Source organism: Equus przewalskii, chromosome 3 (genome assembly GCF_037783145.1).
Source record: "Equus przewalskii isolate Varuska chromosome 3, EquPr2, whole genome shotgun sequence".
NCBI lineage: Eukaryota > Metazoa > Chordata > Mammalia > Perissodactyla > Equidae > Equus > Equus przewalskii.
In genome coordinates, this window is record NC_091833.1 from 8,401,621 (window position 1) to 8,462,568 (window position 60,948).

The following is a 60,948-nucleotide window of genomic DNA, read 5'->3' on the forward strand; positions in this document are numbered from 1 at the left end:
ACTCAGCCAGCAAAATCTCCTGCAGGAAATTATTGATGCCAGCCAGCTGCTCCAGGCCCCTGCTGGGCTCGTTCTCCTCCTCTCCTCTCTCTCAGGGGACGGCCATCCCGCTGTGGCTTGCCAGCTCTGAAAGACAAAGAGGGCAAAGCTCTCAGCCTGCTGTGTGCCTGCCTCCAACACATCCCCCCATGCAACCAGCAACAACAGGGCCCTGCCGGGGGTGGAGGAAGGACATGTCCAGCAATCCTCTTTCCTCTAGAAATGGGATTGGAAATGGGGTAATCGTCTAAATGGGCAGTCCTGATGCATCGATAAGCATAACTCCCATTTTTATTATGGTGATGAGGCTGCCTGAGCACGCGTAATCCCTCTCTGGGCTCCAGGAGATTGCCAGGCAGCCAGCCGCCACCCCGCCCTCCGCCACAGCTGCATTAGTCTGATGGGAAGAGGTGCTGAGCTCTAAACAGACTGCATTTCATAATGGCATTTAAAAGCACAGATCCTGGGGTCAGGCCAGTGTCCAGGACACTGCTGACCGAGCTCCCTGTCCCCTTGAAACTGCCCTTCTGCTCCCCCAAATACTGATGGGGCAAAGACGGACCAAATACAGGGCTGCCCTCAGTCACGTAGGGTCAAAAAGTGTCAGGAAAGACCCCAGTTAAAATCACTCAAGGAAATGCGGTATAATAGAAAACCTTTAGGTTCTAGCCCCAGCCAACCCACTAACTCTGGAGGCCTCAGTTTCCTCAACTGCATTAGGTGATTGCTAAGGTCCCTTCCTGCTCTCCCACATAAAAGACTCACGGATTCAAGACTCTCCCACCCAGCCAGGGATTCCATTCTCATAGAGTAATTCCCTTGTGTTCTCAAGGCTGTTCTATCTTTTACACCTCCCTATTGGAATTATAATCATCCACCTTATTAGTGAACTCCTTATGGGAGAAAATGACCTAGTAGTAGCTAGAAGCAAGGCCCTGAGGGAATAGGACATGCAGGGGAGGTATGGCCTTGTGTACCAGCAAGATGCAAGGGTTTCAGGAAGGGAGGTAGAAAAACACCCAAGGCCACGTCATCTGGGGCCCACCGTGTGGGCAAAGTCCACACTGAGAGTGGATGAGGTCCGGGCAGATGGACTGCAGATTAGGGCAGCTGGTTCCGCTGATGGCACTCAGAGACCTTCAGAACAAATCGTGACTCTGTGTGCCCACTGGCTCCTGAGTGGAGGCTTCGTCTTTCCCCATTCACTCACTGGCTCAAGCACTGATCAGCCAGGAGGCCAGGAGGTGCAGCAGAATTAACTGGATTTAGATTTGGAAGCTGGGCCCTAGCTGCAGTGCCAGCATTTGCATGACACTGAACAAGGGATTTCACCATTCCGAGCCAGCAAAATAAGGCAAGTGCATGCCTTGCACACTTTGTGGGCAGGCTTGTCACCTTGCACTCCTCCAGGAGGTGCCATTCCCTTGGGTATCTAAATGAGTAGCGACAGCCAGAATTGGGCAGTGCGCAACTGGCACAGTCAAACGTTGTGGCCTGACTGGTAGTTAAAAAACATCAAATGACATAAGATATATTAGTCATGAACACTGTGAACACAAGAGTATCATCACATTGGTCACATTCTAGAAGAAGACGCTAGATCCATAAAAGACATTTGCAAAAAGCTAAAATTTAGTGGCCTCAAGTTTTGCATTCTATCCACTCAAACATGGAGGAACAGTAGAGCAATCCATTATATCAGCCTAGTGCTCTCGTCGTGATTCAGACTACAAGAGCCATAGAAAAGAATAAGCAAAATAGGAGGTGTGGCCCCAAGCCCAGAGTGAGGCAAATACCCTTCCTTACGTGTCTCCCTGGTCCGAAGACCACACTATTCCCCTCTCAAAATATGCTTCGTTATAAGACATGGAGTCTCAGTTAAGACAGGCTCCATGATAGACTTCAGGGAAGGAAGACGGGGACCAGATATGTCTAGCCCAAAAGGAGGTTCCTTGCATTTCACACCCTCTCACACACCAGCTAACATCAGCTCAGGGCAGCAGGTCCTAAGGGTGCCCTTTCTTCTCAACCTTCCACAGGCCACATTTGCCTGGGAAAGGAAAAAGACCCACAGATTCGCGACTCTATCACGCTGCCCACCTCCCTGCTGATTCGAAGCTCCTTCTCACTCTTCCCTGTACATTGGCGATGCTCAAGCCAGGCAGGTTAAAAATGCTGAAATAATGCAAAGCCCCTTGATCCACTACTGCCTTTCCTATGGTGGGAAAAGGTGGAAATGAGGGGAAAAGGTGGAAATGGGAACCACTAAAAGCATTTGTGCCCATCTCTCCATTTCTCCTTTCACTACTCTAATTCAGGTCATCTTTATTAGATGCCTCCTAACGTGTCTCCTTGATTCCGGGACCCTTTGCTCTCTACTCCATACCCCTCTTAGAGCTACTGCTCCAAAACACAGCTCTTGGCCCATCATATCCTTGCATCACAGGCTGCAAAGCACCCCGTGCCGAGATGACACTATCTCTGCCACAAGCTTGTTCCCAACCTCACCTCTGGCTACTTCCTCTCATGTAGCCTACATTTCAGTCCCACAAGGTGGCCTTCCATTCCTGAACAACTTCAAGCATTCATTCACCCAACACACAATTAACTGAGTGTGTAAGTGTATCAGGGAGTGTGCTGGGCATTGGAAATGTAGTAGAGGGCAAACCCAGCCAGGCATCCCGGAGCTTACAGGGAAAGCTTACATCCCTTTCAGGGAAAACAGACATCAAATAACCACAAAAATAAATGTACGATGACAAACTGTAATATTTAATAAGGAAATGTGCTCAGAGATGTACAAGGCAGAAGGGCTGAAGTAGTCTAGGGGATCAGAGAAGGTTTCCCTGAAGAAGTGAGATTTGAGCTGATATGTGAAAAATGAGAAGGGATAAATGAGGCAAATGGGGTGGGAGTGACAGCAGCCACAGAAGAGAGGATTCCAGAGGCCTATAAGCAGCAGAAAGAAGGCCGGTCCCACTGAGGACAGAGGTGGGGGTGCTGGTCCGCGATGGAGCTGAGGAAGTTGCCAGGGACCAGACTATGAGGGGTCTTAGAGGCTCTACTGAGCACATAGATCTTTATCCTAAGAGAAGTAACGAGAAGGCATTAAGAGGTTTTAAGCAGGGGAGGAGGGTAGTTTGGGGAGCATGTGACGTGATCAGATTTGCATTTTGAAATGCTCACTCCAGTTGCTCTGAGAAGGGGCTGGGGGCCGAGAGTGGATGTGGGGGTCCAGTGAGGAGGAAATCGCATCCATCTCAGGCAAGAGACAGAGATATAAATTTGGACTGGAAGCTGGGAGTGGAGAGCGAGCTGAGCAAATGAGTTTTCCAAACCAGACTTTACCAAACCAGATGGATGGGCAGCACCATCTGGAAAGATATAGCTGCGGAAGATGACCAGATTTGGGTGGAAAGATCCTGAGATCAGTGTGGAACATAATGGGTTTAGGGAACCTTTGAGGCCTCCGAGTGGAAAGATCAGTGATAGATGGGTCTGGGATGGAGACATACGTTTCAAGGGCCATCTGCGCACAGATTGCAGTGGAAGATGTCGACATGAATGAGATTGCTTTATGTCATCTCTTACAGTCACCTTCTCTCTCCAGTCGTTCCCCTTGTGCCTGTTCCATGCAGGGAATGTAGGACTCTGCTGCCTCATAAAACCCCTTAGGCCTCGGTACCCATTCCTGCTGCTGTAGGGCCTCCTCCATCATTTTATGACCAGTCTCTGACGTGTCTTCCCCAGTAACAATCCAGGAATACCTTGGGACAGAGACATGTGGCTCTCCTCCTGATGTCCTCAGCACACAGAGCAGAGCCTTGCTCTTGAGTGAGCAGTAAGATACAGGCCCACTTTTCAGGTCCACCACAAAGCCCCAGCACAGTGTTGCTCTGGAGGAGAAGAGAATGCAGGCCGAGACCCCAGAGCCTCATCTGAAAACGGGTCTCAGAGTCTTCAAAGGGGAAATGGTCCCATTCCTTACCTCTGCTTCCAAGACTCCAATAAAGGACTGAAGAATTTTAAAATGAGAATGGTATTGATGTTTTCCCACTGGTAGTGTAGATAAGTGAGCAATCAGATATCTACTGGGGATGTATTTATCATTTGTTAAGTGTGCAAGGCACAGGTAGAGAAAATGAGTAAGCTCTGTCTTCAAAGAGCTTCTAGTGCAATCTCTTACTCAGAACCCAGTGTTCTGATTATAATTCAAAACAAAGTTGTGCATGATTTCACGTGAGTATCTACAGGAAAATCAAAGCCTGAGTCCCCAAGGAATTTATAATCTCAAGAAAATATAAGACCAACATAGATGAAAAGTTAACTTTATCAATACACACAGAGCCTACACTCTCCAGTGCCTGTTTTTAAACAAGAAAAAGGTACCCTCCCTCCAAGCAGACACAGTCCCTCAGTGGGCCATGTGAACTGGCTGGATTTAAGGCCGTGTCTCCCTGGCCTGGCCAGATGTCCTCGTGCAGTGCACCCCCTGCACAATGTATGTGTGACACCACTAATGGGTGTTGTTCACAGGGAGGGATCATTACAGGGTGGGCAAGCCAGGAAATAGGAAGAATTGACTGGGTAAGGAAAGAAGACACAGCTGCAAGGAAGGCCAGAGGAATGTCTAGTGTCAAATCAGGTTTGACCAAGGTGAAGGGTGCACCTGAGGAGCAAGGAAACGAGACTGGGGAGGTTTGGAGGGGGAATGATTATGGAAGGCCCCAAACACCGGGCTAGGGAGTTTATACTTAACCCTGGACAAGCTGAGCGTTGCCTAGGGACTTCTTCCTCTGTGAGGGTTAATTTTATGCGTTAAATTGAATGGACCTTGGGGTGCCCAGATTAAACATCGTTTCTGGGTGTGTCGGTGAGGTTGTTTCTGGATGAAATTAGCATCTGAATCAGTGAACTCAGCAAAGTAGGTTGCCCCCCCCCCCCCCCATGCAGGTAGGCATCATCCCATCCACTGAGCGCCTGAATAGAACAAAAGGTGGAGGACGGAGGAATTGGTCCCTTTTTTCCTGCCTCACTACTCAAGCTAGTATATCTCATCTCATCTGCCCTCAGACTGGGATTTACATCACCAGCTCCCCTGGTTCTCAGGCCTTCAGACTCAGACTGAATTACACCACTGGCTTTCCTGGGTCTCCAGCTTACAGACAGTAGATCATGGGACTTCTCAGCCTCCATAATCACATGAGCCAATTCTTCATAATAAATCTCATTTTAGAAAGATAAAAAGATGATAGAAAGATAGATAGATAGATATCTTATTGGTTCTGTTTCTCTAGAGAATCCTCTTACACTTTCTTTTCACCAAAGCAATGCCATGGAGAGTTGGCTACCACTTGCAAAAGTGCCCACTTGCATCCTGAAGGTCCATGAATGATACCATTGGACAATACAATATCTTTGTGCTTGCAAGAAACCCCAAATAATAAGGTGCAATCCCATGCATTTGTAGCCTGCCTAAAATATATATTCTATGTCCAATATATTTATTTTTACAATAGTCTCATTTGATTAACACAATGAGAAGATAGAGCAGTTGAGAGTCTCGGTGAAGGTCAAAGAAAAAATTCACGGTGGCAAAGCTGGGACTGGAACCCAGGTCTCTTCCTCAGAATCCAGTGCTCGAGGGCACTCAGGCTCCCTGCACTTGCCTCGGCAGGACCCCTTTTTCACCAGTCACCACACTGACTACTTGAGTCTGCCAGCCCTGGGGCCTTTCCAAGAAAAGACAAAGCTTCCACACAAGCAGTAATGACATTGATGATGTCAAGCCAGAGGCAGGGGATTGTTGCTCATTTCCTTAAAATACTCGCTCAGCAGCACCCATGCCCTCATCCCCACCACCCATCATCCCAAGAAAGAGATGTATGGTACTTCATGAACATGAAGGGGAAAATAATTCCCTGTAGATTTTTGCAGTCTCATTCTCCCAGCTTGTCAAATGCCAGCAGCAAGCCAGTCTGGCTGCATCGTTAGCTTGGCTCAATCTTATTTTGTAGTGTTTTGCAGATTCCAGCAGCCTTTTTGTTCCCCCCCAACTGGGCAAAAACATATCACCTTTGAGCTTCCTGGTGTATCATTCAAAAGATTTCCCTGTTCATCTTGGACTTCATAATATAGTATTCTCTCCTGCGATCACAAGCCACATTTTTTTCTCCAAGAAAGAACATAAAAGTTATTTTTAACAACATAATACAAGATATGTGATCAAAATATAATTTAAAAAAACAACTAAATGGAAGACTTTTCAGTATGTCATGCAAAGCACAAAAAGCATGCTGTTCAAAAGCTAATTTTCAGTTATCATATTTACATTCCCCCTCCTTTTTTTTTTTTTTTCTGCTTCACCCTTTTGTTGCAAAGGAAGCTGGAATGAAAGGGGATTTGTCTCTTTTTCTCAGACTCATCTCTCACTGCTGAGTTTCTCCACACCTGAATTCACACATCTCCCACATCATGACAATTACCTCCATGGTAACCCCTCATGACATCATAAACATAATGTGATAGCAGGAGAAACAAGAGCTCCTGAGACCCTGTTGGATGCAAATGCCCTCGATGAGCTAAGGGACTTGCAGGAACAACGGGAATTTTGTCTTGAGATTTTAGCAGAAAAGTAATTCTTGAAATCTATTCTCGTGTTTCAATATTTATTGGATTTCAAAGCTTCTTGCTGCCCAGGAGCCTGTGAATATGGTCAAAGGGCCATGACATTTCTAAAATGGCACTACAGCACCTGCACCCGAAAGCAAACTAAGGGAACCAATGGATTTCAGCCTAAAGACACAAATCTTTAACAACAGTTAGATTTTACAGGTATTTTTGACGGTCAAGAGAGGGGCTCTCGGAATGGCTCCGTGATTTTAGAGAAAACAATGTGTTCCTGGAAAGCCTTTTTCTCTTTCTACCTTTTCTTACCCAAAATAAATGCCTAAAGCCTCAAGCCAAGGTCAACAGCTATTAATAACTTTGTGGACACCAGCCAAGAAAAGTGGACACACCACGGGTATGTGACATGTACGCCACACAAACTTCACAGCGAAGAATAGAAGCGCTTTGTGGTAAGAAAGTGGTGAGATGTGAGACGAATGCTAACATCCACTTTTCACAGGCATTTTTCTCTGCAAACAGCCCCAGCTTTGGGATTTAAAATTTTATTCTAAATGCTATTAGGTACATCAGGGCTCTCAAAATATGGATTTCAAGTTGGAGACATCAAAGTGCATGATTTACTAAAACCGCTGTGGCTTTCCCCCCACCTCTTCCTTCACAAGATGCTATTGTAAAATTCAGGCTGCTTTAATCTCTGTGATTGAAAAAAAAAAAAAGAAAAGAAAAAAGAAATGAAAAGTGCAGCTTGAAAAGGAACTGAACTCACAATCTGGGAGAAAAAAGTAAGCGTTACCCAGTGAGCTCTTCAGTTTAATTACTGGCCTGAGAATTTCAAGTTACATGTGTTTTAATTATCCACAGAAAGACTCACCTATTATTCTCTGAATGCAAAATTTTAAAAGCAAACAGAAAATGGGAGAGGAAAGTCTTATTTAAGGACTTCCAAGAATTAATCTTTGCATTCTTCTCATTTTTTTCCCAAATTTGGGGATAAAATTTGTCATGGAGTGTTTGATCTTAGGGAAACACTGAGCTTGACTTTATGAACGCAAACTAATATGACTATTGTTTTAGCGAACAATTTCAGAAGCATAGGGCTCTAGTAGAGGGCTATATAAAATTTTGCATTAACAAAATAACACAACTGTGTTTTCTCTTGAAACGCAAGAAATTGAACTGCATGAATATGTTTGCTGATTGAGTGAATGAGTGCATGAGTGAGTGAAAGTCTCAGGGCTCCTTCACTCATCAAGCCTTTTGATGTCCTTAAACTTTTACTTGCATTTTTAAAGTATGTTAATTTGTTTTACTTGTCCATCTTGGGTTGTCAGTTTCTGCCACAAAAAAAGAGCAAAATTAATTTTAATTGACTTTAATTTGAAAACATGTCACTCCAGATTTCTAAAAAGTAGAATTCTAAAAATGACTGGGCATTGCCAAAGCTTTAAGGAGCCTTCGAATGGCTGTAACTGACTTATCATGGGCTCACAGTGACACCTAGGGAGAAAGCACTTTTGATTATGAAGGAACAACCTTTTTATTAACGCTGAAGCCCCTTACTCCAACCCCACTAACCAGTCAACAGTTGTTCAAAGCACATCTAACTGAGCTCCTGCAATGGGCAAGGAACTCTGCTAAATGCTTTGGGGGAGAAAAAGATGGCAGTACCTGGTTCTTAGGTAGCCTGTTAAGGAAGATAGGACCCCTAAAGACATTGTGAAAACCATTGGTTACAGCTGATATGTGCTTTGGAAGTTCTAAGGAGCAGGAGACCACTTCTGAGTAGGAAGACCACTGTGGGCTTCATTCAGCAAGAATCAATGGCAAGACAAAATTTATGCAATGACCCAGAGCCAGAAACCTGGGATATATTTAGAACAATGAGCAGAGGACTGACTTTGTTGAGTGCCTGTTGTGGCCAGGGTGCAGAACAGAAAGAGGATCTTGTGAGTCAAAGCCACTATGTACCCAAGAGTGGATAATATGGTCAACCTATAATCCCAGGATCCGAGTAGGAGTGAGAGGAGAGAAGGCAAGGGGTGGCCAGGACCTGCAGTGAGAGTTCAAAAGGAAATATCCTCAGCCTAAGATAGAGACACAGTCACTGACTGTCTCCGGCAGGAGCCAAGAAAGGGAAAAGAAACATGGTCAATTATTAAGCCATTGGACTCTACAAAGCTGCTCACCTTCCTGCTGTTGGCCTGGAATGAGTTTTCTGGGCCCTCCATAGGTATAGCAGCTTTCACCCAGCAGCATCTTAAAGGCATTACTCTGCTTCTGACACTTATACAACACGACAAATTAGAATGCACTAGCTGCTGCTTCTGGGGTGGCCACAACCCAAAGACAGCTTGTTAGGAACCATTTGCCTGCCAACCCCAAAGTCCTCAGGTCTTCAGCAAAGTTGGGGACACTTGGCAAGGTATTTAGTTCCCAAAGCAATGATGAGAAGAGCTCTGGGCTGGCAGTCAAGAGAGCAGGTGCTGGCTGATGCTGGCCTGGACATCAACTTCCTGTTGGACTTTGGGTGAGCCTCTTCCTCTCTCGAGGTCCAATTTCATTTGTAAAATGAGGAAGTTGGACCAAATACTTTCTTCCATGTCTTGCATTCTGTGAGTTGAGATCAAGTGACTCTTCCGAGTTCACGCAGCCACGTGAAAGTGAGAGCCTGGACCGGATCCTGTGTCTCCTGACCCATCAATCCAGTTGTTCTTTCCACTGGGTTGGGCTACACGAGCAGGAGATGTTAACAGTAACAGCTAACATTCATTGATGCGCTGGCTACTGCATACCAGTGTCTATTCTATATTTATTAGTCCTCACATCAATCATTTGGGTTTGATAAAGTTGTCAAATCACTTTGCAGATAGGAAACAAACACAGAAAGGTTAAGTCATTGGCCCATAATCACAAAATTCGTAAACGCAAAGCTAGGATTTGAAGTGAGACAGTCCAATTCCAGGACCTATTATCTTCATCTCTACTCTCCACACAACACAGTAGAATAAGAAGGAGCCGCAGAGCAACATAAGGGACATGGAGCCTTAAAATAGAAAACATGGCAGGCTTCCAATGGTGAATTCACACTGCAAGCATGAGAGCTTTCAGAAGAAATATTTTGGTCAGTGTTGCTTGCCTGCGTACCTCCCCTTTCCCTCCCCAAGATGACCGCATGAACAGTCCCTGGGGCATCATTTAGGATCCAGTGGTCTTAACAGTGGTCTGAATGGAGTACGGATAATGACCACCTAGAAAATCAGGAGACAGTGGCCTCCCAGCTGACTCCCCCAGTCCATAAGACAAGGAAAACCAAAAACACCGCAGATTATTTTTACTACAAAATAAAACCCGAGAGGAGGGATCCTCTGGAAATCTTCAGGGAGCCACGCTGACATCACCCCTAGGCACACAGGCTCACGCGCAGGCTTATCCAGTTGAACACGTCTCAGATTCATGGCTGTGCCAAGCTAGACATCATTTTAAATAAAACAAAGGGAAAAGGCACTTAAAAACTCTAAAACTTCTTTTGGAGGCCTGTACGACACGATCTCTACGTCCTCTTTTACCACGACATCTAAGATCTCTACTCTAGGAGATTTATGAGTAATTTCTGGGTAGATTTTCCTATTGCTGATAAAAAATGTGTTAGTGTGTTTGCGAGAACCCTGAACAAAGACTGGTAACCTTATTTCTAGTCCAGCCCTTTCACCAACTGGCCACTTGACCTTGGCTGGTCATTTGACCTCCCTGAGGCCTAGGTCCTCAGCTGCAGTGAGAAGGCTGATCTTCTCAGAGTTCTAGAGTTCTGTGAGCCAGCCAAGGACCAAGAGTCCTTGAATTGTGTGTTTTGCTAGATGGATCCACAGAACAAAATTGTGATCCATGGGGATTAGATTCAAATAAGAAACAAGAGGCAACGAATGCTCTTCTGAAAGAGAAATTAAGTTCAGATAAAAACCTGTGCCTCTGTCTAGTTCTGGAAGCTCGGCTTGGCCCTGACCTGCTGCTAAGCCTCGGGGGCTCCTCAGTCTATCCACACAGCAGGGAGAGTGAAGGCTTCTTCCCAAGGGGCTGTTTGCATGAAGCAATGCACTGCAATCTTCAGTGACCTCCCTGGAGGGAAGGTTTGCCTCCTCAGGGACAGCTTCAGCAGGACAGATAGCAGAGGACGTGAGGTAACGAGCCAGGCAGACACGGCTGAGAGGAAGCCCAGATAGAAGACCACTGAACCTTCCTAGGCGAAGACAGATCCCCTCATCACTTCACGATTCTGCCTCATCAGACTATAGGTTTGCCCATAGTTTTGCCAGAAAAACCCTCTGTTGCATTCCTGATGGCCACACACCTGGATGATCTCTGGCTGTTTCTCCCAACCCTTTCTATCCTGGATTGTATTTACCAAAATTTGTATTCCTCTGAACCTCTAGGAATCTTTCTGATGCTGTCCTACGGAAGTAAATTAACTTTATTCAGAGTGCAGTGTCATTTTTAATGCGTAGAGTTATCCTTAGGTACTTTAAAAAGAACTTCACATTTTCAGCTGCCCAAGAGTGGAAGGCTGTGTTCCTGTTCATTAATGCACTTTTCCTAGACGTATGAAAACAGAGGAGGGAGGGTCAGCACTCGGTGCATTGTAGCAGGGTTCCTGCATGTGATGAGAGGGGTTCCAGAAGGCCCAGTTTCTGTCATTAAAATATAAATCTCACGAGGGCAGCAATATTATAGTCACTGCACAGACCCAGCAACTAGAACAGCTTCTGGCATTTAGTAGGTACTCAATAAATACTTATAGAATGGATGGACAGATGGATGGATGAACGAATTCTGACTAAAATCCTAGGATTCTCTGATTCTTCGGCCTAAGTCAATCGCACTCTCACTCTGTCTCTGATTCTCATTATTTAACATTTCCAGAAATCTCCTGCTCTCATCCCATTTCCATATTTATCGGGTCCTGGGGCCCCCATACCGGTGGGCTGGCTTATAAGATTAATTTTTGAATAACAATAGTAATAGCTACCATTTGTTGAGTGCTTAAATATATTAATCACTATGCTAGGCATTTTAAATGTAGTATCTTTTTTCATCTACAAAAGAACCCAAGGAGATCATATTATTACTTCCGTTCAACAGATGAAGAAACAGAGGCAAAGAGAGTATACGTTTGCCTAAGACTACCCACCAGGTAAGTGGTGTCGCTGGCTTTAAACTCAGATGGTGTGGCTCCAGAGGTAATGCCCTTAAACCCAAGACTTGCCGTATAAGCTTCAGCCCTGCTAATAGCTGGAGTATTCATTGCAGATCTTTCAACCAGAGGAAAGGATGGCCTTCAGAATCATCTGGAGCGCTTCATGCTCTATCAGGTTCTCCAAGGCCCTACCAGCTTCCTCTGTTAGTTTTCACCTGAGTCATCGAAGAGCATTCTTCAAAGTAGAAGGATTATCAGTGACAGCATAAAGTCTATTCAAGACCAGGTACCACATTTTGTACCAGTTCAGACGTACAGGTAGAGAGAACTCAGTTTAACTGGATATTTACTAAGCTTTTCATCATCACAGTACACCAACGTCTATTGTGCTTAGCCTATAATGGATACTCAATAACTGTTGAATTAATGAATAATTTACTAATAAACTAAGAAATGAATAGAAAAATTCAAGTTAAAACTCTATTTTTTGTTAAACAACGAGGAGTCATTATTCTTTTTAAACATATATCTTCAGTGTCTCTCATGTTCCTCGGACTATACTGGCCATTTTAGGGGACAAAGGAAAAATAGAGACCCCATAGTAAGGAGTTATAGTAGAGGCGGGAAACAAGATTTAAAAACTGGAAACAATTAGACTGCAATGTATTCTAACTTCATAACAGCATCTGACGCTACTCTGTGTCCCAGGATAATCAAATGTGCTCTTCCAGATTTTTTTCTTTGCATTTACAATTATTTGAGTTAGGTAAAACTGTCAAATCCATTTTAGAGATGGGAAAATGAAGCACAGAAAGGTTAAGTCATTTGCCCATGATCACACATGTAGTAAGTGTCACACCAGGGTTTGAAGGCAGTCAGTGACTCCAGAACCCATTTCTTAACCTCTACGCTCCACACTATCCGGTATAATAAGAGTGACACGGGGATATTACAAATTTACATACAAATATATTTGCATATATAGGTGTGGTTTTTCTTTCCTTTCACTGTGTGTGTATATGTGTGTGTGTTATCATAAATGAGACCATATACCATGTACTGTTTTGGGAATTGCTTTTTCATACAATATATGTCTTTTAGATATTTGCATGCAATTGCAGAATACATCAACCTTTTTGTTCATAGTAGCAGTGCATTATATGGGATGGATATTTATTTAACTTTCTTCCTACTGACGGAAAATTAAAGTTATTTCCAGTTTTTCAATTCACATTTGTGATTGCATGCACATGTATGAATATTTCTGGAGTATAGATTTCTAGTAGTGAAACTGTTTGGTCAAGGTAAATCCACATTTTTGCAGTGGATTTATAACAGGGTTTTTGCCACCTTGGCCAAAGGCATTAAAGCAACTAGGGCTGATGTGGACTCCAGAGATGGGCATAATGGATGGGTATCCACACACTTCATACTTACATGTAGTACCTCACACGTTCCAAGGAGTCTTTACATATATGGTCTCATTTATCTTTATAAGAAGTTATGAGAGAATGCTCATCTCATTTTATACATAAAGAACCTGAGACCCAGCAAAATTAAGAGACTTGTCCAGGGTCATTCCATGAATTAAAATCAGAGCTGGAACTAGGAAAAAATCTCATTTGTAATTTAGGGCTGTTTTCTTAAAACCACAGTGGTATAATAAATTGCATATAATAAAATGTTTGGTTTGTGCTCAGCTGTTAACGTACCCATGAATATAAGTTTTAAAAAGTGGACAACATGGGCATAGGTAGGCATTGCAAGTTTTGACGACAGAAATGTATTAAGAAGGAAGGGAGGTGTTTTCCAGCTCAAAAATACTATGATCTGATGATCCTTGAGAATTAAAAGATAAAATAAAATGGAGGAGAGCTGTTTGCTGATAAAATGGGAGTAAAAAGTAAAAAGAGTTCAAAAAGTGTGGTTGGGATGGGAGAGTCCTACAAAAATTGGTTCCAGGAGTCCCCACAAAGATTTGCAAAACAGAAGCCCTCAAACCACACTCACTGTCTTGTGGAAGCCAGAGTAATCCAAATTCAACCTTCTCACCTAAGAATAGTGTTCAGCCTAGAAGTTTTTTCTCCGAACTGAAAGGTGGAAAATGACAATTACTTGATCAGTAGAGAATTCCGAGTTAAATTATTCTCCAAGATAATTTACTCCAAGCAAAAGATTTTACTGTTAAATATTACTTATGATTGAACAATAGATATCATTAGGTAAGAGAGTTTTGAAGAGGAGTGAGTAAGCTTTCCTGCAGAAATGAATACAGAAACCTGTTCTTGATCATCTTGATCAGAATAATGACAAGAGCAGGAAACCTGTAAAGATGTTTTGATAAACTTACTTTGTCAGATGCCCTAACATTTACATGTAAGTTTCAACTAAGGATTGAGACATCTCCTCTCAACAACTGCAAAAGACAGACAGCCCCTGTCTCAGGTCCTTTCACCTGGATAGCAAGTAATTTATCTATAAATTGTTACTCTCCTCCAGTTCTGACTGTAAAAGCTACAAATGACATAAATTACTACAGGATCAAAGACAAAGAATCATGTTGAGTAGTGTCTTAGAAGATGACCTTGAAAACATGTAAGCTTTCACTACCAATCCATGGTTAAGAGGAAATAAAATAAGAGGAAATGTGTCCCTTTAAGGCACATAGTTTCTGAAAACAATATGGTTCTTAAGGAGAAGGTCTTGGACTATGAAAAACGGTTGGCAAGAGATTGACTCTATTACTGCATACCACTGGGAGTTTGGGTTAGAATTTGCAATTTTGGCTTTAAGCAGGACACTCAGTGCTCTGGCCACCTGCATAAAAGAGTGCCTGTGAACTTTGCCAAGAACTTATTCACATTTCAGTTGACCAAGATTTTTAATAATCATCTGACTTCCAAACCACCTATTCTGAGGTCTCCTGCAGTAGCCCATGGGAAACAAAAGCCTTCATTTTCATTTAGAGTTCTCTTTGTCTGGTTCCAGCAAAGAGTCTCTTCTCTCTCTAAGGATTCTTGATAAATATGTAGCTCGTAAAGAGAGCAAGCGAGGGGTTCAATCTGTGACAGGAAGAATAGAAATGATGACACCTTCGTAGGACTCTCAACAGATGCTCACTGCACAGAGGGGAGGGCTGGAAGGAATGATGAGATTGTTGTTGCTGTGGCAACCATGCATGCCTAAATGAACAACAAAGTTAAGTCCTAACAGGCTTCGATGGCGTCAACACTTCCCTTTACCGGAGAATGTGTACACTCAGTAGTGATCCCACCTAGGTATTGTTCTCATGTAAAGAAAAGTAGTGTCCAGTAATAGCAAACTAACAGAATAACCATCATGTACTTGCCACACAAACTTCTCCAAGCCAAGGGTAAGGGCCACGTTTTTCTGACCCCCTGCTGAAGTTAAGAGGCACCTTTCAAACTCCCAGCCCTTTTTGTGATATTCTATTTCATTTTATCATGCTACTGCTGGGCTCCTATTGGGTTTTGTTGTAGGCAGATAAGGCCAAGGGGGAGCTGAGGGGAAGCAGAATAAGACACAAAAAGGAAAAAGGTAAAATTAGCTATAGCACATAATTGGACCCTTCTCAGCCTTAAGGAAGCACAATACATGTTAATTAAGTAGATTAATACGTTGCTTGCTAAAGGAGCTATTCTAGACAGCAGGAAGTAAGTTTAGAACAGGTAAGAACTTTTGTTCTGGACTGAGGTTGGTTGAGTCCATTGCTCTGAATAATTAGATGAATTTTCCCCTTGGGTGGAGATAGGGAATGGGAAAAAAACAGCTGTCTTAGAATGTTAGATGTTATTAAAAATCCATTGGGTTAAGCAACTTTTAGATCATGAGAGCTTTTCAAGAAATTGCCCAGTCACTGGCCTATTAATTGAACTGTACAGTGATAACGTTCATGTGATGGAATGGCCTTTCAGATAAGTGTAACATTCTGATCCAATTTTAGGCAGACATTTCATGCCCCAAATGTTTATTATTATTATGTGACAGAATTGGCTACTCCAGGAGTTGGAAAGAAGAAAATATTTCAGGTTAAATAATTTGTCCAAAATTCTGGTCAATGCCTGCAGCGGGAATAAAGATCTTTGTCAGGTAATATTGAATTGGATGTTTAAAGCTTGGTGCTAATGAGCTGGGTCCAATGAATGCGTCAGCTGGCTGAGAACAGAGTCAGGTCGGCTCTACAATGAGACACTCTACTGCCAGTCAGTCCACTCAGAAATGCATCTAAGTTTGCCAAAAAGAGTAAGCAAAAACACATAATGAGCTCCATTCAGACCCATCATGGCTCAGAGTATACACATGGCTAATAATAGATTTGAGAGCTCACCTTCCTTTAGAAATAATGAAGCACACACACCTATGCTTACAAATCCCATGTAACAAATCATCAAAAAAATGCTCTAAGTAGACATTTGAGCACTATAGACTATAAGTTAGAGTCACACAAGCATCAGTCTTTATGACTTTACAATATCAGCCCGAACACATTAATTTTGCAAATAAGTACACTGCGTCTTCATTACACAAAAGTAAAGGGATATAAGCTTTAAATACCATATTATGGAGTTGTGGGAGTCACACATGAGGATAAATTGTCATCTTAAAAGTTCCTTCCCCAGTCCACCCACCTCCCATAAGGACCTTCTGTTATTATAAGCCTGTCATATATTTTATAGAATATATTTAGGTGATAATGTAAAAGTAATCCTATATTATTTATAGTAAATATCTTCCATTGTTAATGTCCTATTTCTTGATTTGGGTGCTGGTTACATGGATGTATTCACTTTATGAAAATTCATCAAGCTCTATGCAATTTTCTGAATGTAGATTAGACTTCAACAAAGTTTTTTTGAAATCTTTTCTTATGTCTGTACTGCTGAAGTATACAAATAGTTATATCTTGTTTTAGAGCCAACACATTTATTCCTATAAATGGGAAGGTAAAAAAAAGTTTTGTAAAGCAACCATAATTTAAGTGAGCCAAATAAGTTCATTATTTACATAAAAGGTGTGGATTATGGCTCTAGCTTCGCCCCTAACTAGTGGTTGAATTTAAGCCTCTGTTCCTCACTTTTCTTTCCCAATTAAAAAGGGTTGGATGGGCGAAAGTCCAGCATCTCTGCCAGCTTCAGTGTTACATGCTGCTGGGTAACAGGCCAAATGAGAAGTGAGACTCTTCTGGCGAACCTTTCTGTAAAGCAACAAGCCACTTCCTGGTTTATGTCTTTCTATAACCGAGAATCTAATGGGGGTGGGGAGACAACTGGAGTGAGCAAAAGCCTGATTGAGTGATAACCTTGACATATGACTAGGCTTTCTTAACCTCAAGAAAGCCTCAGTCTAGTCACATAATTCTAGAGTTCCAGAGAAAGGAGAAGCTGCTGAGTATTTCCTCCATTCAAGTCTAAAAATCAGTAAGATGAGGATTAACCTTTTCCTGCCAAAAGAATTGTACAGGGTTTTCAGTGGAACTAAGTTTAGTCAAAGTACCACTCATTCCATAAATATTTATTAAGCTCCTGCTGAACGCTTCCTGGTACCTCTTGGGGATAAAACGGTAAGAGAGCCAGAAAGGACGCTGCCCTATAAGTCTCAGGAGCTTGTGGGGCACACAGACAAGTAAACAAGCAAGTACAGGGGGGTTTGTAGGATAAGTGCTGTAAAAGGAGAAACGGAAGGTGCAAAGCAAACAAGCACAGAAAGGTCACATAACCCACTAGTGGACTGGGGTAGGGCAATACCAGGGAGATTTTCGGGAGCAAGCAATGTTTAAATAATGAGTAGGAGTTAGCCACGTAACCATGTTTAGCTCACATGCTGCGGGGCAGCGCAACCTAGAGCGGGCTCAGGAGTCAGACTGCTTAGCTTCACCTCCCTGTGCTGCCACTTAATACCTGTGTGAGCCTGGGTAGGGCTCTTACACACTCACTAAGCCTCTGTTTCCCTGTCTGCAAAATGGGAACAATAATAGTACTCATGAGTTGCTGTAAGGATTAAGTGAGAGAATCCATATAAGCCTACTCAGCACAGAGCTTAACTACTATTGTTATTATTAATAGCAAGACAGACGTGGGGAGGGGACAGCAGAGCGCCTGTGCATAGATTGGCCCAGGGGGGACAAAGATATGACCATTTGGTGTTCTGAGAGCAGTCCAGTCCAGCTGGAGAGAACAGAGGGAGGAGGTGATGAGATGAGGCTGGAGCGGAAGGCAGGCACCAGAGGGCAAAAGGCCCTGTATGCTTTGTAAGGAGTTTGGAGTTCATCCTGAAGGAATGGGGAGCACTGACGTGTTCTAAAAGGAGAGGCTCATGATACTCACTATCCACATTTATCAGCAGGGAAGAAGTGTGCTGCTCACATAAAAAATATTTATTTTACCCCAAAGCATTTAAGACTCTGCATCCACTAGCCATTTTACTCTACAGAGGATGAGGTCCGGTTGGAACTCAATAGCTCACTAGCATCCAAGGATTCCCCTCCCTTGGTGACTTGAAGATGCTGGACGCTCAAATAAGTGCAGTTAATTCAGGAGAGGCATTACCAAAATAATGCAATTCAGCCTAAGAGACCCAGTTCAGAAAATTAACATAGTATATCTTCTCATGAGCCCTGAGCTCCAATGTACAGCAGGCCTCTCCTGAGTCATTAAACTTGCTCTATTACATTAAGGAAAACAGACAACTAGACCTGCTCTGGCTGGATTTTGTAGAACACAGATCTCTTTTTTTCTAGCAGGGGAAAAGCAAGCATAAACCACAGCAGCAGAGACCTGTGTAATATGGGATGCAAGATACACATTTCTTCCCCTGCACTTCCTATCTCATTAAACCTGACCTCTAAGGAAAACTTTAATAAGAACAAACCAAGGCTTCTACGAGTGAATACGTATTAGAATGAAGTCCATAAGGGGTGGCTGTAAGGACTGGCATGATTCAAGATGTATAAATGATCTGGAAGAAAAAGTAAGAAATAAATCTCTGATGCGGACAACCTGAAGTGCTTCTGGGTAATTTAATGCCAAGGTGCTATGGATCATTTGTAGGGGAAGCAGGCAAGAGAGTGGCAGATGTAAGGCAAGTGTATTTGGAAGAGAACAATCCAAATCTTTCTTGTAAAAGGATAAACTACCAGTCAGAACCCAAAAACGATGCCTAGAATTATGGTATGGCCCCTGTTAGGCTATTGAAGCCAGAAAATTGGGGGTACCATCAAGAAGAGCACTGAAAACCAACCACCATTCTTAAGCCGTCTCCACCAAAATGGAGGCACATCCGCTCCTGAAACGCTGTGTGGCTTTATGGCTATGCACCAAGAAAGAGAAAACAGAACCCTCTGGCACACTCATAAGTCTCCTGTTTGTCCACCAGACTCAATTAAATCACATACAGTATTGTGCACACCACAATAAGAATTAAATATCGGTAACAAATACCATTTTGTTCATGCACTGAGTATTTACTGCCAACTAGCTAAATGCAAGTCACCATGCTAGCAAATGGGGGCAATATCAAGGATGAGCTATGTACACTGACCTCAAGAGGCTTACTTTCTAGTAGATGAAATGAGATATGCATATTATCTATAACACAGGGCACAGAGTAATAAAACCCACAAGAAAGGAGCAGATAAAGTGTTGAATATCTTACACATTTTAAAGGGCATTATTATGTCAATAAATCACATATACAAGATCTATTTTTATTGACCTCATTCATTTTAAAGCTTAACCTGAATAGTGATGGTCACTGTGATTTTACTAACTGACAATTCCATTAATGCCCAAAGCCAACGGCTGATATTGATCAGCAGGTATAGTGGCAATAAGAAGATGGGAAGTTTCTGAATGGGGCTGAACTCTGGGGTTACTACTAATAGCAGATGTTAAGAAGACGGATTTTTTTTTTTCTTCTGATGGCAGCAGGTAGTAGGGAGTGTTCCCTCAGCCTTTGAGTGAGATCTGCCATTGTTTCTGCTGCCTTTGTCCTCAGGGCACTTGGGTTATCCTGCAACCTCTGCAAGGTACAAGAGCCATGACCTAAAAAGCTCTTTAATGGAAGGGAATAAAAATCAGGCTCATTGTCAGGATCAAGTAGCTAACGTCCTGTTTCCAACCAAGTCAGCTTAGAGAAGCATTTACTATATTAATACCAACTCTGTCCTCCCCTGCCCTATCCCATGCCAAAAGGTACACGCTGGATTTAGGAGATTAATTCTGCTTGCAGAACTGCCAGCTCTCTCCAGCCCTCATAATCAGAGTTTAATGCGAGAGATAGATGTCTTTGGGATATGAAATTTCTATATCCTCAAAGTAAGATGCTCCAAGGAAACCAGGTATAGGAAAAGGAGTTTTCATTTTGCTACTTAAATACAAAGCTCTCTTACTCCTCTCTCTGTGTGCTCTGACACAGGAAACAAGCTTATGTTGCTTGCTACCTTTGCAGTTATCAACGTCTACTTCTTCACGAAACCTCTTTAATTAATGCAAATAGACAGACTTTCCCATTCTCCATCATTTCCACCATTGCATTTACTTTTGCCTCTGTGTGTTTTGGTGGAGGGAGGGGCATATTTAGAAAAGTGTCTCTCAGTTAACAGAATGCATTTAACTGGGAATCAAGTTCCTACATGTAATAATATCACATTTCAGAATGGATAAAACCTCTGAAGAGCACATATTTAAAGAAAATAAAGATTTTCAAGTGTATGACATTAAAAATATTAGCAATGAAGTCAATGAAGAAGTATCTATCTGTTGGGTTTCTAACATATCAAGGCATGTTACTAGATGCTATGTAAGGTTTTTTCTGGGTTGAATCTAAGCTTTTTAAGAAGCTTATAATCTAGTTGGGAAGACAAGTTTAAAAATGTATGCAAACTGAACATAAACAAACAAACACATAGATAAGGAGCACAGATTGGTGATTACCAGAGGGGAAGGGGGTGGGGGAAGGGCAAAATGGATAAAGGGACAGATATGTATGGTGACAGATGGAAACTAGACTTTTGCTGGTGAACACAATCCAGTTTATACAGAAGCTGAAAAATAATGACATATACCTGAAATTTACATAGCGTTATACACCAACGTGACCTGGATAAAATAATAAAAATAAAGATGGATAGTAGTCTATATATATAGATACACACACACACACACACACACATTAAATATAAGAATTAAATATTAGAATAGTAGTAACATGCCTGTTAAGTCCAGTAAGTGTTAAAGTTCGTTTCAAAAAAGCTTGGAGGAGTTGGAAAATCCCCAAGGCTTTAGGAATCTGTACCTTTCAGCTAGACTCACTTTGTGAGACTGCGTAAAATTTATGGCCCTACTGACAAGAGTTTCAGTTTTTGTGTTCTGTTTTTGGTATTTTTAATTTTATGATTTATGCTAAATATAGCATGGCATTTTTTAATATCATAAACATTCTCCCCCATCCAATACCTGTAGATGATTATTTTTAAAGAGAGTTTCAATTAATTAAGGAATACTTGCATTGTTCAAATTACATTTCATCTGGTTTCTTTTATTTTAAGGCCACTTGAGGTGAGTGTTACCTTCTCTGGGTTCTCTAAAGTAGCAGGAGCTATAGAATCACAAAGCCGTTCTGTGCTTCACAAGATAAGGATGCAGTTTTGCAGAAGTAGAGATTCCATTTTGAGAGTGCTTTAATTAACAATCGAACTTGTAACTTCAGTTTAAACAAAACAGAAATCTTAATTGTTAACCAAAATAACCCTTGAACTTGAGTTTTAAAATGTCATAGTTTGGGATTCTTAGTTCTCTCTCTCTCTCCCTTCATCTCTAATATGCAAAGAGCCCAGAAAGGTGCAAAACTTCAGAGAGGCATCAGAATCAAAGCTGAACAGTTGGATTCAAATTGCAGAGGAAGAAAAGGAACATCTCGGAGAATCGCGAGGGATCTGACTGTCGATATTGCTTTCAATCAGCTTGAGCCCCTGCTGCATTTTAAATAAGTTGTTTGCCTGGTTTCTCTTATTTTTTATAAATAAACATAAAACTATAGTCTTAAATGCATGGGGAGAATTCAGATAATTGCTTTTACTTTTATAATTGGGAGTCAGCTGTGTCTCAAAACAGTGAGTCTGAAAGCCGCCCTGGGGATGACACACTGTAAGCATTCAAAATGATACGGGAGGAGGACTTGCTTAGTAAAACAACAGAGCACCTCTGGCCACTGCATCAGTGTTTCTAAGTTTTTATTTCATCCTTCCAGAGTTCCCAGAAATATGGACCAAGATGTTCCTAGGTTTAGAAAATGCAGGAGCAATTATTTTGTTGCTAAATTAAAAACTAAAGTGTCCCCCAAACTATCCAACTTCACCTCCACACACACAAATTACCACATCTTAGTTCAAAGCTTCTAAGACTAATTACTGTGCCAGTATTAGGACTATAGTGCACCCCATTCTTGATTATTCAAAGACTAATTATCTAGGCCAGGCACTTAAGCTTGTCCCTATTCCCTTGGTTTTCTGCCATTTGGTTATTTTAAGGTTCACTGGCCTCTTCACATGCAGGGCAGAGGAAACAAAAGAAGATGAAACTCAAATCAGCAAATTTTAACTTCCCACATGATCTATTAAAAATTATGGGATAGAGGAGGAATAGTTAATGTGACAATCAAGCTTCTCTACGTATCTGATTTATTCACAGTGTTCTCTTTCTCCAGTTATATAAGCTGACCAGATGTCTTGAGTTAAGTAAAATAGCACTTGATTTTGACTCTTTGACCTTCTTATTGTTTCACTTTATTGATCAGTTTTGTCCCTCTGATCCCAGTTCTTCCTCCCTTTGTCCTTCCTTCTCCCTTTCCTTTCTCACTGTCAGCAGGAGTTACATTTATTTACTAAATGTCAGTCCTTTTATTTCTGACTTTGAAGGGGAATCCCTAGGACTTGCAGGCCTTTCCGTCACACTTTTACTTCTACTAGCTTTGCTAAACTAGACCCTCAACACTATATGCTTATCTGCTCCCCTAGCAGAGAATGGGGTACAGCCCTGTAACGCCTCCCTCAGCTGCAAGTTTTATCATGTCTTCAATCCCCTATCTGGAGTCTTGTCACTTTAGCTACCCATATGGATATTTAAGATGACCCACTATCCAGCTCTCCCCTAACTTCGACTCCCACTATGTACCTCTGTAAATGACAGATTCCTTAGCCAATGGAATATAAAGCAAAGCATTACAGTCAGCCCTCTGTAAGCTCAGATTCTGCATCCACAGATTCAACCAACCATGATGATCTACCGTTGGTTGAATCCACGGATGCAGATGCCAAGGGCACACTAAGGGACAAAATCCATAGATTCTGTTATCCGTGGGAGGTCCTGGAACCAACACCCCACGGATACCGAGGGACGACTGTACTTCTTTCAGTCTTGTCTCCCTCCATTGGTTGTTCGCCAGCCAAAGCCATATTAGTTTCTTGCAGCTCAAATTGTCAAGGATTCAATCAGAAGCTCAGGCTACACACAGGAAGGATTGTCAGGGAAGAACATGCCTATGAATAAGACCCCCAAAACTAATAGGATTCATCTTCTGTGAGCTCCACAGAAATCTCTGTTAAGCCTGAAATTTTTGTCCAACATTAGAAACCACAGGCTCCTAGATGCAGCCCCAAACCTGAAGGGTAATGATCAGCTGTCCTCCACATGCCCAAAGCCTAAAAGGTGCATCATAGTTCCAGGATAATGAGGGAAGAGCAGAAGAATTCAGGTTACAGGTCACAGTTCACATTCTATTATATCATAGTCTATTCGAGTCTGGTCAATGTGATGTGATGTGATGACTCACATATCTATATATCTATATCTATATCTAACAGACACTAAGTGGTTTATGTGCATCATCTCTAATCATCACAGCAGCCCTGAGATAGGTACTATTAATATGTATCACACATGAGAAACTAAGGCTCAACTTCACAGGAAATGACAGAGCTAGCTTCAAACCCAGGTGTCTGACTCCAAAGTCCATGCTCATTCCATTCCATTCCATTACTACCCATCCCAGCCCTGGACTTTTCCCATTTATCTGGTCTTAGTCCCCAATTTTCCCAGATCTCAAGCTCCCATCAACCAAGTCTTGTTATGAGCCAGTCTGTAAACAAGCCCTCATTCCTGTGTAACTGACCACTTAAGACCTTCCGCTTAAGGCTACTCTAACTCCACACAGGCCCCACCAGGTAGGTTGCAGCTCCTGCCCAGGATTATCCAACCCAGGCCATGGTCCACATTAACAAGACTCCTTTCTTTTAACCAAGTTTTTTAACCAAGTTTTTGTGGTGGTCTTTTAACCAAGTTTACTATGAAGAGCAAGGAGGAAGAATATAAAATGGTATTAACTATAGAAATGTAAAAGGCATGTGGGAGAATAGATGACAAAGAAATAGCAATAAGGATTAAAATACCCAGAAAGTTGACACCAATAGCAAGATGCCAGTGAGTAATAAAATATAGCAACAATTGATACAGCAATTAAAATAAGTAAAATAAAATATTATATACATTCCTGAAAGACATAAAGTAGACCTGAACACATGGAAGATTTCCTCTATTCTTGGATAAGATGATTCAACATCATAAGTGTGTTGGCTCTTTCTAAATTTATTTATAAATTTAACTCAATCCCAATAAAAATACCAACAAGATTTTCTACGGAGTTAGACAAGTTGAAACCAAAGTTCAGGTGGAAAAACAAATACGCAAGAATAGCCAGAAAAACACTGGAAACAAAAAACCATGCGGTCGTAGTGGGGAGGGGGAAATAGCCATTAGAACATATCAGAAAGCCTGCAAGTTCCTATTTAGTCTACAGGTTAGATAAAGTCTTTTAATCATGGTTTAAAACTTAGAGGCAATAAAAGAAAAGATTAATAAATTTGACTACATAAAAATAAAATTTTTGTATGGCAAAAGAAAAACCACTATAAACAAAGCCAAAAAACTTTGACAAACTAGGAGAAAATATTTGCAACAGATACTGCATACAAGAGGCTAATAGCCCTAATATATAAAGAACTCTTAAAAATCAGGAGACAAAGGGCTGAAGATGGAAGAATGACATACACTCACACTCACACACTCCATCTCAAGTGGCTCTTATACATATAAAAAGTGATTAAACCCACTCATGATTACAGAAATGCAAATTAAAACCCGAGATATCATTTCTCATCTATTAGACTGGTGAAAATCTTAAAGTATGACAACATATTCTATTGGCAAGGCTGTGGAGAAAAAGCGCTCTCGTATATTGCTAATATGGGAAAGCAAACCGATATAACTCTTCTGGAGGAGAATTTGGCCCATATCTAACAACACTATATATGCATGTACCTTTTGACCCAGCAATTCTGCTTCTGGGAATCCAGCCTGAAGATACATCTCCCACAATGTAAAAGTACAGATTCACAAGAATATTCATTGCAACAATGTAATTGCAAAATATTGGAGAAAATCTAAATGCCCATACATATGAGAGTAGTTGAAAAAACCCTGGTACAGCCACACAATGGAGCACTGCGTTATATGTAGCTGCAGAAAAGAATAAGGAAGATCTCTACAAAGTGATAGGGAGCGATTTCCAGGATGTATCGTTAAGCAAAAAATAAGCAAATTACAAAAATAATGTCTATAGTACACTACTCTTAAAGTAAAAAAGAAAGGATTGTAAGAAAATATACATCTGCTCATTTATGCAGAAGGAATACAGGAAGGATAAACCAGTAACTAATGAGCATGGTTACTTTCTGGTTGTTGGTGGGAACAGGGAGGGAAAAGGGGGCATGGGAAGGGGTAGGAAGGATGAGGGGAGCAATATTTCTCTGAGGAAACCTTTTTGTATAGCTCTGACTCTTAGAATCATGGTAAAGTTTCATGGCAATATATATTTTCTGGATAATGAGAGCCAGGTTTCCATTGTCAGAGAAAGAAGTTACAAATTAGGAAAAGAGCAAGGCTAGAACAAACCTTGTGGTGTTAAATTGGAATTTGAAGTATCAGCATAAACTCATGGATTTTAACGTATATTCAGATGGCTACAAACAGAAATACATAAAAATATGTGCATACATGTGTGTTTGTCTACATACATATACCTCATAGCTCTGTCCACTTGACAGAGCCTACAAAAAAATGATACCCAGTAGCAATAAGAACACCTAGTGCCCAGATCCTGTTTTCTAAATAACATTCTCCAATGAAAGGGCCCAGGGCTCCTTGGAGAAGTGGCTGCTTCTAGAGCTGGGACAGGAAAAATACAAGATGAGCCTGGAACATCTTGTGCCGTGAGAAAGTAAAGAAGTGCTCAAAAAAGTGATGGACCTGTTGAGAGGTCACAGATGACTCCTGTTGAAGGAGCTCCCAATGGCGAAAGCTGGAACAATGTGAGCAACAAAAAGATATAACAATAATAGTAACGGATTATAATCCATAGAATATATAATAAATATCCATCAGTCCATATTGATATAAATAAATAATTGAGCAAAACATAAACAGGGTATAAGCCAGTCACAAAAAGACAAGCATTGTAATTTTCCTCTTAGGACATTCCTAGAGAGGTCAAACTCAGAGGGATAGAAAGTAGGATGGTGGAGGCAGAAATGGGGAGTTAGTGTTTAATGGGTGACAGTTTCAGTCAGGGAGGATGAAAAAAATTCTAAGGATGGATGGTGCAGATGGTTGCACAACAATGTGAATGTACTTAGTGCTACAGAATTGTACACTTAAATGTGGTTAAAATGGTAAATTCTATGTTATATATATTTTACCACAACAAAATTTTTTTACTGTATTTTAAAAGGAAAAATAAAAATAAACAATAAACAGGGGAGAAGGTCCAGCTCTTCCTTACAGTAGAATTCTAATTAAGAAATGCAGAAGGAATAAAGGAATATAAGAAAATCTCCAGTAGGCAAACACCAGAGTATAATTGCTGTAGCAGGAACCACTGATGGATGTTAACTTTATTGGGCAAAAGTATGATAATAAATAGGATATTGCATAGTCAGAATATCTCCTCTCAAAATACTTATTAATTATAAAGGGAAAAATATTAACTTTAAAGTGGGAAACTTGGCAGACACCATCTTAGATATGTGATCAAAGTTAACACCACTGCTAATATGACATATTGACACTAGGAACACAGCATTAAATCTGTAATATTCCTGCCAAAATGCATAACCTAACCCCAATCATGAGGAAACATCAGGCAAACCCAAATGACGAATATTCTACAAAATAATTAGTCTCTAAATCTTCAGAAGAATCAAGATCATTAAAGTCAAGAAAAGACCGAGGAATAGGTCAAGAATGAAGGAGATTAAAGAGACACGACAACTAAATGCAACATGTTTCTGCACTGGAACCATTTTCTATAAAGGACACGATTGGGACGATCAGAGAAAGTGGAATGAGGTCGGAGGATTAGGTGGTAGTAATAGATCAGTGTTAATTTCCTGATTTTGATGGTTGCATTGCACTTATACAGGAGAAAGTCCTTATGTGAGGAAATATACACTGAAGTACCCGGGAGTAACAGGTCATCAGGTCAGCAACGTAGTCTCAAATTGTTTGGTGAAAGGGAACTTACTTGTACTTAACTTGCACGCATAAATTTGAGATCTTTTCAAAATAGAAAGATAATAATTATTATAAAAAGGTTGAGGGCCGGAAAATGTGAGGAGCAGAGGAAGCTCCAACACGTATCTCCTGTAATTCCAGAAGCAGAGAACAGAGGAGGAACAGAGAGGCATCACGGGGAGAGAGAACTGCTGAGAATGGCGAAGAATTTTCCAGGCTGGAGAGTGAAGAAAGACATGAATCCTCAGAGTAAATGTTTACATCAATTGCCGAGACAGAAAAACAAAAATAAATCTACATCTAAGCATACCATAGTGAAAATTCAGAACAGCAGGGATAAAGAGAAAATCCTAAGTGCTACCAAGAGAGAAGACAGATCACCCACAAAGGAGCAGTCATTAGGCTGAAGGCAGGTTTCTCATGGGTGCACTGATGCCTGCAGACAGTGGGGAAACAGCTTCCGAATGCTAAAGGAAAATAACGAGAATTGCATATGGAGCAAAACCAGCGCTCTTTCAACTGCAGTAGGTCATGAAAGGATACACTTCAGTAAGAAGAACAATGAACCCAGAAGGAAGGAGTGGGATTTAAGAGGCATAATTAGCAAAGAAATTAACAAAATATGTTGGTAAGTCTATTTAAGTATTGGCTGCTAATGATAATAATCATAACTAATTTTGTGCCTTTAAAAACTGGTAAAACTAACATTCTATACGACAATAAAATGGCAGATTGAAGAAGGGATTCTGTGGGTGATGAAAGCCTGCTAAATTCTTTGTCTTGTCGAGAAGGAGAAGAGAGAAACTGAAGAGTTACAGACTTCAGGCGTGTCATACACACTTTAAGCTTAGTATGTATGTTAAAAATGGAAAGAAATTATTTAAAAAGTAGAATCCAAAATTTTCAAACTGCTGGAGTGGAAGTGGAGGAAAGAATAATAAAAATGTATAAATCCAAAATAGGGCAACAAAAAATAAAAAAAGAAGTAGCTAAAAACCTTGGTAAATAGAAAATAACATAAGATGGTAGAAATAAGTCCAACTATGTCATAATCACAATCAATGGAAATAGATTAAACTCAAGTTAATCCAGAAAGTTACTATAACTCTGGATAAAGAAGCAGACACCAGCAACAGGCTACTTTTAAGAGACTCATCTAAAACAAATACAGAAAGTTTGAAAGTAAAGAGATGAGAAAAGATATACCAGGCAAATACTAACCAAAAGAATTCTAGTGAGTAATACTGATAGCAGATTAAAATGGAATGTAAGGCTAAAATCATTAACAGAGATAAAGAACCTCACTTTAAAATTATTTTTTAAAAGTCTACAAGAAAATACAACTATCATGAATTTGTATGCATCTACTAACACAGCTTAGACATACATAAATCAAAAACTGATAGAATTACAAAGAAAATTGGATAAATCCAAATTTGTAGTTGGAAATTTTAACACAACTCCCTCTGATAAATACTGATAAATAAATCAAACAAAGAATCAGACAACACAATTAACAAACACGATGTGTTGGGCAGATACATTAAGAGAACGCTACACTCAAAAAATAGAGAATATACATTTTTCACATATATGTGACATATTTACAAAAAATTAGTCATTAAATCACAAAAGAAGTTTCAGCAAAATTCAAAGAATCAATAGCACACAGTTTTCATACACTAAACAAATGCAATTGAATTAGGATTAAGAAGAAAAGAGAGTAAAAATAAAAACACTCATATTTGGAAAAGAAAATTGCACTTTTAAATAATCAAAGGTTAAATAGGAAATTACAATGGGGATTACAAAAGCCTTAGAACTGAATGACAATGAACATATTTGTCCTCTGAAGTGTTCTTTCGAAACCTGTAGGATGAGTACAGCAATACCAACCCTGGACCTTCTCCCGTCTGCTCCGCCAGCGCACTCACCTACAACCAAGGCTGAGAACGGCGAATTTCCTTCCTGCCTACCTGGAAGATGTGCAAGTGGTGGATTTTTCCCGACGTAATCACTGTCTGGGTCACCTTTCAGATCCTGGCGGTCTTTAATCCAACTTCCCATCTTGCTCGGGACCGCAGTTTCCTCTCCCGACCCCATTAAGGGTCTATTAAAATCGAAGTTCCAAGGATGAAAATACCAAGGGATTCTAAGGATTTCCCTTACTTTCTTTCCAGCTTCACAGTTCATCTTAAGATTTTTTAAAATGTTTTATTCAGCACTTTAGATGTTTGTATTGGGAGAGCTTCTTGGGATATCCAGTCTACCGTTTTGTCCAAAATGTAGCGCCACCATGAGTCAAGTTACCTGTCCCCTCTGTGTCTCGTTTCCTCTTCTATAAAATGGGGATAATAGACTCTGTGAGTTTGTTGTGGGGGTCAGTGAGGGAGGGAGTGAAAGCCCTGGCACTAGTAAGCGCTCAATAAATGCTGACCATTAGCAGCAGTGATTGGAGTGAAGTTGGTACCAATACGGAGCATACTCAAAAAATCAGCATCATAGAGCAGTCTCACCTGTGAATACACATGGAAAATTCCTAAGCAAAAAAAAAAGTTAAGCAAATGAAATCCAGCAGGGTATAAAAGAGTACAAAATGGCCAGGTATGTTTATCTCAGGGGGTTCCAATTAAAAAAAAAAATGAACCAACATGGTTGACCATACTAAAAGATAAAAGGAAAAAACTACATGGTCGTCCCAGTAGATGCAGTCAAAAACAATAGAATTTAATCTTCGTTCATTATAATTACTCTCAGCAAAGTAGGAGTAGAAGAGAAGCGCCTCAATCTAATCAAGCAGGTACAAAACACCAAGAGCAAACGTAAGAAAGAAAGGGGAGTTTTTAGAAGGATTCCCACTGAAGTCCCAACTGACACAAGGGAGCCTACTTCCACCCCGATTATTCAACACTGTGCTGGAGTTTCTAGGCCAGTGCTGTCCAACAGAAATGTACTGAGTGCTACATACGCTTTTTTAAATTTTCTAGTAGGCACATTAAAAAATGTGAAAAGAAACAGGAGAAATTAACTCTAATAATATATTTTATTTAACCTACCATATCCAAATTCTTGTCATTTCAACATGTAATCAATACAAAAATTATTAAGGAGATATTTTACATTCTTTTTTCATATTAAATCTTCAAAATCTGGTGTGTGTTTTCCACTTACAGAGCAGCTCAGAATAGCCGCATTCTAAGTGCTCAATAGGCGCATGTGAAAAGGTGCTAAACCTCACAAGTAATCAGGGAAACTCATCAGATTAACAAAAATGTAAAAGTCTGGCAATGACAAGCATTGGAAAGGATATGGAGGACTCATACATTGTTGGTAGAAGCACCCTCCCATTTGGAGAACAGTATCTAATATTTGAAAATGAGCATAACATTCAGCCCAATAATTCTACTTCCAAATATATACTTTGGGAAAATTTTCCCCTAAGTCTGTAAATAAATATTTTTCAAGGATGTTCTTTTCACTATTTGTAATAGGAAAAAAAAATGGAAATACTCTAAATACTCATAGGTAGAAAAAGGAAAGACAAATTCACACAGTGGAATAATATACAGCAGTTAAAATGAACTAGATGTGTATGCGCTAAAATGGATCAAGCTCAAAAACAATAATAGAACAATATGTATAGTGCATTAGCATTTATGTAGAATTTACAAAAAGTATAAAAACAATGCTACACGTATTTTAGGCATATTCTATATCTCACAAAAATATAAACAATATAGAATATGGCTACACAGCAGAATCATAATAGTGATGACTCTAGGAAGGAATAGAGGGAGGGAAATGAGAAGGAGAAAGGAAGAGATCAAAGATTTGTCAGTAAAACATTACTTCTTTGATTTAAAAAAAGTCTGAAGTACATATAACAAATGTCATTTAGGAATCCTGCTTGATGGCTACATAGGTATGTCACAGTATTGTGCTCAGCACTTTTCTGTATTTTTGAAAGTTTTCATAATAGTAATCATATAATGCTTCTTGCTATCTATGTATCAAGGACAAAAAATTCTTACCAGCTACGTGGAATCAGAATATCTTCCACGAAAAGAAAACTTAAGGGCCCAGCCCGGTGGCGTAGCAGTTAAGTTCACACACTCCGCTTGGGCAGCCTGGGGTTAGCCAGTTTGGATCCCAGGCACAGACCTATGCACCACTTATCAAGTTACGCTGTGGCAAGCGTCCCACATATAAAATAGAGGAAGATGGGCACAGATGTTAGCTCAGGGCTAATCTTCCTCAAAACAAAAAAGGAAAACAATGGAAATGAATTTGACACAGGAAGATTTGTGTGTACACGTGTAAGTGGCAGAGGTCCAGTCTGATATCAGACATGCCACGGCCTGTGTCTAGAAGAGTGTCTGGCACTACGCAGGCACTCGGTCAGTACTGTTTCAATTAATGCGTGGAGTATGTTGCACTGGTGGACAGAACCTTCAAGAGTCTATCTGTGGGAAGGGAGGTTTGCTGCCGTAGTTGTGTTGTGATTGCTTAAGAAAGAGAGCTTGGTTTTGAAGGATCACCATGGGGAACAGAATATGGTGCCTGACCCAGATGTGGGTCTTTAGTCCAACTGAGGTCATTGCTTTATGGAAAGAGGAAGGATGTCTAGGTTACAGGAGAAGTGACTTTTTCCCGTGTTACTCTGAACATAGCAATTCTACTTTGGCAGCCAAGTGACAAAGAGTGTCATACACTGGATGAGCATGAGAGAGTTGGAGGAAGGATATTTTCCCTACCTCCTCAGACCCAGCATGGTTTAGGCTCAGCAAGAACTCCAGGAGACTTCTGATATACTTTGCTGCCTCAAGGACTTGCCACAAACAGCTATATGTATTTCTACTGATAGAGCTCCATGGTAACTTGACCTGACATAAAAAGTTCTCAGTGTCTCCAGATCAAACCACCTCCCCACATAAAATACTTATGTACCATAAAATCTGATCTAACAACAACTTATGAAAGATAGATGAATAGATGAAAGAAAGATAAGTAGTTAGATCAAGATAGTAGATAGATATAGAGATGTCTTTTCCCCTATTTGAGATTTCCACCCTATGAAAAAATTTAGCTGCTAAGAAATTGAACAAATATGCCAAAATTCATTAGAATTCTGTTTTAAAAAAAAAGTAAGATCTTCAGGAATGTTTTGCAATTAGCTATGTTCCATGCATAACAAACCTAAATATGAGAACTGGCAACCAGATCTACAGACAGTGGAAAGAAGAGGGGTTTGAGTGCTTCATGTTGTCATTTTTGGCTCCAAGTTGAGAGGACCAGGATGTGGTTTCAATTTTGGATGTGCTAATTATGTTTGTCAATTGTGAGCTTTGCTTAATTAATTAGTCATGCAAATTTAACTTTAGTATTTTTTGCACGTCTAAATCATTACTATAGCAATTAAAAAGCTGCTTTGATTAGCTCCTTTCACAGTGTGTAGCACAGCATACTTTTGTCAACTTCCTTTTGACAATCTAGCATTTGGGTGCTGTTTAGAGAAAATATATTCTATATGTTTGGGGAAAAATAAAAACCAAGACAGGTGACAAGAAAGGTGGCCTAGAAATGGAAGATAAGTCAGCAACTGTTGGCACCATAAAATCAGTGAATATAGACTGGAATTATACTAGCACGTGTTCAGGAGGAGTTCCGAGGGGAGGAGAGAGTTGGTGTGCTGAATAAGCCAGGAACATGTTTCTTTCTGTACATTAAGGTGGAAAGAAGAAAAGAGTGAGAGATTTATATGTCTTTGGCCCAAAATCAATGTCAAAACCCATAAAATACCATAGGAACCAGGCTTGTCCCTGTCTGGGAGATCTAGCCTGACCCTTATAATCAGTAATAAATACTGTGGCCAAGTGAAGCCTGTGCTGAGTGAAGGTCTCCCCTAGGGCCATTTCATACTTTAACAAGCCCAACTGTCAGGAACATCTTATGATATTAAGTTGAACTTCCTCTTAATTGCTAAATAGGTGTTGCATTCCCCTCTGAACCACCTGTGGATGCCGTATCACTCTCCTTTCCGCAGAGTGAGAACCTGACATACAGTAGGAGTTAATATACTTCTCCCACCCCACACTGGAAATTAGTAGCAAATTCAAAAACAAATATAGGCTTTTAGCCCGTTATTCAGAGCTATGTGCCAACCAGATCTTCCCATCCATTCCCCTCAGCACCAGCCCTACGGGCAGGATGATAGCAAACGACAGCTAATAGGTTGTTATATATCCATGATGTTGCTAAAGCACAGAGCCAACAGCAACCATTTAGAGAATATGATGCCATTTCTCATTTTAAACTCATCCCCAAGGTCTGATAACTTCACACATCTGGTTTGTCTCAGAAGGTCACCAGCATCGCTGACAGAATCCAGCTATGGAATACAAAATAACACTTCATCTGAGAAGTGGATGATCCATAGATGGCAAATGAAAACCCACTGGTGAATGCTGTAAGGTACATTAAAAGGGAGGGGGAAAACAGCCTTGGATGACTCCTGGAAAACGCAGAGCCAGCAAGGAGAAAGGGAAGGAAAAAAGGGAAATAGGGAAGTTTCTTAAGGAGTCTCCAGTGATAAAAATGTATGCATTTCTGAGGCACTGCAGAATGGGTTATTAAGGTATCAGCCAGGCTTAAACAAAGGTGGCCCTGTCGTTCAGAAATTCATTCATAAATCTGAATATCCTAAATAGAGAAATTTAATAACTAAAAAGACATGATTTGGATTCCATAGTTCTTTGATACCCCAAATCCTCCAATACCCTAATAAAATCGAAATTTATTTTCAAGCTTTTCTTAATGAACTTGCCCCCCAAAATATCCCAAATATGTGGATATACAAATACATGTGCACATACATGCTGAATACATTGCTATTAAATTCTTGTATAAATAGGGCTTCTCAATAAAGACCTGTGCTGGAGACTAGTTCCTTCCCACCTTCTCAGGGACCTCCCTTAGCAATTCACACACACACACACACACACACACACACACACAGAGCATTATCTTCAATTTTCCATCCTTCTAGATTCCTCTCCTGTTGATAAACTCATCCTTCCACTCTGGCATTTTTTCTAGCAATAATGTTCTCTCCCCTTCTGCCTTCACAGCCATTCTCACAAAAATGTCTAGTCTTACTGTCTCCACTTCTTGCCACTCACTCATTTCTCAGCCCACTGTAGTCTGGCTTCTACTGAAACTGATCCTGTGAAGTCACTCAAGCCTCTCCATTTGCCAAATGAAGTGAAGACTTCTCACTCTATCTTACGAGGTCTTCCCGAAGCCCTGGACACTACTGATGTCTCCCTTCTTGAAACTCCTCCAAGGCTTCTCTGGTAACACTTTCCTGGTTCCATTTTCTTTTCTTTCTCTCTCTCTCTCCCCCCCTCCCCTTCTCAGCCTCTTTCACCGCCTCATCCTCTTCCAACATTTCCCTAAAAGTTGACAGCCCCAGAGGTTCTTCTTCAGTTCCCTGCCCATTCTCCCAGATCCCTTGTGGTAGGTACATTTATCTAAGCCAGTAGCCTGGGACTTATCCTAATATACCATCATGTTCATCTCCACATCCAAGGTACCTCAAGTCCTATTGATTTTATACCTTCATTTCCTTCCCAGCCTCTCTGCTCTCTAACCTATTGTCCAAACTGCAACCACACTGAGATTTCTAAGAAGCAAATCTGATCGTATCAATCTCTTGCTTCACACTCTACAACGGTTCCCCATTGATTATAACTGTGGATTTCTAACTTTTTTTAAAGGAATATTTTCTGCACTTGGAGAATATGAACTGCATGTGTCAACACCATGCCTAGTATGTGCTCAATAAACAATTGTTGGGTAAAATGGAGTCCAACTTGAAACATGCACACATGTAAAGCTGAGCAGTTCCTACTGAAGCAGGGGTAGGAGCAGCTCCCCATCTGCTTGCCCCAATCATACTCCCATCAATATCTCAGGCACTTCTGTGGTCTAGGGCATATCTGGAAAGCCAGAGACCTATGTGATGAAGTTCAAGCTTCCTAGTTTGGCCACAGACCCTTGAGAAACTGATTGCTACCCACTCTCCAACATCATTTCCAACTGCTCTCCATCTTTACCCTTCACTCCAGCCTTGCCAAACTGAATTACTTGCCATGCCTAGATATGCAAGGGCTTTGCACATGTAGTTCTTTCTGTCTAGAATACTCTTACCCTCCTTGACAACCTAGAAATCTCCAACTTATTCCTCAAGACCAGCAAAAAGATAAGGCCTATTATGATTCCATAAGCAGAATGTATCACTTCCTCAAATATCCCTCATAGATATCTTTATTATAAACCTTATCACACTCTAAATCAATTTTTACATATATATATATATATCTCCTCTACTGGGCTATGAAGGCAAGGATTGTTTCTGCTTTATCTTCATAACCCAGAGCCTAGCAAAGTGCCTAGTACCCAGGAGGTACTCAATATATGTTTGCATAATAAACAAAATTCTACTGGAACAAATCATTCTTCTATCTCATATCCTTTTTGTAATGAGGTGGAGAATGAACAATTTTTAGTCCTTTCTGTGATTTTTCAAGTCACAGGGTGCCCCATGTTAAAAACCGGCCAGCTAATCTTCTACTATCTATGTTTCAACAGAAACGGAATGTGACTAAGCCTTGTGGGTTCACCTAAATATTTAGAGAGAATGTTACTCATTTTAATTGAAAATGAGATGTCTGAGGTCTAGTGGGTTATTATAACTGTTCTTCTCTTGGGCACTACTGAAATAATGTCTTGCATCTTAGGTTTTATACAATGAAATAAATAAGAAAGGAAAAATATGTGGATATTTGTTCAATGTGAGTGAGATTAACAGAGCACAAGAATCTGATCCCTTAACAGATTCAGATGGGGGCCATCTCTGTAATGATATAAAATCGGAAATGAGCAACATCAGACGCAGTTTAAAGAAAATTTGACAGCAAAATTTAACTCAAGCTGTGTAAATGAGACTTTCCCCAGAAAATTACAGAATTTCCCGTAATTCTTCTCCATTGGCCTCCAGAGTCAGTGTTTTGCATCAATTGTTGCATCAGTTTCCTCATGACTCTGAAACACCAGTGTGTTGGTCTCCTAGTAGATGATTTTGTCTTCCACTGCCGGGGCAGCTTTGCAATTACGTAGTAGAGACACATATTCGTTTTTTATATTTATCACTCAATTATACTACAGTAACAGGTAGTTTACCTATCGTCTTATTAACCCAAAAATATCTGGTATAACCCAAGACTTCTGTATACACCAACATAATGTACTTGATGTTCACAAAGATGGCATTGCAGGACCCTGAAGCACCCTCTGAATCATGGAAGTGAGACAAAATTAATCCCTTGAGTCTTGTTTCAAATCCAAGTACTTTATTGTATTCTAATTCTCTGAAAAATCATGATTCATGCATATGGAGTATGTATGTGTGTTTGTGTAGAATCTTTGTATGTAACACCCAGTCCACTAACCATGATCCAAGGAAACATACTCTAATTAAGGATCAAAGCGTGCTCTAGAGACCCTTGAGGAAACTGGAGAACTTTTCAGGAGTTCCACAAGGTCAAAACTATATTTGTAACAATACTAAGACATGATTCATCTTTTTCATTCTCATTCTCCCACAGATGTAGTTTTCTAGAGCCTACATGATATGTGATAGTGGAAGAGATTGAATGTGGAAGCAGATTTGAGAATCCAGCTGTCTTCCATTAAGCCAGACATCAGAGATATTTGCAAAATGTAAAACAATCTCACTAATTTTTTGTTTTGGAAAATATAGTTACATTTCATAAAAATGTTATTTGTGTAAATGAATTTGGAATTTATTGTGCTTCCTAAATCTGAGGTGTCATGTCCTTTATCTCTTCCGGAAAATTCTCACCTCTTATCTCTTCAGACATTTCCTATTTCCCCCATTCCCTTCCCCACCTAGAGTGCCGGTGCAATGTATGTTTGTCCTTTTCATTCTGACATATTCAACGTCTGTCATATTCTCCATCCTTGTGACTTTGTTCTGCATTTTGAGTACTTCCTTCAGATCTTTCCAGTTTGCTAATTCTTTCCACAACTGAGTCTAATCTTATTTTGCCCTTCTATTGCATTCTAAAATTCAATTATCATATTTTTTATTTTTAGAAGTTCTTCTTCACTTCTTAAAATCTGTCAGGTCTTGTTTGTGTGTTTATAGTTACATCTTACTTTTGATATTATTTAATAATATAAATTATTAAAATGTAAAACATTTTATATTCACTACCTGATTATTCAATTATCTGAAGATCCTAGCAGTCTAATACTGCTGTTTTCTCTGCTTACTTTCATCCATGGAAATCTGTTTCTTCCCACATGATGCTATTTTGGATTGTGAGTTTACTTTCAATCAAGCCTTATATATGGGAATCTTACACAGCCTGGGTTGAAGACACGAGTCTTTAGAGAGGACTTGCATTTGCTTCTGATAAGCACCCAAGGTACCCAAGATAGTATATATTAGAACCCTAATCCACTTGAGGGCAGGCCTCTGGTTATAAATTCTCAGGAGACAGTTTTTTCCCACTGTAACACCAAGCCAAGCCAGAGAATTTGCCTTATTATTTCTTTTTGCTGTTTTTTTTTTTTTTTTCCCAAGCCTCTTTCCATGGCAGATGCAGTGCTTGAGGATTCTAGGTTCATGTGAGGTCTTGGTCTCATCTTGGTTCTCCACTTTGCTGGGCCCCCAGTCTTGTCTTCATGTGGCTGCTAAACACTAAGCATCTTGGTCACCTGGAACAGCAAATGCCCCTGGGCATCTGTGGCTTCAATGTCTGCTTCCTCCCTTTCAACTTCTTCCTTCTTGGTCCCTGGGAATTTGTCTTACTTTTTTGCCAGCCTAGCTGTACAGAGGAGATATTTATTATATATTGTTAAATATTTTAGGTGTCTTTTTTAGGAAGGTTTTCACAGTTTGCCATATTGCCCAGGAATATAAATTGGTACAACATTTCTGAAAAGTAAAATGCATACACCCAGCAATTCTGCCTCAAGGAATGCATTCTTTGGATGGTATGCCTATCAAAGTTTAAAATATATGTAACTTTTAATCCAGAAATTCTACTTTCTAGGAATTTATCCTAGAAAATATATACGTATATACTCACACTTGTATAAAATGCCATATGAATGAATGATATTATTTGTTGCAGCAGGCTTAGTGAAAGATTGAAGATCGTAAATACCCTAAAAGTTCATTATTAGGAGACTAGTTGAATAAAGTACTTCCCCATAATGTTCTGCAATAATTAAATAGGATTGAAAAGATCCATACAACAGGCTACAGAAAGATGTTTATGATGCAAGTTGCATGACTTCTTTATGTAAAAAATACAAGATACACTTATATGTGCTTATATATTCATTAAAAGCTTCTGAAAAAAATACACAATTAACTGTTAACAGTAGTTCCCTTTAGGGGTTGGAATTGAACCATCATTATAGAAACATTGCCTCTAAATGACAAAAGTGCTAATTTGAGATGATTTTTTTACCCACTGATTAATATCAGCTCATTACTACTTTATTATCATGGCAGTGTTACTGGGGGCATTTGAAAATAAAGTCCTTCTCTCCAAACTCTTCTGCCACTCTCATCATCGACTACCTGTCTGTCATTCCTTACCTGTCCCTTACTTGTCTATTATTATTCCAAGTAATCTGGTTGTCCTCTGCTGACTTCACTAGGACACTCATTACTTAATGCTCTAAATATAATGGTATAGACTAAAATAGGTAGATTTCTTATTCCCATCTGTCTTGAGAAGGAATGGTTTACAGTGTACATGAAGGACTTAGATTTTAAATGCCACACCACTGCATAGGGACAAGAAGGGCTCATTGAAAATTAAGTGAGAAGCCAGGTCTGTTACTTTGTCTGTGCCACGATTTGATCAGCAGGAGATACTGATTTTAACATCTGAGCCAGGATATAACTTCTGGTTGGAGCTTGAATTTTCAATGAGGCTGCTTAATTCATAAGGACTAGTAGCTGAGTTAGGCGTTTATGCAGCTGGGAACATCTTCTGGCATGAGCCTGAAGGTTTTGCTTTGAACATCTTCATTCTTTCGCATGATAAACTCCTGGTGATGACCGTGCACAGCTTCAGAGTTACTTAATTTCCCATTAGATTTAGATGCACAAATATGACAGAGCCCATGTAATTTTACTTGGCCTTTCACATACTAAAATACTACTTCCTTTTTCATTCTCCTTGAAATAGGCTTCATATTAGTGCTATGATGGAAATTGGCCCAGATATTACTCTACATCTGGACTACAATTTGCACCATTTTGTGATGCTATGTCGGGAGTGACGTGTTTAAGATATTTTTGTGGAAATGGGTTGTCTTGATTATGAGTGAGTTTGTTTTATTGTTTTGGGTTTTATTTTGTTTTGTTTTGAGAGAAAACAGAGAAAAAGATCAGGAGAAGAGAGAAATCTTCCTTTTAGGAAGATGATTATTTCCCTTTTGAGTTTTTTATTTTCATAGTATAATAGTATTTATATAGAGTTTAAAAACATGCAAAAGAATACTCTACATAGTCTCTGGATGCATGCAAGCACATCAGTGATAAAACCATACCTGCCTAGAACCAGCATAAAATTGCAGGAGAGTGGTGTCTTAGATTGGGTAACCCCCAGCAAAGCCTTAGACCAGAACTTGGGTGCAGGGCATTTACTGAGAGGGGATCCCGGAGAGCAGGAGTGAAGGAGCAGGGAGAGAGACAAGAAAAAGACAAAAGGCAGGAAAGGATGTGTTATTGAGGTCGCTGCTTTAGGCAAAAGGGATCAACTCCACTGGAACCTCTGAGTTTTTCTCTCTCCCTAATGGCATTCATACAAAGCTCTGTCTCCTTTGGTTGACGTTTCTCCCAAGGGTGTTCATTCTTCCATAAGTTTTTTTTTCCAGTAATAGTTCCTGACGTGACTTTTTCTTTTCAATTTTATTGAGGAATAACTGACAAATAAACTTGTAATATATTTAAAGTGTACAACATGATGATTTGGTGTGTGTATACATTGTGAAAAGATTACCACCACTGAGTTAATTAACATATCCATCACCTCACATATTTACCTTTTTTTTTCTTTTTCAGTGAGAACCCAAGTTCTACTCTCTTAGCAAATTTCAGTTATACCCTACAGTGTTATCAATAATAGTCATCATGTTATACATTAGATCCTCAGACCTTATTTATCTTATAACTGAAAGTTTGTACCCTTTTACCAGCCTCTTCCTATTTTCCCAATCCCCCAGTCCTGACAACCACCATTCTACCCTCTGTTTCTATGAATCTGACTTTTTTTTTAATTCCACATATAAATGATACCATGCAGTATTTGTCTTTCTCTGTCCAATTTATTTCTCTTTCCAATAGTTTGTTGTTAGTGTATAGAAACATACTGATTTTTGTATATTGATTTTGTATCCTAGAACTTTAATGAATTCATTTATTAGTTCTAACAGTTTTTTGGTGGAGTCTTTAGGGTTTTCTATATTTAATACCATGCCATCCACAAACAGAGACAATTTTACTTCTTTTTTTCCAATTTGGATGGTTTTTATTTCTTTTTCTTGCTTAATTCCTCTAGCTAAGACTTCCAGTACTATGTTGAATAAAAGTGGTGAGAATGAGCATCCTTGTCTTGTTCCTGATCTCAGAGGAAAAGCTTTCAGCTTTTCACTGTTGAGTATGATGTTAGCTGTGGGTTTGTCATATATGGCCTTTATTATTTCAAGGTACATTCTTTATATACCCAGTTTGTTGAGAGTTTTTATCATGAAAGAATGTTGAATTTTGCCAAATGCTTTTTCTGAATCTATGGAGATGATCATATGATTTTTATCCTTCATTTTGTTAATGTGGTGTGTCTAATTTATTGTTTTACATATGTTGAACTATCCTTGCATTCCTAGGATAAATACCATTTGATCCTGGGATATGATCTTTTTAATGTGCTGTTGATTTCAGTTTGCTAATATTTTGTTGAGGACTTTTACATCTGTGTTCATCAGGAAATTTGGCCTGTAGTTTTCTTTTCTTGTGGTGTCCTTGTTTGCCTTTTGTACCAGGGTAATGCTGGCCTCATAAAATGAGTTTGGAAGTGTTCCCTCCTTTTCTATTTTTTGGAAGAGTTTGAGAAGTATTGGTATTAATTCTTCTTTAAATGTTTGGTAGAATTCACCAGTGAAGCTATCTAGTCCTGGACTTTCATTTGTTGGGAGGTTTCAATTACAGATTAAATCTCCTTACTAGTAATTGGTCTGTTCAGATTTTCTATTTCATCATGATTTAATCTTGGTAGGTTGTATGTTTCTAGGAATTTATCCATTTCTTCTAAGTTATCTAATTTGTTAGCATATAACTGTTCACAGTAGTTTCTTATGATCTTTGGTATTTCTATGTTATCCGTTGTGATGTCTCCTCTTTCATTTCTGGTTTTATTTATTTGAGTCTTCTTTCTTTTTTTCCTTAATTAGTCTAAAGTTTGGCAATTTTGCTTATTTTTTCAAAAGACTAGCTCTTAGTTTTAGTGGTCTTTTCTATTATCCTTTTAGACTCTTTCATTTATTTCCACTCTGATCTTTACTTACTAACCTTGGGCTTAGTTTGCTCTTCTAGTTCACTGAGGTGTAAAGTTAGGCTGTTTATTGGAGACCTTTCATTTTTCTTAACATAGGCATTTATTGCTATGTACTCCCCTCTTAAAACTGCTTTTGCTGCATCCCATAAGTTTTGGTATATTGTGTTTCCATTTTAACTTGTTTCAAAAAATGTTTTATTTTCTTTTTGATTTCTTCTCTGATCCACTGATTGTCCAAGAGCATGTTGTTTAATCTCCACACACTTGTAAATTTTTCAATTTTCTTCTTGTGATTGATTTCTAGTTTCACACCATTGTGATCAGAAAATTTGTTTGATACAATTTTAATTTCTTAAATTATTAAAACTTGTTTTGTGGTCTAACATATGATTTCTCTTGGAGAATGTTCGATGTGTGCTTGAGAAGAATGTGTATCCAGCTGCTGTTGGGCAGAACGTTCTGTATTTGTTAGATTCATCTGGGCTAATGTACAATTTAAGTCTGATGTTTCCTTATTGGTTTTCTGTCTGGATGATCTAGCCGTTATTGAAAGTGGGGTATTGAAGTCCCCTGCTATTATTGTATTGCTGTCTATTTCTCCCTTCAGATCTGTTAATATTTGCTTTATATATTTAGATGTTCTCATGTTGACTGCATAAATATTTAAAATTGTTATATCCTTTTTGTTGAATTGACCATTTTAACATTATATAATGACCTTCTTTGTCTCTTGTTATAGTTTTGGCTTAAAGTCTATTTTCTCTGATATATGGATAGTTAGCCCTGCTTTCTTCTGGTTTCCAATTGTGTGGAATATCTTTTTCCACCCCTTCATGTTCAGTCTATGTGTTTCTTTAAAGCTGAAGTCAGTCTCTTGCAGGCAGCATATAGTTCAGTCTTCTTTTTTTATCCATTCAGCCACTCTATGTCTTTTGATTGGAGAATTTAGTCTATTTACATTTAAAGTAATTATTGATAGATATAGACTTACTATTGCCATTTGTTAATGATTTGCTGGCTACTTTGTAGTTCCTCTTCCTTTCTTCCTCTCTTGCTCTCTTCCATTGTGATTTAATGACTTTCTGTAGTGGTATGTTTTGACTCCTTTCTCCCTATATTTTGTGTATTTATTATAGGTTTTTGCTTTGTGGTTACTATAAGACTTACATAAAATACCTTATAGCTATAACAGTCTATTTTAAGCTGCTAACAACTTTACTTCAAATGCATACAAAAGTTCTACATTTTTACACTTCCCTCACATTTTATATTTTGGATGTCACAGTTTACATCTTTTTGTATTGTGTATCCACTAAAAAATTACTGTAGTTATAGTTATATTTAGTGCTTTTATCTTTAATCTTTATACTAGAGTTATAAGTAATTTATACACTTATCCATCATGATTTATCCATCACCATTACAATACCAGAGTGTTCTGAATTTAACTACATATTTACCTTTACCAGTGAACATTATGCTTTCATGTCTTTTCATGTTACTGATTAGTATCCTTTCATTTCAGCTTGAAGAACTCCCTTTAAAATTTCTTGTGGGGAGCCAGCCCTGTGGCCAAGTGGTTAAGTTCACATGCTCTGCTTCAGCAGCTCAGGGTTTCACCTGCTTGAATCCTGGGTGTGGACATGGCACTGCTCATCAAGCCATGCTGAGGCAGCATCCCACATGCCACAACTAGAAGGACCCACAACTAAAAAATACACAACTATGTACCAGGGGGCTTTGGGAAGAAAAAGGAAAAATAAAATCTTAAAAAAAAATCTTGTAAGACTGGTCTAGTGGTGATGAACACTTTCAGCTTTTGTTTGTCTGGAAAACTCTTTATCTCTCCTTCAGTTCTGAAGGACAATTCTGCTGGGTGGAGTATTCTTGATTGGCAGTTTTTTTCTTTCAGCACTTTGAATATGTCATCCCACTCCCTTCTGACCTGCAAAGTTTCTGCTGAAAAATCCACTAATAGTTTTAGGGGGGTTCCTTTGTACATAACAAGTTGCTTTTCTCTTGTTGCTTTTAAGATTCTCTGTCTTTAACTTTTGACAATTTAATTATAACATGTCTTGATGTGGATCTCTTTAGCTTCATCTTATTTGGTATTCTTTGAGTCTCCTGGATCTGGATGTCTGTTTCTTTTCCCAGGTTAGTAAAGTTTTCAGCCATTATTTCTTTGAATAAGCTTTCTGCTCCTTTCTCCTTCTCGGACCCCTGTAATGCATATAGTGGTCTGCTAGATAGTGTCCCATAAGTACATTAAGCTATCATTACTCTTTTTCATTCTTTCTTCTTTTTGCTCCTCTTTTTTTTTTTTTTTTTTTGAGGAAGATTATCCCTGAGCTAACATCTGCTGCCAATCCTCTTCTTTTATTTTTGCTGAGGAAGATTGGCCCTGAGCTAACATCTGTGCCCATCTTCCTCTATTTTCTTTCTTTTTTTTTTTAAGGATTGGAACCTGGGCTAACAACTGTTGCCAATCATTTTTTTTTCTGCTTTATCTCCCCAAACCCCCCCTGTACACAGTTGTATATCTTAGTTGCATGCCCTTCTAGTTGTGGGATCATCTTCCTCTATTTTCTATGTGAGACACCTGCCACAGCATGACTTGATAAGCAGTGAATAGGTCCACAGCCAGGATCTAAACCAGTGAACCCTGGGCTGCCAAAGCAGAGTGAGCGAACTTAACCGCTGTGCCACCAGGCCATCCCCTCCTCTTACTGGATGAACTTGATTACCTTGTCTTAGAGTTTAGTGATCCTTTCTTCCACTTGTCTAGTATGCTGTTGAATTCCTCTATTCAATTTTTCAGTACAGTCATTGTACTCTTCAGTGATATGATTTCTGTTTGGTATTTTTTAATATTTTTTTATCTCTTTGTTGAAATTCTCACTTTGTTCATGCATTGCTTTCCTGATCTCAGTGAGTATCTTTATGACTGTTATTTTGAACTCTCTATCAGGTAAATCACTTATCTCCATTTCATTAAGATTGATAGAGAATGACTTTGTTCTTTTATTTGTCACATATTATCCTCTTTCTTCATTTTTCTTGACTGTCTGTGTTGATTTCTGCACATCAGATAAAACAGCCACCTCTCTCAGTCTAGACAGACTGGTCTCATATAGAAGATGAACCTTGCCAATCAGCCTGGCCTAAGCTACTGGCTGTCTCTCGAAGCTCTGTGATTGTCCAAGCTGCTGTCTTTGTTCTTAGTGGCTCCAGTAGTTGAGGGTGTGTCAAGACCCATCAGAGTCCCAAAGAGGAGGACTGCAGTCAGACACAGACACAGAGTGATTAGGAGCCAGACCCTCAGGCAGCAGATGGGAAAGTATGGAGTTAAGCACTTGCAGGGAGAATCTGGGAGATCGGCATTTTTGTCTACTCCTTCTGTACTGAGCCTGGGTGTATAACCATAGAATTGTGCTCTTGTACCTGTTTAAAAGCTGCTTCTTTGTTTGCTACAGTCCTGCGGGACTCCTGAATGCAATGCCCATTGGCTATCAGAGCCAGATGATCCAAGGGCCTGCCCCCTACAAAAGCTGGGGTGCCAGATGTGTATACAAGCTCCCTCCAGAGACATGTTGGTGATCAGGTTTTATCGTTACAGTGAACCAGAGGGAGAAAACGATGGAAGTGCCCACTAGCTCCCCCAAGCTCTGTGGGAGACTTCAGCTAGCCCCTAGATGTGTGAAAATTAGAAGCCAAACTCTCAGACAGCAGGTTGTAAAGTATGCCATCAATCCTCTTCCAGGAAAGCTTGGTAGATGGGCATTTTTGCCTGCTCCATATGTCTGAACCCTGGGGAGATAGCCACAGTGACTGCTCACCAACCGATCAAAAACTATTTCTTTGTTTTCCATAGTCCTGTAGGTCTTGTGGATGCAAGTCCTACTGGCTTTCAGAGCTAGTTGCTTTGGGAGTCCATCCCTCAAGTGGGAGCCTTAAAAGTTGGGTCACTAGATGTGCAGTCCAAATCCTTTGCTCCTCAGGGAGAAGCTAGGAGTTGGGGGTTCCCGCCCAATTGTATGGTGCTCTGCCAGGGGTGGGGTTTACAGGGAGAGTGTGTCTTGGCGTTTCCTACTCATTTTGATGTGGGTATTTTCTCAGTTGCCTAATGTGTAGGAGTCACTCAGTTAGTTTCTGGATTTCTCTCGGAGGGAACTGCTCCATGTGTAGCTGTACATTAGCTGCAGCTGTGGGAGGAGGGGAATTTAGGAGCCTCCTATGTCACCATCTTGATCTCTCTCCACTTTGGGGTTTTTATTCACATCAAAGTACATGAGAGTTAACACTAAGTTTTTTGGAGGATGCAGACATGTTTAAATAGGTACAGCACCAGAAGAGAATATTGGACTATTGGCCCCAAAATATCTCTCATAATAGCCTTCTTCAATGCCATAAGTCTATTCATTCTTTGTATTTCTCAGTCCTCTATTAAAATACAAACATTTTAGAAAGGAAGATATTTTGGGGCAATATTCAGTCATTAAGTTCTGTGTTCATCATATCACTTTCCAATGCGAGAAGCTGAGAATGACTTAAACACAAGACATATAATAAAAAGGTAGTAGAAAAATATAAAAAGGGGGGCCATTGGGGTGGATGGGGTAGGGGGAAAAACTCTAGGCCATCAGTAAAAATGTATCAATACCTGTATATTCAAAAGGTATTTCCACTTGAAAAACAGAGAAAACAGTTTTAAAAAACAGTGTCCAACAATCTAATTTCCTAAATATGGTCAAAGATATGGTGCAACTGGAAATCATATTAGAGATAAAAATATGTGTTTGGGAAAGAACTTTAGGATTCCAATTCTATGGTCATGGTGCTCTAAATAGAAATGAAACTGTTCCTTATTCCTAATACACACAACTTCTGGGTAAAATATTGGCCAAAAAATTACATGTAACTGAGCTTAGAAGAAGGTGAGAATTCCCCAAGTGACAGATATGTTAGGAATATAAAGCAAGGGAACATTATGGAGACAGGGTATTAAAACCTAGCAACAGATGCTAGAGGCTAGGAGGTGCAAGACACAGAAGGCGCAAAATCTACCTTTGGGCTAGAAGCAGGAGAGGTGGAAATAAGGTTTCCACAGAAAGCAAAGGCCCTTGAAGGGCTGCCTAGACAGTGGCCACCAAACCAGGAAAACTCCACCCACCAGCTCAGCAAAGTAATGAGGCACTTGTTATCTGCCCAGAACACTGAGCAGAGAAAATGCTTCTGTGAGACAGCAAGCCATTCGGATCCGCTTGCTGAAAGAACTACCTAAGGGTGGTACTTCAGGAAGAAAAGAAATTGAACCCAGAAGGAAAGAATGGAGTACAAGAAGCAACGAAGAGGCAAAAAACTGGTAAAACATCAATACCAACAGCAATAACAATGCCACATTTCATGGGTATTAAAACAAGGATAACTTCAATACTGGCCATGCAAGACTTGAGTTGGATTTTAAAATGAACTCCAGGGCTGGCCCAGTGGGGTAGTGGTTAAGTTTGCACACTCCACTTCAGCAGCCCGAAGTTCACAGGTTCGGATCCCGGGCTCGGACCTACACACCACTCATCAAGACATGCTGCGGAGGCGTCCCGTATGCAAAATAGAGAAAGACTGGCACAGGTGTTAGCTCAGGGCCAGTCACAGAAAGAAAGAAAGAAAGAAATCCAACTAGATGCTGAGTCTAAGAGCCACAACTAAACCATAAGGACACAGAAAGGTTAAAAAAAAAAATGACAGGAAAGCATATATTGGACAAATGTTAACAAAAGGAAATTTATATTAATTGTCAAGCAAAGAATAACCTGTGGGGGGGAAAAGTGTCACTAGGGATACAGAATTGTAAAAGATTAATTCAGCAAAAGACATAATAATTCTGAATTTATATAAACCTAACAATATAGCTTCAAAATATATGCAGAGAAAACAGAGTTATAATGATAAAGGGAAAGATCCACAATCATGGCATATTTTACAACATGCTTCTGTAATCGAGAGACAAAAATAAGTGAGGCTATAAATGATCTGATAACAGAATTAAAAGACTAGATACAATTACAATAATTATATAGAATACTGCATCTAGCAATTAGAGAACTCATATTATTTTTAAAGCAAAAATGGAACATTAATAAAAACTGTCTACATATTAGGACAAAGACAAATCTCAAAAACCACCAAAGAAAATATGACACACACCCTGACATCTATTCAAAATGTAATAAATTTAGAAATCAATAAAGGAGACATCTAAAAATTTTTCATTTATTTGAAAACTTTGAATGTACTTCTAAATAATATCTGTCAAAGAAGAAATCACACTAAAAATTATAAAGTATTTAGGACAGATTGACAAAGAAAACACTATATTTCAAAATGTGTAGGGTGTAGTTAAATGAGCTAATTATAAAATAAGAAAAATTGAAAATGATATAGATCAAACTCAGATTAGGAGGAAGTTGGTAGAATGAAAAATTCAATATAAGAGCAGAAATTAATGAAATGGGAAATAAGAAAAAATAGAAATAAATCTTAAAGTTGTTTTTTTAAAAGAAATAAATTGAACCGTTTTGTGATCAAGACTAATCATGGGGGAAACATGAAGATATAAATAAAATAGATCTGAAAATAAAGGGGGACATAACCACAGATACAGTAGAAATTTTTAAAAATTATAAAGATAGGTTGAGTAACTTGATACAAATAAATTTGGAAAGATAAAATAATTTTAATCATTCTCTAGAAAAATACAACTTACCAAAACAGACTCATAAAAAATTGAAAAGTTGAATAGATCTATTTCCATTAAAGAACTGGAATGGATAATGAAAATTCTAATTCTCCCCTCAAAAATAAAAATCACACCAAACCAGATGGTTTTATAAAAGAACACAGGCAGGGGCCGGCCCAGTGACTCAGCAGGTAAGTGTGCATGGTCCGCTTCGGTGGCCCGGGGTTCAGTGGTTCAGATCCTGGGTGTGGACATGGTACCGCTGTGCCATGCTGTGGTAGGCGTCCCATGTATAAAGTAGAGGAAGATGGGCACAGATGTAAGCTCAGAACCAGTCTTCCTCAGCAAAAAGAGGAGAATTGGCAGCAGATGTTAGCTCAGGGCTAATCTTCCTCAAAAAAAAAAAAAAGAACACAGGCAAAGCCCCAACGATCATTATCTTAAAGTTTTTCAGAAAATACAAAAACATGGAAATCTCCCTAACCTGCTTTAATGAGGATGACGTAACTTGACACCAAAACTGAAAAACGTACAGTACCAGACGGGAAATTTATAACTCAGTTCATTTATGAACATATTTGCAAAAATCCTAAATAAGATATTAGCAAACTGAAGCCAACAATTTATACTTTAAAATGTATGTATAATATTAAGTATAACTTACCCTAAGAATTCAAGGCTGGTTTAATATCAGAAAATCTTTTCGTATAATTTAACACATTTATAGACTAAAGGAGAAAAGCTATTCACTATCTTTCTACATGTAGAAAAAGCATTATTAAATATAACACATCATCATAATAAAAAGAAAAACCCTCAGAAAATCAAGAATAAGAGAAAATTTCCTAAACCTAACAAAAGCATATTTTAAAACCCTATAGAAAACGTCATAATTAATCATGAAACTTCAGAAGCTTCCCTTCAAGACAAAGAAGAAGAGAACAATGATTGTTATCGCCACAATTATTCAACACTCTTCTGGTGGTCCTAGCCAATGGAATGAGACAGAAAGAAAAAGAAATAAAACTTAAAATAATTACAAAGTAATCATTGTTATATAGGCCTGTCTGAAATGTCTTGAAAACCTCTGATCTTGATATTTCTGCACAGAGTAAATCTACCTTCCTAAACCAGAATCCCCAAACTACATTTCCCAGACTTCTCTGATATTAGGTGTAAATTTGTAATTTAGATTTTCCCAATCCGAGGCACTCATAGAGGCTTTGATTCAGAATTGGGTGATGAGTAGGGTGTCATGTTATAATTATTAATAATGTTCCCTTTCAGACTCAAAAGAATCCTGATTTGGATGATAAATTACATATTTATCTCAATTACATGGGCAAAAAGACAACATGTAGAGATATGTTTGGCTAATAAAATGATGACAGAAGAGGCATAGATCTGGAGCCCTTAGCTATGGAAGCCCAGATTTAACAGCTTCTGTATTATGGTGGAGGGTATGCAGTTTTAGAGCCAGCAATCTGTGTTTTAACAAGCATTTGAGGTGATTCTGATGCATGCCCAAGTTTGAGCCACTGCTCCCGAGAAGTTCTTGCCCATGTGCACAAGGAGAAATATATGAGGACATTTATTATAGTACTATTTGTAATACCAAAGTAAGTGGAAACAACCTTAGTGTCTTCTGTAAGGGAACGGATAAATAACTGGTGTAGTTATACAATAGATTCTGTACATCAGTTCAAATCATGAACTATATCTCTGTGGATGATAAATCACAAAAATCTAATGCTGAACGGGAAAAAAATTGCAAAGTACTTATATGGCATGATACCATTAAATTAAGATTTCAAACACAAAACCAGGGAATATATTATTTATGATAGTCACATAATTTTTTTTTTGAGGAAGATTAGCCCTGAGCTAACTGCTGCCAATCCTCCTCTTTTCGCCGAGGAAGACCGGCCCTGAGCCAACATCCATGCCCGTCTTCCTCCACACTATATGTGGGACGCCTACCACAGCATGGCGTGCCAAGTGGTGCCATGTCCACACCCGGGATCCCAACCGGTGAACCCCCAGCCGCAGAAGTGGGATGTGCGCACCCAACTGCTGCGCCACGAGCCGGCCCGTCACATAATTTTTTTAAAACACAAAAACATTGAGTGCATCCCACATACCAATTTCAGGTGGTTACTTCTAAGAGAGAAGGGAAGAAAATGGCTTAGGGGTATCCTTTGATATTTTATAGAAAAATGTGACAGCATTTTAATATTCATTAAATGTGGGGGATGGGTTTGTTGATTTTTGTTATATTCTCTATACTTTTCTTCATATTTAAAAAAATCATAGTTAAAATCCATGTTTTTTTTTAAGTTAACTTTCACTTGATAAGATGGGTTTATAAAACATCCAGTAACACTGCTGTGTTTCATTTCCAGGGACTCATTGTCAGATAGCTCAGCGGCCATCAAAGGTAAAATGCTATATCAAGCACCTCAGTAAACACATGTTTTTAAGTTCAGTTTGTATCCAACTTGATCCCTGGAACTTCTGGCAGTCAATAATTTACGGAGGACAAAATATATCAATTCCAAATGAAAGCTAAGGAGTAACACACATGCAGGACTGGCTGGCATACTACATGAGATCTAATGTTCCTTAAATAAGGAATCTGGGTAAATCTTTTTGTAAAATAAATACTTATTCTTGAATCTATTTGTAAGTTTCCATTTTCAAATGTTCTATTTTCCTGAAATATTACACACATAAAAATTTAAATTTGAGAACTCAGCTTTCTGGCATTGTAAACTTCCCATATCAATGAAGCAGTAACTCAAGCACACTTTGGGGAAAGTCAAAACATGAGACAAATCTATCTATCCACCTATTTACTTACCTGTCTGTGATTTTTCCCCTCATCCATCCATCCATCAGATGCTCAGATGGAGGCCTTGCACATGCTCATTCTGAACTGTCCCAGGATTTAGCATTCAAGTGAAAATCCATGAGTCTTAATTTATCAATACTACATTGACAGGTAATGAGTAAACATTTATAAGAACTGCATATGTTTCTAAGATTTTATTTACTTAATCTAACAAAATCAGCTTAGAATATCTACATATAACGTTAAATGCATTACCCATGTGAACTTAATAGACTGCCCAAAAGTACTTTTACTAATCTTATGTGTATCAAAAATTTATGTATTATTAATATTAACTACCAATAAAATATTTAAAATTTTTGAAGAAATGCAAAAATTGCTAAAGTGTAAAGACCTCTGAGAAATTGTAAGAAAAAATGCTAATGAGACAGTAGAGAAGAGTTCTCAAAGAGCAGGGGATTGAAATGAAGCTCTAGGAAAAAAGAAGGCAGAGAAAGTTGAAGAAAGAGAACTTCTGAAATGACAAGAGCGCAGCACTGTAGCAGGGATCATGAAGAGGAGTACCAGATACAAATCCTTAACTGGCTGTAAACAACAAGGACAAGAGTAACATAAAAGATGAGAGTACTACTCTACACTCACATCCATCTTCCTCTCCCCATTTTTCCATCATAAATATATGCCGTGTTTTCTTTTTTAATCAAAGCAATAGTCAGAGCTTACATTAATTGGACATTTAAATATTGTTCACTGCTGAATTAAGTGGCTGACTATGATTACCTGTCCTTCTTGGTGCAACTTTTTTTTTTCTGGAATCAGTAACTGTTCCTCCTTAGAATTTGGTGAGATTCTTTTTTTCATCTTGTTCTAGAAGCTAGATCTGCCCAGGCCCTTTAACAGCAACTCAGTTCAACTTTCCATACAGTAAAAGCAACTCGATGATCCTTTTTCCCTGGAGCCCTCCATCCTCTCTTCCAGTCTGGACCTAATGCACAGCTGTTATCCTGGGATTTTCCTTCAGCACCATCCTGAGAATTCCCTACATATTTTCCTGCTTCCTGAATCCCACACTTCCTCTTTCTTGGTTTAGTCCCTCATATTGGTGGAGCACACCCTCCTGTAGCTTCCTGAGGAAAGATAACCGGATATGGAAGGAAGCTGAAGGATCTTCCCACTCAAAATGCACATTTTAACAATCTCTGTTTTCAGTCCAGTCCCTCACTACCTGCCCTTCTTCCTCAGTTTTTAAATTCTGGCTTTCATGATAGATTCTTAAACAAAAATTATTTTGGAGAAAGTAACTCTTAAAGCTAAAGCTTGATTGCATTTGCAAGAGCCAGGATTTGTTGTAGGATAAAAGGATTTATAGGCCCAAAACCTGGAGTATTCAGAGCAAAGCGTCTTTAACATACGTCACAGAGGAGGAAGGATATAGTTTATGATGTAATGGCATTTCTCAGGACACGGGGTAGAAGGAAAAGTTCTTTCTGGGCCGGGGAAAAGCATCTAGGGGAAAAAAAGGGAAGAAAGTGGAGATTCAGTGAAAGCCTACTTGCTGCACTCATCAACCCCGAGGGGTGATGGTGACTCGCAGACAGACCGTAGGAAACGTGGGCAGCCACGCTCATACCTCACTTCTCAGAGCACAGCCCAGAAAGCTGCAATGTGAGCAGAGGGGCAAAGCAAAACGTGGTGAGAGGACGACCTTAATTTAAAACTGATTTCACCCATATCAAGTTAGAGAGACGAGGAAACACAGTGATACGCCTTGGTTTCTATTTCTCCTACAAGTAACCTTGGGATACAGAAGGAATGGTAGAGTTATAAGCAATGTATTTCATGGTGGTGTGGTTAGGCAGCGCCAGAGCACGGAGGTGCGCCTCATCTGTCACTCAGCATTCTGAAGGCCTGGTGAGTTTTTTCAGGTTAATGACACGTTGCTGACGTGGCTGATGATGCGGAATCCAAGCATGATTGAGGACTGTCCACAAAGGGCCGTTTTCCCAGGCAGATGATCCCATTTTACTCTATCTAGCTGAAGTGAAAACTGAGTTATTCTAGAACACAGTGAGCCAAGAGCAGGACTTAGGTTAACAAACTTTTGGCATCCTCCTCAATAAGTCAGACAGCCTTTCTCTTTCTCCAGAGCCCATGTGAAAGGTCTGAAACTCTGAGTGCAGCGATCAATGATCATCTGGTAGCAGAAAGAACACCTTGATTGGAGCTTGCAAGAGTGGCTTCCACTGTTGTGCACTGTTGGTGAGAATGTAAACTGGTACAGCCATTATGGAAAACAGTATGGAAATTCCTCAAAAACCTAAAAAGAGAACTACCGTCTGATTCAGCAATCCCACTTCTGGGTATTTATCCAAAGGAAATGAAATCACCATCTCGAAGAGATAGCTGCATTCCCATGTTCATTGCAGCATTATTCAAGATAACCAAGATACGGAAATAATCTGGGAAACATTAACAGATGAACAGATAAAGAAGATGTGAGATACACACACACATACACACACACACACTGGAATATTATTCAGCCTTAAAAAAAAAGGTACTCCTGCCATTTGCAACAACATGGATGAACCTGCAGGACCTTATGCTGAGTGAAATAAGCCAAATACAGAAAGACAAATACCACATGATCACACTTATATGTGGAATATAAAATAGGCGTAATCATAGAAGCAGGGAACAGAATGGTGGTTGCCAGGGGCTGAGGGGAGGAGGAAATGGGGAGATGTTGGTCAAAGGGTACAAAGTTTCAGTTATGCAAGATGAGTGAGTCCTAGAGATCTACTGTACAGCACAGTGACTATAGTTAACAATACTGTATTGTATACTTGAAATTTGCTAAGAGGGTAAATCTTAAGTGTTCTCACCACACACAAACAAGATGCTAACCATGGAAAGTGACGGATATGTTAATCAGCTTGATCGTGGTGATCACTTCACAATGCACATGTATATCAAACTACCACACTGTCCACCTTAAACATATGCAATATTTATCAATTATACCTCAATGAAGCTGAAAAAAAGAGTGGGTTCTAATCCGTTCTCTCAGTCACTGGTTCTGTGACCTTGAACCAGTCACATCTCGTCCCTCAGCTTCATTTAGCTCATCCGTAATTGAAGGGGTTGAACTGTGCCTTTGTCCTGTGGGTCATCTGAGTGCTTCAGCAGGAAAAGCAGCTGAATATTTTTAGGTGGCTGAAATGAATAAAAGTTAGATTTCAACCACACTGTTATTATTAAATGGCTAGCTAATCAGACCTCTGTTTCATCCCAAATTAATCTATAACGATTTAAATTGTAACTTACAATTTTTGAAGCGCTTGCTTCTATATTTTCCCCTTTTCTCCCTTCCACCCATTTGAGGCAAGTAGGCAGGCGTTATATCTCCATTATTTTCCTCCTCAGGGGAATGTACAGCTCTCACCCCAGGATCCCTATAGTCTAGAGCAGCAAGCCCCACATCAAGATCTCTAGAGGGCACCTATTAACAAATTCTTTTTCCTGAGCCCTATTCTAGACCTACTAAATCAGAATCTCTGAGACTGATGCCCTGGGGTTTGTTTGCATTTCTGACAAAACACCTCTAGGTGATTTTTACACACCCTAAATTTGAGAATCTCTAGTTTAGAGAGAAACATTTGAGGCCCTGTTATGCGTCAGGCACTATACCAGCTGCCTTATATGGATCCTTTCACTCAATCCTCATAACAACTCAGTGAAGGAGATCTTGTTTTTAAATAAAATCTTTATTTTGGAATAATTTTAGATTTATGGAAAAGTTGCAAAGACAGCAGTGATAGCCTATCCCTCACTCAGTTTCATTGGCCCCTGTTGTTACTATTTATATTACGGTGGTTAGTTTGTCAGAATTAAGAAACCAACGGTGGTAAATTAGTGTGAACTAAACCTAAATTGTATTCAGTTTTCACTATTTTTTTCATTAATGTCTTTTTTCTGATCTAGGATCTAGTCCAGAATATACATGGCATTCAGTTGTCCTGTCCTCTTAGTTTCCTCTGGTCTGTGACAGTTTCTCAGTCTGTCTTTGTTTTTCATTACCTTGACAGTCTTGAGGAGTGCTAGTCAGATATTTTGTAGAATGTTCCTCAAATTGGGTTTGTCTGATGTTCTTCTCATGATTAGACCAGGGTTAGGGTTTTTGGAAAGGATACCACACAGGCAAGTGTCTTTCTCATCACATGACATCAGGGGGCATCCGATATCTGTATGACATCGCTTGGTGATGTTAATAAAGCGTATGTTTGTAATCCCAATTAAAACAATTAGGAAATAAAAGTATATCAAACCCAGCATTCCACAACTGCTAAGTGGTGGAATCAGGGTAAAGATTCATTTCTTTTCTCTGCCCTTTTGATTGCAAGTGACCATCCCATCTTTATCCTCCCCCCATAAAACTCTCCATTCCAGCTTGACTTGCCATTCCTCTGTGTTGTTTCATGCTCTACTCAACCTCCAAGGTTTCTAAGTCCTTCGGCATTCAGCTCAAATCCAATCTGTTTCTTGAAACTCTCCATGACCCCCAACGTGCTCTTCTCTGATGAAATTCTGAAATGCTTACTGTCTGCTCCTCTAATTTCCCACTTTGCATATATTTTCTTAACCTCTGTCTTTCCAAGCTAAAATGGAAGGATAATGGAGAGAGACCCACCTGCATGTGAATCCATTTGTTCTTGAACTGAATGACCTCGGTGTCTTATCAGAGGGTACTCTTCAATCCACCACACAGTAGTCAGACGAATGCTTCTAAACTGCAAACCTAATTATACCATTACCTTGCTTGAAACTTTTCAATGCCTCCCCAGTACGTACAAAATAAAGTGCAAATGTCTGATCCTAACATACAAGGCCCTTCATGATCTGACCCTTGTCTAGTATTTCACCTTATCTCTAGCCGTCATCACACTCTCCACTCCACAATATCCTGCATTTCAGACGTGAGGAACTATTGTCCATTTCTAAGTGCCCTGTGACCTTTCTGAGCCCTATGATTTGCATCTGCTCTGTTATCAGTGAGGATGCCATTGCAGAAGACTTCAATCCAAACCTGCTGATGGAACAAAGACAATTATAACACCAGGTAACATGAATTGAAAAGCAGGCACAGTTGTCCATGAACTCAACGATGTCATTGAAGACACTGGTTTTTATTTCTTTGCTTTACCATCCTCAGAAAATTTTATTTGCCCTCAGATTGGCTCCCTTCATGGTCACAAGACGGCCGTGGTAGTTCTAAACATCCCTTCCAAGTACAGCAATACCTAGAGACAAAAAAAGATGGCTATCTCTTCCAGTGTCTCCCTCTTAAGGGCAAGAAACATTTCCTAAGTCACCCAGCAGATTTCCTTTTATATGGCCTTGGCCAGAACTCGTTCAAATGCCCACCCCTAAGCTAATCAAACTAGAGGGATGGACTCACCATAATCGGCTTAAACCACTCAGTACTTACTCCTGAAGGTAGGGATACGGTCACTCTCCCTCAGATCAAGTAGGAAAAGGAACACCTGAGCAAAATCTTGGCTTTCTCCAGAAAGACAAAAGGTAATGGCTGTTGAGCGAGAAGCCAGCAGTATCTGCCACGCTGTTACTGTTGCCTTATCTTCCTTGTCTACTAACGGACTCTTTCTTATCTTTTAAGACTCAACTCAAACATGTCCTCTTCCAGGAAGTCTTCTCTGATATCCACATAGAACAGAAGGCTTCATACTCTGAACTCCCATATTGCTGAGTTCATTCCTCTGCTATAGCAGCAATTACATAGCTACAATTCTGCTACCTTCAGACAAAGTGAAACCTTGGGAGAAAGACACCATGTTCTATTAGCCTTTTAGTTCAACTTTGTCGAAAGAAAGAGAAGGAAACAGGAAGGAAGGCAGGAGGGAGGGAAAAGAGGGAGGAAAGAATTTAACTTCTCTGAGTCTCGGGCTGTTCATCTGTAAAATAGGGATGATTATAATTCCTAATATTTGTTTGAAAGATTAAATGGGATAACATATGGAAAGCACCCAACACAGTTCCTAACACATAGCTTCCTGTATATTTTTGGAGAACATGTACTCATCTTGTATTTTTAAATGCCATCCTCCCACCCTTCACACACATTTCCTAGCACAATGCTTTGTACAAGTATAGTTGCTCAATAAGCATGTTGATAGTTGATTTCAAACCCCCCCCCCCCAAAATACAGATTACTGTACAAATTAAACAACGAGCTCAGTTTGCACGTCCTGATGTCCTTTATTAGGCTGGCTAAGAGAATTTTTAATAACATTTCCTAAATTCTCCATTAACAGAGCTCTTAATTGAGGGTTTCCTACAACCATCCAGAACATTAGATCTACACTCTCCACTTAGGCGACCTTTCACTAAGGTACTCTTGCTTTTCCACTCCACTCTCTTCAGGATTCTGGGCTTCATTTCAGCTCTGTCCTGAGGTATGCCTTCCTCCCCTTCCTAACACTTCTTTGTTGCTAAAAATAGTTGATGTCCTTCAAAACAAAAACACTGGGCAAATCAGTTAGCTTTTACAGCTACAGCTTTATACTGGTCTCTGTGAGGTTGGGGCATGGACGGATTAAATAAAGGAAGAAGCTCACCACAATCTTCTTCTTTCCATGTACCTCTGCATTCCTCAAAGGAGTTTACAAAACTTATGTAAAAATAGCAGTACCATACTCATCAAAAATTCACAAGCTAAAGGATGCTAAGTGAGACTTTGCAGAATGCTAAAGAGGAAAACAGCCAGCTTAGAAGATCACCAGAAAGCATTCTGAGGAAGCACTTGCTTAAAGGCCCCCTACGTCCAACCTAAAAAACTGGGACTGGAGATGTTGGTGATCACAATTTAACAAACACACTTCTCCAAGGAAAACTGGAGCATGTAATATAGCCAGTTTCCTTTAGACTATAATGGATATCTTTAGGACTTCTCTCACCTACACTATCACTTGGTATGATACTATCAGCTTGAGTTCTGTCTCTATTCAGATACTTATACACCCTGTGAAGTTTCATGACATTAACCCTGAAAGAGGCATCAGTATATTACCTAAAATATTTTTCTCATCCATTGGATATTCGACTGCTTTGAAATGCTCTATTTCCTATTTCCCTGCAAGTGAAAGTTTTCTATTAGATAAGTATTTAATCCTCCTTACATTTGGTATATGTGTGAAGTAATGCATTCATGTGGATGGATCCACATCTCCACAGGTATCAAGGCACGAGCATGTTGTTGCATACATTTATATACTCATGCACAAACCTGTATATGTTCATACTTGAAAATGAATATGTTTTTACTACTTTGCATTTCTGCAACTCATCTCTGGAGTTGCATTGTCCTAATTTCTTTGAATGAAAGTAGCAAAATTGCAGCACAAACCAAAATTGCTCAGAGGCCTAAATTTAAAGGTAACTAGCCCAATTTAGCACTCAATTAAATCCTAGTCTGTTTAACCTATTAGCAACTGTGTCAACCTGCTTGTCAACTCCTATCTTCTGATACTTCTATCCTCAACTCAAAAATCATTCTACCCTCTCTTTATTTCTAGAGTTCATGCCAAGCTCCCTGCCTGTTATTCGGTATTTCACATATCCTCAGGGCCATGGTTCTCATGGATTAATTTGTAGGCCTCTGGTTATCCATCAAAAAGATTCTTTAGGTGTATAAATAGTCCAAAGACTGAGTCACACAAAAACGGAAATGAGAGGGTACATGTACGTGAAGAATTAGAAGTATTCTCTAGTGAAGACTGATATTATCATAGAATCATAGAGCAAAGAGAGTAGATCAACATCCCTACATTATTATCACTGAAGGGTTATCCAGCTGTTAATTTAACATCTCCAGTGTTGTAGAACTGAGAGCCATCCCCAAGCATGACTTCTAATCATGACAACACTGTCTCATACATCAAGGTCATATCTGTTTTTCTATAGTTTCTACCATTCAAGTAGTCATCAAAAGCCCATTAGAGTGGTTAACCTACAGAGGTCAACCACGAGCCACTTACCCCTTTGAGAATCTAATGAAAATGATGGACCTTCTTCACAGAAAACTGTACATGCAAAAATAATGTTTTACAGTTTCAGGGAGTACACAAGTGCTGCGAAACGCATCCATCGTGGACTCCTTGGTAAAGAATTCCTCACTACTCTTTTGTACTGAATAGAGTAATGGAAAAGTAAGCCATGGATTCCTCCTTCAAGGAGCTTACCTTCTAATAGCAAATGCTTGTGACACATTCAATAGCAGTAAGGCAGGATATTGTAAAGTACAAGTTATATATGGGGGAGACAGAAAATTCCACTCTTGCCTATATAGGGCCACCAAGCACTCACATTCCATAAGGGAAATAAAGGTCCTTTGCCGTGTTTTCAGAAGCATCGCCTGATGGCACCGCACCAGGAGAGCAGAGGAGGGTGCTGGTCATGGTGTAGTACATGGTACTCAGTAAATGTTTGCTGAATAAGTAAATGATCCAAGAATAAAACACTCCTTGCCCTTCCAGAGACGAAAGTTGAAAAGAATAATAAAAATATTTCATTAGCCTCCAAGCTTCCTTAGAATAGCATTTTTGTCCACTTCACCTTTAATCCAAAAATGTCAAAGCATTTCTAAACCCAAAACAAACCTCTATGAGGCACGTTTTAGATGAGTTAAGAAAGGTTAAAAAGCTGTGTCCAAGGTCAGAGGAGCCAAACTACAGAATAGAATCCAGAAGGTTCTCCAACCAAATCTCAGGAGACAAGCACTGGTATTTCCATTTTAATTTCTTAACAACAATACCTTCTAACAGAGTAATTGGACAGCTTTAAGAAGTGATTAATTTTCTTTGAAATCCAGATGTTACTCTGTTTCTTTATATGAGAGTGACCTTGGAGGTTCAGTAAAGAAACTTCATCAAATAAGGTAACAGGAAAAACCTCTTAGCTGGTTCACAATTGCTTCTATTTGGGCTGTAAAACTGCTCTGTAATGAAACACAAAATGTTTTCTTTTAGCTGAGAGTGTTGCCCTTTAGTTCTTTATATGTATGCTATATATTGTAAGGATGGTTTTGTTTGGTGTAGTTTTTGCTTAAGTTAAAGGATCTTGCTTAAAGGCAAATAAAATTTTGCAAGGGAGTCAAAGAAGTTAACACCACACCAACTATAAATGAA

The 60,948-nt window shown here is 39.5% G+C and overlaps 2 long non-coding RNA genes across 2 annotated transcripts in view; both read right to left on the reverse strand.

The window, feature by feature from the left end:
- Positions 1–6,478, reverse strand: part of LOC139082451 (uncharacterized) — a 6,597-nt gene extending 119 nt beyond the window's left edge. Inside the window, exons 1-3 of the long non-coding RNA XR_011538460.1 lie at positions 6,371–6,478; positions 6,115–6,211; positions 1–126 (exon numbers count right to left, since the gene is read on the reverse strand). The exon at positions 1–126 is cut by the window's left edge and continues 119 nt beyond it. This is a non-coding gene — a long non-coding RNA (uncharacterized lncRNA). The remainder of the gene's footprint in view (positions 127–6,114; positions 6,212–6,370) is intronic.
- A 45,446-nt stretch (positions 6,479–51,924) lies between these two features.
- On the reverse strand, positions 51,925–59,423 carry LOC139082452 (uncharacterized). The gene is made up of 3 exons (XR_011538461.1): positions 56,436–59,423; positions 54,770–54,961; positions 51,925–53,998 (listed from the first exon to the last, which is right to left on the reverse strand). It is a non-coding gene; the product is annotated as an uncharacterized lncRNA (long non-coding RNA).
- Between the last annotated feature and the right edge of the window lie 1,525 nt (positions 59,424–60,948).